Source organism: Chenopodium album, chromosome 6 (assembly GCF_948465745.1).
Source record: "Chenopodium album chromosome 6, dcCheAlbu1.1, whole genome shotgun sequence".
NCBI classification, from domain to species: domain Eukaryota; kingdom Viridiplantae; phylum Streptophyta; class Magnoliopsida; order Caryophyllales; family Amaranthaceae; genus Chenopodium; species Chenopodium album.
Window position 1 is genome coordinate 51,490,376 of NC_137839.1, and position 72,089 is coordinate 51,562,464.

A 72,089-nucleotide genomic window follows, 5' to 3' on the forward strand; every position below is an offset into this window, starting at 1 on the left:
CTGTTTTTGACACGTTTTCTAAAATCAGATAAATATTGTCGTACAGGAGGATAAAATTGTATCTTTCCTCAAAAAATGTTCTTTGATTTTAATTAAAACTCTGAAAAGTCAACAAAAGTCAATTTATCAATGCTAATTGAATTAGGAATGAAAAGAACCTTCTAGAAGAATCTAGAAGACTAAAACCATTTCTAATTGCATTAGGAATGATAAATCATATTAGGCCCTCCCCTAGATCATTGGGCCGCAAATAAGGCTCAAACCGGACCCAGTTTAGTAAATTGGCCATAAATTCCTCAATATTCATCGGAATTGGGCTTATAATATATCGTTGGAAAGCTCTTGTCAAGCACCATCCAACTACACTACTATTGGACCCATATCATGGACCAACCAAACTGGATTGGAGGTTTTCTTAAAATAAGTTTTCAACTCTAAAATTTGCATAATGCTGTTAGCTATGTAATATGTATCCAATGTTTGTTTATGGGGTTGTTTAGTAAGTAGCTTTTTTATGGCTTTCTGTATATATTTTGGCTTTTGGAATTGGTCAAACAACCAAAATTTATGTTTGGTTAATTGGCTGGCTAAAAAGCCACCTTTTTCGCCAAAAGCTAGTTAGAGTAGCTTTTTTGGGTTGGCTTTTGACTTAAATGATAATAATTACAATTTTATCCCTCATTACACCTATTACCATTCTATCTCCTTAAACAAAAAACCCCAATATACTACTACTACATGACATAGAGAATTTGGGAGAAGTTCATGTGAACGTACTACTTCCACTAGAGCGGCGGGAGAGGCGGAGCATAAATTCATAATCAAGCTTCAGCATATGCATGACTACATAATTCAGTTACTTTGATTTTTTTTTGTTTTTTTTTTTGTTATTAAGTTTTTTAAATCTGTAGAAAATGTCCATTTTATTTGGTTTAATTTGATGTAGAATTTACCATGTAGCTCTTCAATTTTCTTTAAATTAGGGAAAAATTTAATAAGAAGACTTATAGATTAGTTCAAACAAAAATATTGAGAACTCAATTTGTAGATGTATGGGTTCAGTTTTTTATTTTTTTATTTTTTTTTTATTTTTTTATTTTAAATAATAATAATAAAAAAATCAATCTCATCAAAAAAGTGAGATCCCAACTAGCTTAATGCATGAGCAAAAATGAAGAGGAAGAAAAATGATGTTTTAATTAGTGTTTGCTCTCTAGATTTACTATTATCACCCTTTTAACCCAAAATCTAATCATACGAAATTAATTTATACAATAGTTGCTAGCATATATTAGAACATTGAATTTGTAATTTACATCTTTTAGGAAAGAATTTGCAGTTTACATCTTTTATATGTCCTGTCCCTATTATTATTTAATTATAAGAGTTTGACTTTTAAACTTGCTATTCTATACTTTAATTATCTTGTTATATATAGTTTTTATTTACATCTTTCATATCACAGTTTGGTGTTTCATTTTGCTAATAGTATATGAGTTGAAATGTTTGTGTAATAATGTTTTTACTTACTTATGTTTGGATGGTCCCACATAGGGGAGAGGATAAATGACGGAGAAATCCAAGAATTGGTGAATATAAATCGAATAATTTGTTCCACTGAATTAACTCACATACTTTTTTATCTTTATATTAAAAACACATTGTGGAATAAAGGAAAAAATGGTGCTATTATTTCACAAAGTGGCAGAAATTTGGGAAAATACCACAAACTTAGCATGGGATAAAGGATGGCTTAAAAACAAATTGGATGGAATGAGGCCTAAATGGATACTTGCTTTGGAAGCAAATTAAAATCGAAGTAAACCGGCTTAGGGTAGTATCATGAGAAAGGAACGGTTGCCACAAGTGATGAGTGGTGGACATAAAAAATAAAGTTTAGTTTATTTATTTATTTTTTATTTTTTATTTATTTATCATAAGAGTGTTGTTTAATGATTAACAAGATGGGGGGAGGGTAAAAAAAATTTTAACTCATTTTTTTTATAGGAAAATGCAAAATTTAAAATCTTTCGTAATAAAGGAATTGAACTTGAGATTGAATACAAAATGGATAAAGTTTTTGGGGGATGTGCCCAAGGAGCCGAAAAGTTTATTCCAGCGATCCTCCTACAATGGATGATGAAGTATATGTTCCTTCTCCACCCATTAGTTCTCTTCACGCTCATTCTCCTTATGTTAATGATTATGATGAAGGAGTTTTTAATTTGAGAAATGAATTAGATGTGATGTGGAGGGAACAATGCCCTTCATCCCTTAACCCCGTATTCACCTCTAATGAGATCAATGATAAAGGAAAAGGTAAAAGGGTAATGGAGAGTGGTTCCTTTCAAAGTAACAAGAGTGCAAGGTCTGAGTGCCGCCCTTAGTGATAAAATTGATGGAATGATGGAAATAATTGTTGAGAGGAATAGTTCCACAAAAGAGTTTCAAACTGCTATGGTGAATATGATGAATTCTATGAATGTTGCTACACCAAAATATAGTGTGACCAATGCTATGGTTAAGTTGTGTTCCATGGAAGATTTTGATCCCAGCTCACCTGAATTTTATTACTATGCATGTACACTCATTGAAGATCCACAAAGAACGACAATCTTTATAGAATTTCTAGATGATACGAAAAGAGTTAAATACATTCGGTTTATGTATAAACAAAATGTGGGACACAAGTGATATGTGCTACTGACTTTACTAACTACTTAGAATTGTATAAGATAACTTAGGAATTAGATTGAAAATGTTGAAGGAGTTCTGTCTTCGATAAGTGCAATTACTTGATATATCAAGGATCACTATTATGGAGATAATAAGTTTGTTCTTTTGGGTCGTCATTATCTATTGCTAGACTATGATCATTGATCTTTGGGCTAGTCAAATAGTCCAAAGCCCACTAGAATGGATCCTATGAGGTAACACAACAAAGGTATTGGGTGAAGCAAGTTAGAGGCCCATTTATGGGCTTCTTGAACAAGTAACCAATCATGAATTGGATTGGGCTAGTATAGTTAGATTAGAGTTAGGATTTGGGCTTTTTCATGGACTCTTATTTAGAGATGAGATATATAAATAAAGTCCATGCCTAGTGTTGTATGATACAACACAATTAACAGTTAATTGTGCACCAAGCAACCCATAATCTAAAATCTCTCTCTCTCTCTCTCTCTCTCTCTCTCTTTCTCTCTCTCTCTCTCTCTCTCTCTGTACCACAAGCCTATCCCCTCCCTTCGTGGTGATTTGTGATTTGTTCGTTGTTCGTTCTTCTACATAGAAGGTCAATTGAAGTGTTCGATTGCGACTAACTAGCATTAGTGGAGGTCTTAATTTGTGCATGTGGACCAAGTAGAGGAATCACGCTTGAGGTTCTTTATCTCCCTTGTTCTTGTTCGATCGCATGTGGAATCACACTTCAATGGTATTAATTCTAATTATTTATGTGTTATGCATGATCTTGGGATTAGGTGCAATATGAATATGGTTCATGTTTTCCGCATTCGTACCTATAAACTCCTACAGTGGTATCAGTTAGCCTATGCATGTACATATATCGAATATTAATTCTTTGATAGCCCACAATTTTTAATTCAATTAGGAGGGAGATTAATTAATTAAGGGTCAATTATTATTTTAAATGTGATTTAACAATATAGAATTATTAAAAGTTGTTTAATTTGCTTCGAATTAGCCCTAAAGCACTCGAAAAATTCGAACCCTCTCACCATAATTCTGAAATTTTCGAAACCTTACACCTTAATTTGTGAAATTTTGTGTTTTGGTTTTGATTTAATTCGATAATTATATGTTTAAATAATTTAATCTATTTGATTTCATGTTAAATTATGAATTTTTCACGATCAAATTATTTAATTTAAAAGTTAAATTGAATTGGGGATTAAATTCATGAATAACCTAATTTTGAAATTGAATATGATTTAATTTAAAATTAAAGGGACCACATTAATTTACTTTTAATAAAATGTTTTGTTTTAATAAACAAAAAAATAATAAAAAAAAGGTTTTTGGTTGCGGCAGCCGCGATTGGGTGGCGCTGCCGCGGCGACTGCCGCACCGGTGGTGGTCTAGGAGGGAGGGCGGGCTGGAAAGGAAGTCAAACAGGAGAAGCACAGCAGTGCACCACAAACTACGTGTGCTGCTGCTGCTGCTGTTCTTGCGTCGCTGCAGGGCAGCGTACACCGCAAGGTGAACGACCACCGTGGCCGGCTCCGGCTGGCCACACCACGGTGGCTAGCGCATGTTTCAAAATTTTTTTTTAATTATTTTATTTATTTAGGATAAAAATCAGATTTCAAAATTAAAATTAAAAGGATAAGTTTTGATTTTGAAAAGATAATTAACAAAATTAAAGTTGTTATTTTTGATAAGATAATTATGGAGCAAAAGATTCTATTTGGATAATGATTGATTTAATGAGATTATCCCATAATTATTTTGGAAAATAATTGATTTAAAATTATGTGATTGGCTAGAAATTAGGATAGAATATCCTAAATTATTTGGATAGCCATGGAAAATAAATACTCCCTCCGTTTCATAATGTTAGTCCCACATACTATTTTGGGCGTTTCAAAAAGATATACCCATATTGAATATATTTCATTTATAACTTGATTTATTTTAGAATTAATAAGTTGTGGATTGATGACATGACTCTAAGTAAGGAAATCTTTACCTTAAATTATGCAATTATGACTTATGTTTTCCTAATAAAAATTAAAAAAGTTAAACTTATTATTAATTATGTTGTACTTTAATTTTAGATTCCTAATATATTTGTTTTCTTATTTCACGTGATTGATTCTATATGGGACTAACATTATGAAACGGAGGGAGTATGATTTATCTTCCATAACTAAAATATGATTTGATTCTATCTCTTACCTTAAATAAAATATATGATATTTTATGGCCGGTTAGAAATAATATATGATATTATCTAATTGCAATAATTAATTAATTAAAAATATGAGATATTTTATGCCATGTTTCCTTAATTATGATCATTCGATGTTGTTTTTTAGGAAAGCATGATGAGTGATTTATTATGTGGCACTTTATAATATATGATATCATTTATTGCTATATATATAGACTAGTATGACCCATAGATTCTAAATACGATCTGCGCATTGTTTCGTATTTTTGTAATCTAAAAACGGTATGCGTACCGTTAAGTATTTTTGTAATTTATTTTATTTTATTGAAGTAGTAGATAGAATAGAATATTATTACAGGTTGCAGTTGATCCAAGAAGCCAATGGAGTGAAGGGACAAAGGAGCCAAATGGATGAGATCCATGAAGATTCAAGTGGAAGCCTTTATTGCTTTATTAGTTTTCTTAGGATTAAGGGGCCATACTATGTCATGTTTTATTTATGCATTAGTAGATTATGCATGTTAGATTTTATTTATGTTGATTGATGATGCGCTATAGTTCACTAAATAATCACAACATAATAAATTTAGGTCCCAGAAATATTGAGGTAGCTTTTCCAATTAAATACCCAACAATCCTTTAATCGTGGGTGATGGGTCGGCCTCAGCAGAGTGTCACTTGTTAGGTATTGTGGGGGTTTAGAACCTTGAAGCTAAGTGTAATAATTAAACATGTGATGGTTAATTATTCAACCAAGAATTACAAATATTGTAATCAGTAAAGAGTTTACTCACCTTGAAAATGTAATGCTTGATGGTAGGGCCTCAGTCCGGTCAACTATTACACAAATAAAGGGTCTTGGAATCATTTAGTTCAATAGGGATCACTTTAACATTGAATAAATGCTTTATAGTTACCAATAATTAACATCGCTTATGGTACTTTAAATTTATTAAACATAATTATTGAACTTTGCCTCGTTTTGTTTTTTGTTTGTAGATGAATAACCATAACGACAACACTATTTTGCCAACGAAACTAAATTTAAGGCTGAATCTCAGAAACTTCAGGGAATAGGAGAACGAGCTGAGAAATGTTCTCATAAGCCAAAAGCTTGAATCTCGTTTATATATTCATGTTGAGAGCGAGTATACTAAGGGTTATGAACCTGAAAGGCGTGCGAAAATTGTTTCGGACGCAAAGAAAATCAGGAATCTCATTTTAGAATCTATTCCAAATTGTTGGAAAAGAATATTCAGGAACTATGAGCTAACCAACTTACATAAATGTCTTCGTGCTATCTGTCGAGGTGGCATTGGGGCATTAGGAAGTAGAGGCTTCAAAGATCATAATGTAAGAGAGGTCGTTAATTCGATCCCTCAGATTTACTATTCCTGGACTGACAGTATAAGGTATGAGGCTTACAATGTACATTGTAAGATAATGGCTAAGAAACTCATGCCTGGTCAGTCAGTAAGGACCCATGTCACTGAAATGATTGATTTGTTCAATCAAATGGACGTCCTTGGGAAACCGTTCGATGATGACTCCGCACATGACATAATCTTGTTCTCACTCCACGATGGTTTTGATATAGTTAGGATCAATCATAATGATGAGGGCTCGACTGTGACATTAGTCAACCTTTTACTCAACCATGCCGAGGAGTACCTAAAAAGGAGACAAAGCGAATGCTTCTATTGTGGTGATTGGCTTCGCTATACACCAGGGTGTCCCCATTATACACCAGTGAAAACAGAAGGTAAGGAGTTACTTGATGTTTTTGTTGTAAAAATAAATCTTACTTCTTCTTCAACTTTGGTATTCGATACCGGTTGTGGAGCTCACATTGTTAATAACATGCAGGGCCTTAGAGGAAGTAGGAAGCTTGCAAAAGGAGAAGTCACACTTCGAGTAGGAAATGGAGCAACAGTTTCTGCACTTGATATTGGAGATTATCATTTGAGACTTCCTTCTGGTTTACTTTTGGTTCTTAATAAATGTTATTATGTTCCAACAATTACCAAGAACATTATTTCAATTTCTATTTTAGATACTGAAGGTTTTTCTTTTGAAATAAGAGACAAGTGTTGTTTTATTTCCAAAGAAATATGTTATATGCTAAAGCAAAATTAATTAATGGTTTGTATGTCTTAGATTATACAACTCATGTCTACAACATAAATCATAAAAAGCAAAGAACAGATGGTTCAAATTTAACTTACCTATGGCATTGTAGGCTTGGACATATTAACCAAAAGCGCATCCAAAAATTACATAAGGATGGACTCCTTTCAACATTTGATTATAAATCATTTGAAAATTGTGAGTGATGCTTGCTTGGTAAAATGACCAAGTCACCCTTTACGGGTGTAGGTGAAAGAGCAAGTGACTTTTTGGGACTCATACATACGGATGTGTGTGGACCAATGAGATCAAAAGCTAGGGGTCAATACAGATACTTCATTACTTTTACTGATGATTTAAGTAGATTTGGATATGTTTATTTAATGTAGCAGAAGTTGGAAGCCTTTGAAAAGTTCAAAGAATTCCAGAATGAGGTACAAAACCAACTTGGGAAAACAATCAAGGCATTACAATCTGATCGTGGTGGTGAATATTTAACCCAAGAATTTGATGAACATCTGATTAATTGTGGAATACTTTCACAATTAACTCCTCCAGGGACGCCATAGTTAAATGGGGTGTTAGAAAGGAGGAATATGACCTTATTAGATATGGTTCGGTCCATGATGAGCTTTACTAATCTACACATATCATTCTTGGGATATGCACTAGAAGCAGCTGCCAAAGTACTAAATAGAAGCTCGTCCAAAGTAGTTGAAAAAACACCATATGAGATATGGAATGGAAAAGTTCCAAGTTTGTCTTTTATCAAGATTTGGGGATGTGAAGTCTATGTAAAACGTTTACAAAGCGACAAACTACACCCTAAATCTAACAAATGTTTCTTTGTGGGTTACCCCAAAGAGATTAAAGGGTATTACTTCTACAATCGCGCAGATGACAAAGTATTTGTTGCTCGCGATGGTGTCTTTCTAGAAAAGGAATTCCTCTCTAGAAAGACAAGTGGGAGTAAAGTAGTTCTCGAAGAAATTCAAGACGAGCAACAAATAGATGTTGATAACACCACGTCAGAGGCAAGGGAGCTTAATCATGCGTCAGAGCAAGCTAATTCAACTAGCGAGACTCCTATCATCCCACTTGGATCTAATTTTTGCGAAAATCTTCAAAGAGTTAAAGAGAACATTTATATTGTTGCTCCTACCCCATGTAGGTCTGCCAGAATCAGAAACAAACAGTTTGTTGAAGTTTTGTTAACTGAGGATTCTAAAATCTTTTATTGGAGAATGAGAAACCTTCTACCTACAAGAAAGCTTTGGCAAGCCCCAACTCAAATGAATGGCTTGAGGCCATGAAATCCGAAATGGAATTGATATCTGAAAATGCTGTGTGGACCCTGGTGGACTTGCCTAATGGGGTAAAGCCTATTGGTTGCAAGTGGATTTACAAGATTAAAACAGACAAGGATGGAAATGCCAACATCTATAAAGCAAGACTGGTTGTAAAAGGATACAAACAGATCCATGGTATTGACTATGATGAAACCTTTTCTCCAATAGCAATGCTTAAGTTCATTCGGATTCTTCTAGCGATTGCTGCATTTTTCGATTACGAAATTTGGCAGATGGATGTCAAAACCGCCTTCTTGAATGGGTTCTTGATGGAGGAAGTGTATATGACATAACCTGAGGGTTTTGAAGATCCAGAAAATCCTGGAAAGGTATGCATACTTCAGAAATCCATTTATTGATTGAAGCAAGCATCAAGGAGTTGGAACCTTTGTTTTGATGAAGCAATCAAACAGTTTAGTTTTCTCTAAAGCGAAGAGGAACCTTGTGTATACAAGAAGTCCAGTGGGAGCAGCATAGTTTTCTTAGTCTTGTAAGTAGATGACATACTTCTCATGGGGAACGACATACCAATGCTTGAGTTAGTCAAGGACTAGTTGAAGAGTTGTTTCTCCATGAAAGACTTGGGTGACGCCGATTACATTTTGGGAATCAAGATTCATCAAGAGAGGTCTCGATGATTGGATGATTCGGCCGAGTCAAGGGACTTATATTGATAAGGTTCTTGATAAGTTCGAGATGTCAAAATCCAAGAGAGGATTTCTCCCCATGTCTCATGGCATTACGCTCAGTAAATCTCAATGTCTGGTTACGCTAGACGAGATGAGACGTAGGGCGATTATATCTTATGCTTTGACAGTAGGGTCGATAATGTATGCCATGATTTGTACAAGGCCGGATGTTTCATATGCTCTAAGCATGTGTAGCAGATTTTAGGCAAATCTAGGAGAAGCACACTAGACAGCTGCCAAGAACATCCTTAAGTACTTAAGAAGGACTAAAGTAATGTTTCTAGTATATGGTGGCAAAGATGAGTTGGTTGTCAAAGGTTATATGGATGCGAGTTTTCAAACAGACAGAGATGATTTTAAATCCTAGTCTAGATACATATTCTGTCTGAATGGAGGAGCAGTGAGCTGGAAGAGTTCGATGCAAAGCATCGTCGTAGACTCTACGACAGAATCAGAGTATTTGGCTGCTATTGAAGCAGCTAAGGAAGCAGTTTGGATAAAGAAGTTCCTAACTGAGATGGAAATCGTACCAAGTGCTCAAAAGGGAATTGAGTTACATTGTGAAAACAATGGCACCATTGCTCAATCAAAGGAGCCTAGGTCACACTTCAAATCCAAACATGTTGAGAGGAAGTATCACCTCATACGAGAGATCGTTGGCAGAGGAGATGTCAAGATGTGAAAAGTTCATACGGATGAGAATGTCTCTGATTGTAATACCCCTAATATTTTAGTACTCTATCTATTTATTTTATATAGAAAAGTTTAATTTAGTGTTTACTTTCTCTCAAATTTACAAGTAAGTTATTTTTTTTTTCTTTAAGTTTCGAGGAAGAAACTTGTTTTAAGGAGGGTAGATTGTAATACCCTATATTTTTCTATTATAAGTTTCGGGACGAAACTTGTTTTAAGGAGGGTAGATTGTAATACCCTAAACTTTTCTATTTTAAGTTTCGGGGACGAAACTTGTTTTAAGGAGGGTATATTGTAATATCTGAATATTTTATGATTTTATATTATATATTTTTATTGAAAAAATAGTTATTTTTATTTATTAAATAACTTTCCTAATCTCATATTTTTATTTTAGAGTTCAAAAAGGTTTAAAACCCTATTATAATTTAAATATGACTCTTTATTTTAAAGCGTATATAAACTGCTTTAACCCTATTATTTATTTGTACAGCCGTAAGTTTTGGTATAAAAATTCCTTTCTCATGGGCTTATAGCTAGCAATAGCCATAATTACCATGAATTCCTATAATATGTATTATCTTCATGATGACTCTTGATAAAACCCATTATTATCACTTTTCCCCAAAATTACAATTCTCGTGCGTGAGTTTTAATTGTGATGGTGGAGTATCTTGTGCGTGAATGCGTGAGTTGTTAATCGTGAATCGGTGGAGTATCGTGCTTTATATTTGCTTAATTGTTTTCGGAAGGTAATCACACTATCAACCCTTAATTGGATCGTTTGTTTATAGTTTGATTGTATTATTTATTTTATGTAATCACGCTCAGCCCTTTGGAGTTGTTTGATCACATTAATTATTATATGTAATCACACTGACACACTCGGAGTCGTTTGATAGTATTTTGGTTGTGTTTCTTATTATGTTCAATCTCACGAAATTTGTGGATGCTTGTATTATATTTCGTATTATTATGTGTGATATGATTTATTATCTGTACTCTGTATTATTATTATGTGTAGATTTTATAATCGTATTTTGTGTGATCAAGTTTGTATAAGTATATGATTGATTATTGGTATTATATGATTTGATTAGATATGAGAATCGTATTACTTTTATTGTTTATGATTGATTATTTCTAGGGTTTTAATGTTGTTGCTATAGGGAGTATTGTTTTATCGAGGTTTATGGTTATTAATGCAGAGTATTATTTTTGGGTTGAGAATTAATTAATTTTGGGTACTAGTATTAGTTCTATAAGAGTTGAGATATTTGATGAGCCAAATATGTTGTCATATATGAATTGGGAACCTGTGCCAATATTAAGATATTATCTATTAGTTGTGAATGATTATTTGGTCGATGTATGAGATCAAAAGGTTGAGAATATTATTTTATTTTTGGTTTGAGGCTCGGCGTTATAGACCTTAGTCCTTGGCATGTTGGTAAGGAGATCGTAATCATGAGTTAAGAATGAGGTACAATCTTTATTATTTATTTTTCTATGGTCCCCTACAGTGGGAATTGACCCGTATGTGGTCTGGTTTAAGGTGTTTTCTAGTTATTGGGAGTATTCAAGTTTTTATACTTGTTGGTTTTATTCGAATTACCCATGTCCAAGGCTAGGTATAGAACAAAGAGCATGGCACACTATTGGTTATGAGTTAATTGAGTAAAGGTTCGTATTATTATTCGAGGTTGAGTTGATAAAGGTTATTTTCCAGAGTACAATGTGTAATGTAGTTTCGAACTACATTGTTTAAGTGAGTTAATTATATTAATTGTTATATTATTCTTTGTATTGTGATATGTGGTGATTACTCAGCTTTTTGCTGACGTGTGTGTTATTTTGTTGTGCTATTTGTGTTTGCGGCCATGTCTTTTTCTTATGGTGGCCCTACGACGATTGATTTTGGAATTTGTCCTTAATGGTGAGCAGTCAAGATTTTCTAAGCAGGTTGATCAAGTAGTCGTAGCTAAAGGAGCTCAAGTGTTTCGATTAGTTTGTTATAACGAGTTTATAAAGTTGTACAAATAGCTCACTTAGATTTATTGGGTTGTAATTATTGGGATTTTGTAAGCCTTAACACTTGACAGGTTGTCGAGTGTGGCGGTAATACCTCTAATTTAGGTGTATGCTTCCGCAATTTTATTTAAAGGTTGTCTATTTTTCCTCTATTTATTGTTTATTATTAGTTAGTAAATCGAGGTGTTACACTGATCCACTTACTAAGCCCCTTTCATTGCCTAAGCATGAGAAGCACACTAGTGCAATTGGATTGAAGCTAATGATGTAATTTAAGTTGTATTTGTTTTTGAGAAAAACTTATTACATTGTAATACATTCATTTGCAGAATTATGTTTAATCAGAAACTTATCATTTCTCCTATTTAATCGTGGTTTCAATATTAAATAAAATTTCCAAAATAATTATGGATTATTGGGCTCTTCAGGTTAGTTTATTTAAATAACCTGGTGAATGAAACCCCACAGGTGAATTAAATTCATATATTATTTAAGTTCCTAGTTCATGAATCATTAAACTGGACATAAATGATTTCAATAAATGGACTAGCATGTAAGATTGATTGGATAGCGCAGTTTCATGGGCTATAGGAGCGTAGTGATGCTCGGTGAATCACATGGATATGCATGAATGATGCATGATCCAACTATAGACCTACTTTGAAGCTCAAGTATAGAGATTCCGGATATATTAGTGGATTCCTTTGACATGAGTGGAACATTGATTTCATTCAATGATTGATGTAACTGTGTACATTCAAACGTCATCACGTAACTGGAGATTATAAAGGGTGTTTCCTGGTTACCTCCTAATTTGAGTGGGAGCCTTGTTTGCCACAGGATTGGATTGAGTCTACCTATTTAAATAGGAATGTGTCTTGGCCCCTTGAGGAGGGAGATTTCAGAAAATGTATGGCCGTACTCAATTGGATTACAAAGTAATCATTTGTTTTGTAATTCTAACTCAATTTCTCAAGAAAAGATTTGTAGATTAATATGATCAAGACATGAGATGCAATCATATTATCAATTCGACACACATTGACTTAAGGATTTTGAATATTGTGCACTCGTCTTAGACAAGTGGGAGATTGAAGGAGTTCTGTCTTCGATAAGTGCAATTACTAGATATATCAAGGATCACTATTATGGAGATAATAAGTTCGTTCTTTTGGGTCGTCATTATATGTTTCTAGACTATGATCATTGATCTTTGGGATAGTCAAATAGTCCAAAGCCCACTAGAATGGATCCTATTAGGTCACACAACAAAGGTATTGGGTTAAGCAAGTAAGAGGCCCATTTATGGGCCTCATGAACAAATAACCAATCATGAATTGGATTGAGCTAGTATTGTTAGATTAGAGTTAGGATTTGGGCTTTGTCATGAACTCTTATTTAGAGATGAGATCTATAAATAAAGTCCATGCCTAGGGTTGTATGATACAACACAATTAACAGTTAATTGTGCACCAAGCAACCCGTGATCCAAAATCTCTCTCTCACTCTATACCACTCGTCTATCCCCTCCCTTCGTGGTGGTTCGTGATTTGTTCGTTGCTCGTTCTTCTCCATACACTACTACAAAAAGAGTACTTTCTCGACGCTGGGCCTTCGACGCCAGGCAAGTAGGGTCAGCTATTAAATGCACTATGCGTATTTTACTAACGCTTTTAAGCGTCGAAATCAGTTTTCGGCAGATAAAAGCGTCGGGAAACTCTAGAACGTGACCAACACGTGAAATCAACACCCATGATTTCATAATTTAAGAAAAAAGAAAAAAAAAACCAACCCCTTACTACTCAGTTATCAACCCTAACTATTCTTCTCATCTTCATTCGTAATTCTACAAAGAGGCTCATGGAACTATGAATTTCAAACTCAGATCTTCGCTCCTCTTCGAATCAAATATAAATTCAGATCTTCACCCCTCTTGAATGAATTTCGAAGCGTGCTACATCAGTTTCAAAGTTAGATCTTCGTCAGTCGTCCCTCTCTAATTCTATTTCGAAACGAGGTAAATCAATATAAGTTTAGATCTTCAAGGCATATTTCGAGCTCATCTTGGGCTTTCAAGGTACATCAATTATATATTCAGATCTTTGTCTAATTTTAATCAATTTGTTCTTCATCTCTGTGCCGACAACATTAAGGGGTATGATTTGTTTTTGGTTTTTTTTTTTCATTTTTAATTCAAAATTGGGTTTGTGGATTGTTTTTAAAGCTTTTTTTTTTCAATAATGTTACCAAAGTATGGTCAGATGGGTTTAATTGATTATACAATAAAAATTTCAAGGTTTCTTTATGTATATTACATATGGTGCTACTATTTTTATTCAATTCTGAAAAACGTGCCTTTTGTTATTCTACATTTGAAGCACGATATTGATTAGATAGTGTTGTATGATAGATTGTTGGTTGGGTTTCGAGTTTAATTGATTAACAATAAAGATTTCAAGGTTGAGTATTCTTTTCATTTTTTTTGTGCTAATGATGAATTGTCTTTAATATCTCCACTGTTTATGTGGTTTAGTCATGTAAATTATAGAAAATTATAACTTATTATGTGTATAAAATTTGGCTTATGTGACAATTAGCTTCAACTGTGTCTTGTAATTGTTGCTTTCATTATTGAATATTCATTCTTAACTTTTATACCTAGCTTGCTAATATGGGACAGACTGTAAATTTGTTTGGCAATGTGTCATGCAACATTTAACAAAGGTTTGACAATGCTCATGTTTGGCCGGAAATCAGATTCATATTATTGCTCACACAACAACTACAATTATTCTTGAAATATTGTTGTCACTACTCTGTGGTTGGATCAAAAAAATTTCATTTCATAGTAATAGAACTATATAGGACAAAACTAAATAAAATCGAAAAATTGTTCTCTTTTGTCTCATTGCCCTTTCTTATCTAAAACTTAAGTTATTGATTGCAGGCACGATCTATCTTACTTTATTTCGTCCAACTAGCAGGCAACTTCTTTTGCGTTGTATGAAGTAAATGTCTAATAGCATGCTAATTGATATTGAACTTGAAGTTAGTCAACTATTAAGTTATAGTTCTAATATTATATGTTCATTCATGTACTTTCTTTTGCATATGTAGGCATTTCATGCACTGTCACTATGTGCTACCCATATGAGAGAATAATTTAAGGAATCCGGGAAAAAGCCAGAATTGTGCTCCTAATAACTTGGGTTTGTGCTAGGAATTCTGGGAGATTGCTGGTATACTCTCTTCCCTTCTTCCCCCCTTTCTCTTAATTCCACCTCATAGAACTTCACTATATGCTTTCTTTATTATATACTTTGAATACTAGTAAATCTAGCTGGAAAGCTCTTTATAAATTTAATAGAATTCTTTATATATGTTAAAATGAATGAAGAGTCTTACATATTTTAATGAATAAAGAAACTAGATAGAAGAAGAATAATGAATGCAGGCTCTGATAATTTTAATAACAATTTTCAAATGCACCTGACTGAGACTTCCTGAGAGCTAAGACAAATCAAACTGCATTATTGTTTAGCATTGATGATCACTAGGGTCTGTTGTTATTGTTTAAAGAGGTATGTGACTCAACTCTGGACATTCTTAGATGTTCAATTTTTCAACCATATTGCTATACCTCAGTACTTACAGTTGTTGATTAGTTGTGTACCCACTGATTGCAATTGTATACTATGTATCTAATTCCTAAATAAAATTTTATTAGCGATTGCATGTTATAAGTTGATATAAAATTACCCCAACTTCTCTATAGAGGTGTTTTTGCTCATTGTAGGATAAGGAGGCTTAAATATACGTAGGAATGTAGTTGTACCCATGAAATTCCTATGCAATAACCGTCTGCTACTTCACCATGACAATTGATTATGTATACTTTATAGGTTTATTGTGCTGTTATGATTATAGAAAATATACTCTGACATTACAAGCTGCTGACATAGCTCACAAAAAAAAAAAAAAAAAAAAAAAAAAAAAAAAAAAAAAAAAAAAAAAAAAAAAAAAAACTATGTTGTGTTTTTTTTACCTATTATTGAACCTAACTTTAATTTAGATCTGTGCTCTAAAGGAAAGCCCAAGATGAGCTCAAAATATGCCTTAAAAGTGGTATGTCAAATTTAATTACTCACTTATTTAGTATTAATTTTACATATAATGAAAATAACACATGTATATGTTGGCATGGCAGTTGAAAATTTTGATGGTTCTGACCCTTTTGATGCGTCACCAACGCTGTCAAGTAAACTTCATTCCATTTCAAAAATCGTTCACATTAGCCTTGAGCATTTTTTTTTGGTGTACATGGTTTATAGGTCAATATTATACTTAAAATCAGGGCCTTGATAACTGTAGATTTTAATGTTAGTGACGGTTGTGAGATATTTTAACTTAGATCGTTGGATATATACATCTAAAATTATATGCTTGAGCTTGCATGACAAATGTGCGGGTCATGGCTCTAGTCTATTTTATATATTGAGCTTAAAGTCATTAAATACGGGCAAATGATATTGTCTTCCGAGTATTGATGACGCGGGTGCATGGAACTTAGTGGAAGAAGTGGAAGACATGCCACGTGTCATGACACGAAGTAGGGCCAAGCTCCTTGGAGGTCACCTTTCGGGGCTAACCATCATCACACTTGAAGAAAAGAAGCTTATCAATATATGATGCAGCTACTTCATTCAGCCATATCTCCTTTGTTACAAGGAATTTTTAGGTGGTTCAAGTTGGAGGTGAAAGTAGAGTTCAAGAGCTTTCCAACGAATGGTCACATGCTAAATTTGAGCGAGAAACGAAGAAGTTATGAACGTTTGAAGTTGAGCTGTCAGAAGCAGGAAAGTTCGGCCGAACCTACACTGTTGTTCGCCCGAACTCCCAGGCAGTTTCAGAGCTGATTTTTGCACCTTTGCAGGAGTGGCCGAACTCAAAAAGTTCGGCCGAACCTACCCACAAGTTCGACTGAACTTACCCAGAGTTCGGCCGAACCTTTTCCCGTTTTTCTTCCAGTTTGTGCGAACTATTTAAGTTGTTTTAAGACGTTTTTGCATATTAATTTTTGTTGAACTTTGTAATCAAGAGACTTTCACTCTCTACCATAATCTTTGTGATTATCTTGCTTTCTTTGTGATTGCATCTCTTGTAATATTTGTGGTTACACCTTAATCTTAGCTTTACTTGGTGTTGGCTTTGATTAAGACCCCTATTTCATCTATCTTTGTGAATTTGAGATAGGTTATCTTGGTTTGTTGGTTTGAACTTGTTGTTACTTGATTTCTCCTCCCTTTTACTTGTCTTTCCTTGGTTATTAGCCTAGAAAGATCCTACCTTTTTTATTTTCTCTTTCCCCCTATCAAAAGATCTCATCTTTTCCCACAAAAATTTGAAATTTCCCTCAAAATACAAGCTTTCTATCTTCAAACATGGGTGATAGATACTATTATGAAGATGATGAAGGTTACAATGAAAACTCTAGATTGGATGCTCTAGAAAGGAAGTTTGATAGACTTCTTGAGGTCTTGGAGAATAGAAGAAGTCCTAGAAGGAGGAGGAGCCCTAGTGAAGAAGATGACTCTCACTCTCCTCACCGGAGAAGGGAACACCGCCAACGACACCATGAGGACAACCGTGACCGAGACATCAAGTTGGAATTTTCGGACTTTGAAGGTAATCTTGATCCCAATGAATTTCTTGATTGGGTTAGAAGTATGGAGAATGTGTTTGAATATAAGGGTTATAATGATGAAAAAAGTTTCAAATTGGCCATCCTTAAACTCAAAAAACATGCTTCTTTGTGGTATGAGAACTTTAAGAATCGTAGGAAGAAAGATGGAAAATAAAAAATCACTTCTTGGGAGAAATTGAAGAAACATATGAACAAGGCTTTTGTGCCTAGAGATTATTTGCAAGATGCTTATCTTAAATTGAACTCTCTTAAGCAAGGAACTATGTCGGTAGAGAAGTATACTAGGGAGTTTGAAAAACTTTCTATCATGAGTGGAGTTGAGGAAGCACCGGAGCATAAGATTGCTAGGTATATTGGTGGTCTTGAAAGAAAGCTTGGGCAAAAGGTTGATGTGCATGCCCATGGAAGTTTTGATCAAGTGGTGCAAGTGGCTTTGAAGTTTGAGAAGTATGACAAGGTGAGTAGTGCTAGTGGGTATCCTAAGCCTACCTTCAAGAATTCTTTTGCTCCAAAGGGTGAGACAAGCAAGCCCATTGTCAAAGATGACAAAGGCAAGGCTCCCATGCATTTTCCTAACAAAGATGATCACAACAAGATGGGAAATCAAAAGACTTGCTACAAGTGTAGAGGCTATGGACATTTTGCTAATGAGTGTCCAAATAGTAGAGCTATGATGATTCGTGAAATGGATGATGATGAGTACGAAGATGAGAAGAGGGATTTTGGTGACCCTATATATGATGAGGAGGATGAAATTGTAGTTGACGCCGATGAGGGTCAAATCCTTGTAGTGAGGAGAGCACTTCACTCCATTTCCACCCCTTTAGCGGAAGAGCAAAGGGAAAACATCTTCCAAACTCGATGCACCATCAAGGATCGGGTTTGCAATCTTATCATCGATAGTGGCTCTTGCACTAATGTGGCTTCAACAACATTGGTGAGCAAGCTCAATCTTGAAACTACCGATCATCCTACTCCCTACAAGCTTCAATGGCTTAACAATCACAATGAGGTGAAGGTAACGAAACAAACTCTTCTTTCTTTCTCAATTGGCAAGTTATATAAGGATGAGGTGCTTTGTGATGTATTGCATATGGATGCTTGTCATGTATTGCTTGGTAGACCTTGGCAATTTGATAGAGATGTGATGCATGATGGAAGAAAGAACACTTATTCATTCATGATGGATAAGAAAAAGATTGTACTCAACCCCTTGTCCCCCACCATCAAACACAAAAAACCCTTGGGTACGGGAAACACAATCAAAGAGAACCTTCTCATTGAGGAAAATGAGATGGGAAAGGAGATAAATCAAGGACACATTGTCTTTATTTGTCTTCTTAAGGAAACACAAGAGAGTGAGCGAGAGAACCCAATCCACCCCCTTGTCAAGGAAGTATTGGTTGAGTACCATGACGTTTTCCCCGATGATCTCCCACCCGGTTTGCCACCTATTAGGGGAATTGAACATCAAATAGATCTTATTCCCAGATCACAACTCCCTAATAGACCGGCTTATAGGTGTACCCCCAATGAAGCAAGAGAGCTTCAAAGACAAGTTGGTGAGTTGATTGAAAGAGGATTTGTAAGGGAATCCCTTAGCCCTTGTTCGGTTCCGGCTCTTTTGGTTCCGAAAAAGGATGGTACATGGAGGATGTGTGTGGATAGTAGGGCCATCAATAACATCACCATCAAGTATCGCTTCCCTATTCCCCGACTTGATGATATGCTTGATGAGTTACATGGTTCCAAGGTGTTTTCGAAGATTGACTTGAGGATGGGGTACCATCAAATTCGTATGCGTGAAGGAGATGAGTGGAAGACCGCTTTCAAGACAAAGCAAGGCTTGTATGAGTGGCTAGTTATGCCATTTGGGCTCTCTAATGCTCCTAGCACTTTCATGAGGCTCATGAATGAGGTACTTCGCCCATTCATTGGTAAATTTGTTGTTGTTTATTTTGATGACATACTTGTTTATAGCAAATGTGAACTTGATCATGCTAAACATTTGAGGCAAGTATTTGAAACATTGAGAAGTAGGCGGCTTTTTGCCAAGTTGGAAAATTGTACTTTTATGGTGGATAGTATTGTTTTTCTTGGTTATGTGATTTCAAATGTGGGGATCTCAATGGACCCTAGTAAAGTGGAGGCCATTCAATCTTGGCCTACTCTTACTACTCTCACTCAAGTTAGGAGTTTCCCATGGTCTAGCTTCCTTCTATCGAAGGTTTGTGAAGAATTTTAGCACTATTTTGGCCCCGGTGACCGAATGCATGAAAAAGGGTACTTTTGAGTGGACACCATCGGCTCAAAGGGCTTTTGAGAAACTCAAGAAGAAGTTGTGTGAGGCTCCAATCTTAGCTCTTCCGAATTTTGATCAACCCTTTGAAGTTGAATGTGATGCTAGTGGGGTTGGAGTTGGAGCAGTTCTTGTGCAAGGAGGGAGGCCGGTTTCCTATTTTAGTGAGAAGCTTGGTGGAGCAAGAATGAGATATAGTACCTATGACAAGGAGTTCTATGCTATTGTAAGGGCTCTTGATCATTGGTCACATTACTTGAGGTCTAGACCATTTGTACTACACTCCGATCATGAATCTCTCAAGTACATCAATGGTTCTCATAAACTCAATGCAAGGCATGCCAAATGGAGTGAATTCCTCCAATCATTCAATTTCTCTTCTAAGTACAAGGAAGGGAAGAGCAATGTTGTTGCCGATGCTCTTTCTAGGAGACATTGTATGATCACTATTCTTGATGCGAAGTTTTTAGGGTTTGAGTTGCTTAAAGAGTTGTATCACGATGATGAGGATTTTGGTGGGTTGATGAAGAAGTGTGACGAAGGGGTCGATGGCTCTTTCATGGTGCAAGAGGGTTTCCTTTTCAAGGGAAACAAGCTTTGTGTTCCGAAATGCTCTCATCGACGGTTGCTTGTTAAAGAAGCTCATCAAGGAGGGCTAGCCGGACACTTTGGGGTTGCGAAAACATATGACATTCTTCGAGAGCATTTTTATTGGCCCAAGATGTTTGGTGATGTGCAAGATGTGATAGCTCGTTGTGGGGCTTGTCACAAGGCTAAGAGTCAATTCCGTGAAGGACTCTACTCTCCTCTTCCGGTCCCTAGTCACCCTTGGGATGATCTTAGCATGGATTTTGTGGTTGCTCTCCCTCGCACTCAAAGGAAAAATGATTCCGTGTTTGTTGTGGTTGATCGTTTTAGCAAGATGGCTCACTTCATTCCTTGCCATAAGACCGATGACGCTTCTCATGTGGCTACCTTGTTCTTTAGAGAAGTGGTGAAGCTTCATGGCATTCCAAAAAGTATTGTGTCGGACCGTGATCCTAAGTTCTTGAGCTACTTTTGGAAGACTTTGTGGAAATTAGTGGGAACCAAGCTCTTGTTTAGTACCTCTAGTCACCCTTAAACCGATGGCCAAACCGAGGTGACTAATCGTACCATGTCCACCGTTCTCCGAGCTATCATTAGCAAACACATGAAAGATTGGGATCTTAAGCTACCTCAAGTTGAATTTGCTTACAACCGCTCTCATTGCATAGCTACCGGGAAAACACCATTTGAAGTAGTGTATGGTTTTAATCCCCGCCTACCACTTGACTTGTTGCCTAGTATCCCTCAAGAGGAGTTGAGCTTTGAGGCAAAAGATAGAGTTGAAACGATGAAAAGGCTTCATGAAGATGTCAAGAAGAGAATTGAGAAGACAAATGAGAGTTACAAGGCAAGGGAAAACAAATTCAAAAAGCCAAGGGAATTCAATGTAGGTGATCTTGTGTGGCTCCATCTTCGGAAGGAAAGATTCCCGGCTAAGAGAAAGAACAAGCTCATGCCAAGATCCGAAGGCCCCTTTGAAGTTGTGGAAAGAGTTGGACCTAATGCTTATAAGCTCAAGCTATCGGGAGACTTTTGTGTTCATGCTACCTTTAATGTTGGTGATCTTGCTCCTTTTCTCTTTGAAGATGATATTGGTGATGATGATCCGGAATTGAGGGCAATTCCTTTTGAAGAGGAGGGGTTTGACACGGGTGCATGGAACTTAGTGGAAGAAGTGGAAGACATGCCACGTGTCATGACACGAAGTAGGGCCAAGCTCCTTGGAGGTCACCTTTCGGGGCTAACCATCATCACACTTGAAGAAAAGAAGCTTATCAATATATGATGCAGCTACTTCATTCAGCCATATCTCCTTCTTTACAAAGAATTTTTAGGTGATTCAAGTTGGAGGTGAAAGTAGAGTTCAAGAGATTTCCAACGACTGGTCACATGCCAAATTTGAGCGAGAAACGAAGAAGTTATGAACGTTTGAAGTTGAGCTGTCCAGAAGCAGGAAAGTTCGGCCGAACCTACACTGTGGTTCGCCCGAACTCTCAGGCAGTTTCAGAGCTGATTTTTGCACCTTTGCAGGAGTGGCCGAACTCAAAAAGTTCGACCGAACCTACCCACAAGTTCGACCGAACTTACCCAGAGTTCGGCCGAACCTTTTCCCGTTTTTCTTCCAGTTTGTGCGAACTATTTAAGTTGTTTTAAGACGTTTTTGCATATTAATTTTTGTTGAACTTTGTAATCAAGAGACTTTCACTCTCTACCATAATCTTTATGATTATCTTGCTTTCTTTGTGATTGCATCTCTTGTAATCTTTGTGGTTACACCTTAATCTTAGCTTTACTTGGTGTTGGCTTTGATTAAGACCCATATTTCATCTATCTTTGTGAATTTGAGATAGGTTATCTTGGTTTGTTGGTTTGAACTTGTTGTTACTTGATTTCTCCTCCCTTTTACTTGTCTTTCCTTGGTTATTTCATATCAATTGATGCCTTGATACTTTTGGTAAGTTTTCTACTCCGTAATTGGTTTTGAAAGTTGGTTGTGATTTTGGTTTGATTAGGTGGAATTTTTTTCTTTTTTTTCAGAGAATGTATTTTATATTTTTTTTGGCATATGGCTCCCTAGTGTTACTTGTTTTGGTCTATTATTTATTTTATTTATACTCTTTTGATGATGTCTTGATGCAAACTGAACTATACTGTGGTGCAGGGTTAAAAGATTATCTGGGCATTCATGTGTGAATACTTAGAAGCAGTAGAAAAGGGATGACATTTAATAGTGCAAGATTACAAGGACGGAAGAAAAATATTTATTTACTATGTAAAGATTTTCTATAAGTGTCTCAGAAGTTGTTCCACTACACCTACGTACAGTTAGTCACAAATGAAGTATAAGTTGAAGTTATATCTGTTGTAATAGAAACTCATTACTATATGAGATCTTGTACATAAACTATATATTTACATGCAATAAAAAAAAATTGGCATAATTGTCTTATATATATATATATATATATATATATATATATTGGTAATAGTATACTAGTAATAATTTTCAGTGTGAAATATTTTTTTGGGAAGTATATTCGAGATATTTTTAAAGAATATGGACAAGAAAAAGCGTCCCCAATTTAGAAAATATAGACAGAAAAAAGTGTCACTAAAATATTAAGCATTAAATATACGATACTCTAGACACTAAAAAGCGTCGCCAATGTTAAAATTCTAGACCCAAAAAAGCGTCGCTAAAATTAAGAAAGTGCGCCAACTATAGCAAACTTCGACGCTGCGTATAAAAATTAGGACACATTATAGCGTCGAGATTTGCGATGCTTTTTGATGACGTCTAATTTTCTCGACGCTTTTTTCCAGCGTCGAGAAAGAATTTTTCGACGCTTTTTGGCGTCGAAAAAATGCTCTAAAAGCGTCCAAAAAACACGGATTTTCTAGTAGTGATGGAAGGTAAATTCAAGTGTTCTGTTGCGAGTAACTAGCATTAGTGGAGGTCTTAATTTGTGCATGTGGACCAAGTAGAGGAATCACGCTTGAGGTTCTTTATCTCCCTTGTTCTTGTTCGATCGCACGTGGAATCACACTTCAAAGTTATTAATTTTAATTCTTCATGTGTTATGCATGATCTAGGGATTAGGTGCTATATGAATATGATTCATTTTTTCTGCATTCGTACCTATAAACTCTTACAAATGTTACCATATTCACTTTTGTAATCTTATGCTAGTTTTTGTTTGTTAAAACTTATTCCAAAATGGCTCTTTAAGCCCATAATTTATACATATATCTCATTTTGTGAGTGTAAAACAAAAAAAAAAAAAAGGAAATGTTAGTTGTATGCATCACCAACCCTTATATATGTTTTAAAGAAAAATTGTATGGGTGTTAATTAATGGGATTACTTTTGCTACTTTTGTTGAATGATTGAAATTCATCCTTGTTTTGTACACTTAAATCTTATATATATCATACTAATATTAGTTATGTTATGTTATTGATTTTGAAATTAAACTTGTTTGTTTTCAGGTATGGATTATAATATGCAACTTAAGATACTCTTGTTATGCAAAGAGTACTTAGATGAGGAGGATAATTTGTGGGATTTGATTGCTTGCAGCACATGTTACATTACAAAGCATTATTTGAACCTGTAGACACCCATTTGTGTCTCCCTAAAACCAAACCCAGTGATGAATACCTTTCGCGTCGAATCATAATCGAATGAAGTGAAAATGTGGAAAGTCTAATGTTGCGGTTAGTTTTTATTAAAATTCTCTCTTTTTGTTTTTGAAAATCTACTCTATTTTATGAAAATATAAAATCTAGTTTGGTTTGGTCTATTACAAGGGTCCAATAATAGTGTAGTTGGATTGGGTTTGAAAAGAGCTTTCTAACGATATATTATAAGCCCAATTCCGATGCAGAATGAGGAAGTTATGGCCTAATTACTAAACTGGGTCCGGTTTAATCTTTATTTGCGGCCCAATGATCTAGAGGAGGGTTGTAGACACCCAAATGCGTCTCCCCAAAACCAAACCCAGTGATGAATACATTTCATGTCATTTGATTATTGAACGAAGCGAAAGTGTGAAAAGTCTAGTGATGAGGATGCTTTTATTAAAATATCTCTTTATTTCTGTTTTTGAAAATATTTCTTTTCTTACCCTATTTATGAAAAACATGAATTCTAGTTTAGTTTGGTCCATGAAAAGGGTCCAATAATAGTGCAGTTGGATTGGGATTGAAAAGAACTTTCCAACGATATATTATAAGCCCAATTTCGATGAATAATGAGGAAGTTATGGCCAAAATACTAAACTGGGCTCGGTTTGGTTCTTACATACGGCCCAATGATCTAGAGGAGGGCCTATTATTAATTATCATTCCTAAAGTTATTAGTTTTGATTATAGTCTTCTAGAATACTCTAGAAGGTTCTCTTAAATCCTAACAGAGTTAGGATTGATAATTATGTTTCAAAGAGTTTGAAATTGAATAAAAATACTCCTTTTGAGAATCCTTGTTTTGTACAAAATAGAATATATTTAGATATTATTTTCGTAATTCATAATCTTTATCCAAATTTTATATGGTTGGATAGATATTGAAATTATATTTCCAATGATATATTATAATATTAATTCCGAGCTATAACGAAAAAGATATGAATGAGATATGAAACTCTATCCAAAACTGACACCCTTCCACTATTTTGGTCATATATTTTTATCTAAAAAATATTTTAAAATGATTCTAATTGGGTTGAAAATTTGACTTTAAGATCTTTTTAACGACATATTATATGCCTTATTTGGACTTCTGGATCAAAAGATATGATAAAAACAAAATCCGCAAAAACTGTCTTGCACCGCCAGACGACAGGCCTGTCGCGCGGCGGAAGACTCTGTCGAGCGGCGACAAGCCCTATCACGCGGCGACAGAGGCTATTGCGGCGAAAACGGCGTGTTTTATTCCTCTTTAAACTCCGATTCTTTTTTTTATCTAATCCGGACTATTTTCATTATAAATAGCGTCCTTAGACCTCCGTTTTTAATCATCAATTCTCAATCTAATTCTCACCAACTCTCATCAAGAAATTCTTGATACTCTCTCTCTCTTTTTCTAAACCTACTTTTTAGAAACAAAATTCCGCATTCACAAAATCTCGACATACCTAGCCAAGTTCGAAGTTGCCTTCGCCTTAAACGTGAAAGGTCTGATATTTCTGAGGGTTTGGTCCCAAATCTCTATTTTAATTATTTAATTTAATTTATATTTTCCTTGAAGTTACTAACGTGTGTATTTTTTTTATTAGAAAGTGGTACGAGGCATCCAACTAAGTGCTTTAATTGATTTATTGATATTATGATATAGAAATCATGCTTAGATTGTTATTTTGACTCCTAGTATCATGTTAGGATTTTTTTTGCTTCCTAGTATCATTTTTAGGGTAATTTCTAATATCAAGTATGATTAAAAGAATGCTTTCTTTTTTCTTCCTAATAGCATGTTAGTATTATGTTAGGGTCAAATCTTTGATTTTTAATGTTTAGTGACATGCTAGGGTTTGTTATTAATCTTGTTAGTATCATGCCTAGGATCTTGCTATTATTATGCTTTAACATTATGATTTTTATTATAATTATTATTATTATGTTGCTTGATATATTATTATTGTTATTGCTTGATCACACCTTTTATGCATGTTTAAAGGGAATTGGTATTTGTAATCACGCTTAATAAGTTAATTAATAATCTTGTTTAAGGTTAATTTGATTATAATTCAAGTGATTGCCAATAATAGTTTTATTTGTGCATTAATATTCAACCAACATAGATAAACAAGTTTAGGGTAAACCTAATGATTGCATGTTAGTCAGAAAGCGCACATGAATACGAGAAGAATAAAGTAAAGGCAAATTATTAGGGCAGGTTCTTTCTCTTTTAGATTGGATTTGTACCTTCATCCCCGAACTTCCAGTCTTGGTTCAAGATCTATTGGAGTTAACGATCTCATGGATCGTTAAGTGGTGTAACCTTCACCCTGTGAACGTTTACAAGTTCCTAAAACTTGTTGGCGACTCTTTTGCTCTAGCTTCTTTCCCTTCAGACGTCACCGTAGTTAAGTGTATGATCACAGTGGGGTTCAAGTTTGGGATAATGCTTGAAATATTCCCTACAAGGGCCTATTATGAATTATCATTCCTAAATGCAATTAGGATTGATTATAGTCTTCTAGAATCTTCTAGAAGGTTCTTTTGAATCCTAATGGGATTAGGATTGATAATTAAGTTTTATGAAATTTATTTGGAATAAAAGACGTGTTTTATGTAAAATTACAATTTTACCCTTCGTACGGACTTTTACGACCTGATTTTATCAAAAATTAGAAAACGCGTGGAAAAACCTTTTGCAGCGCCAAACGTCAGGCTGTCGCAGAGGCGTGTTTTATTTCTTTTCAAACTCTGATTCTTTTTATCAATACCGGACTATTTCATTATAAATAGCGTCTTTGGACCTCCGTTTTTAATCACCAACTCTCATCAAGAATTTCTTGATTCTCTCTCTCTCTCTCTCTTTCTAAACCAACCCTTTTATAAACAAAATTCCGCATTCACAAGATCTAGACACACCTAGCCAAATTCAAAGTTGCCTTTTCCCTAGACGTAAAAGGTTTGATATTTCTGAGGGTTTGGTCCTAAATCTCTATTTCAATTATTTGATTTAATTGTTTGTTTTATTATTTTCTTTGAAGTTACTAACGTGTGTATTTTGTTATTAGTAAGAGGTACGAGGCATCCAAGTAAGTGCTTTAATTGTTTTAATTGATATTTTGATATAGAAATCATGCTTAGATTGTTATTTTGTTTCCTAGTATCATGTTAGGATGTTTTATTGCTTCCTAGTATCATGTTTAGGGTTAACTAATATTTCTAATATCAAGTATGATTAAAAGAATGCTTCCTATTTTCTTTCTTAATATCTTGTTAGTATCATGCCTAGAATCTTGCTATTAATATTATTCTTTAACATGATTATTTATAATAATTATTTTGCTTATTATTATGTTGCTTGATTATATTATTGTTATTGCTTGATCACACCTTTTATGCATGTTTAAAGGGAATTGGTACTTGTAATCACGCTTAATAAGATAATTAATAATCTTGTTTAGGGTTAATTTGATTATAATTCAAGTGACGCCAACAAAAGATTTATTTTGCATTAATATTCAACCAACATAGATAAACAGGTTTAGGGTTAACCTATTGATTACATGTTAGTCAGAAAGCGCACATGAATACGAGCAGAATAAAGTAAAGGCCTATTATTAGGGCAAATTCTTTCTCTTTTAGATTGGATTTATACCTTCAACCCTGAACTTCCAGTTTTGGTTCAAGACCTATTGGAGTTGATGATCTCTTGGATCGTTAAGGGGTGTAACCTTCACCCTGTGAACGGTTTACAAGTTCCTACAACTTGTTGACGACTCTTTTGCTCTAGCTTCTTTCCCTTTGGACGCCACCATGCTTAAGTGTATGATCACAGTGGGGTTCAAGTTTGGGGAAATGCTTGAAATATTCCCTACAGAACCATATATATAAGGAACCTTGTTTGACCTCGTATTTAACTGACCAAATGTAGATGATTAAGTTACTTAACGGTAATAAAATACGTTGTTTTCATGCTCTTAGAATGTACCCTCCTTTATTTGTGGAATTATACACAGATTTAGTAAGCATTTACAGTTTAACACCATCACATAGAAAGTCAATTATAGAAAAAGTGCGCATATTTGTGTATGTCCTTGCTCATGGTGCCCCAAATATATTAACTCATGAACATTTTCAACACTACGGCGAAATAGTGAGTCGAGTATTCAAAGAAGTTTTTATGCAATGGATGGAATGTCAAGGGATATACTAGTACCTACGGATCCTAGTTTTAAGGAGGTGCCACAACAATTAGCAAATGATGTTAGATACATGCCATATTTCAAGGTAATACCTAGCTACATGCATCATTACATTTAAATGATTACCTTTCATTATGACTAAAGTTCTACAGGGGATATTCTGTATGACATTACATATTATATTTAGATTTAAATTTGAATGTTTTTCGGTTGTCTCTTGGTAAGATCTGAAGCTTTAATGTATTATACTTTCTCCATTCTGTATTATCTTATAAAATTGTACTTATATTTTAGTAAAAATTATAAAAGGTTGATATTTTGAGAGTATACAAATCTAACAAAATCTTAAATGACTATATTTATTTTAATGTATAAATCACAATGGGCGATCAAAAGAGTGTGTGAAAAGTCAATAACGTAAAATTATGAATATTTTGATAAAAAAAGAACAGGGGATACATTAGTTATATATTACATGAAGGGGGTATGGACAATTGTAGCCTACAAAGATCCTCCTTTGATTAATCTATTGAGTATTACTGTCTTGGAGTACCTAATTTTATTTTTGGTTAATTTCAATTGCAAGAGGAAATCAATTTCATGATAAATTCTAAATTGATTGTTGCGCTATGCTTTTATGCTTTCCATGTCAGATAATGAGGAAATAGAATTGGTTGGTGCTGAAAGGTTCTCAGATTATATAGGGTGAGTGCTAGTAAAATTTGATGTTCAATATTTTGAGCAATGACATGCATGTTTATGATGGTTCACAAATTATATGAGCTTTTTGTTCATTGATTTTCATGACTAAACCTTTCTTCTTTGAAAAGTGTAACATTATCTTTTTCACATTGTCACCTTTCTTAATTGGTATAGCTTACAATTGGATTTCTAATATGTCTCTATGAAGGTTGAGAAATAGAGAGAGTGTGGACAATCCAAATACAAAATGACATATGCTTAAAGATGAAAATATGTTCATTCACAAAATTTCCTCTTTTTGCAAGGTGCTGCAATCTAGACTAGATTGAATAATGGTCTTCAGTCTTAATAAGCTTAATAGATTAGCTAATGTTCTTTAGTCTTATTAAGCTCAATCACCAATCGGGTGCATGGGAGTTTTATGGAGGTGATGAAAGCTGAATTTTAATCTGTCTAGAAGAAAAACGTCCGAGGAGCAACCATCATCTAGGGTTTATCTACCATTTTTTTGCAACTGTTGAATTATCTCCTAATTTTCCTATTCACTCCTCGCATACTCACTCTGCCCCCTTTTTTTTGTGGGCCCCTCCTCTTTCGAGATTTTGTAAACTAAATTTTGATGGGTCTGCTACCACAAATTCGGTAACAACTGGTGTGTTTCTTCGTGATCACCTGGGAAATCACATAGCTAGTCGCACTTATAATTTGGGCTCTTACCCAAATTTTTTGCAGGGCCGGCCACGAGGGTAGGCCAGGGTGCGGTGGCCTAGGGCCCACGCCAGAAAGGGGCCCAAAATTATAAAAAAAAATCCAATTAGAATAATAGTTTATGGGCTTGATTTGCGTACTTATAAATATGTCCAAAAGTATTAGATTCCCTCTAATAAGTTAATGTAAAAATGGATTTATTAGCTTTTATTTTTTTAGCTCTCATATCACATAATTAGGTAGAATTAACAATGTTTTCTAATCTCTTCCCATCCTTGTACTCTAGTTTCCCATGATTAACAACTTCCAAAATACATAATTTTCAATTACACCGCTTCAAATCTTCTCTAATTACCCAAATTTAAGCCCTTTTTTATTTGGCTAATTAATTCGTCAAAAAAATATTTGGCTATTATTATCATGGCAATGGTTAAAAAATTAGCAAGATATATAGCAGAAAAATAATTCTTTATCAAAAATTACTCCGATTAATGTTATGGTTTGTTCAACTTTTATTTGGTTGTCAATTAGACAAAGGTAATACAACTATTCCTCTTTAATTTAGAAATTTTTGTTGTCTATAAGACCCCTCTCTTACATTATGCCTAGGGCCCATAAATTATCAGGAACGGGTTGGCCGAGGCTATTGCTCTTCATAATGGCCTTCGTCTAGCTTGTGATCATAATATCTCTCATATTTTAATTGAAGGTGATAATCTAATTGTTATTAATATTTAGCATGGAAATTACAATTGCCCTTGGAAATTGCAGCTGCTCATGGCCAACGTCACCAAGATTTTTGAGTCATTTGCGGCTTTTGATTACCGCCACATTTACCATGAAGGAAATCGAGCATCAAATTATGTTGCTTTTCAGGGCTATTCTAAAGATATCAACCTGTTTATGGATATCAAGTTTTCTTTTTTGTTACTTTTTGACAAATTAGGTTACGGTCTTGTGAGAAGACGTTCCTAATTTTTCATGTAAAAAAAAAAATCATTCTGGCATTTTTTTTATATACATATACCTCATTAGAGCAATTTAAAGGCTTGTTTACAATAGATGCTTGTTACCCTTGCTACAATATATGTTGGTGTTACCTGCCGTAATGTTGCTACAACTTGTTGTTTCACCTCAGTAGTTGCTTTGTACATCCTGCTACAATGTTGCTCCTTTTAATCACCTACTGCAATTTGATGCTTGCTAATTGTTGCTACTGTTGCTCAGTTGGAAATGTTGCTCTTTTTTTTTTTTTTTTTTTTTTTTTTTTTTTTAATTATAAAGTGTTAAACTACAAGATTTGATGAAAATACTTGTTTTTTTAGTTGTGAAAGGCATTAAGCCCTTTATTTTTTTGACAAGAAGAAAAAGGATTTCATTAACGATAAATAGTCAAATGATGATTACAAACAATTCCTAATAAATCTAAAATTTCAACATAAGTACAAATCACATTAGAACTAGTTACAACGCATGTTTGATCAGCGGTTGCCTTAATGAAAAACTTCATCTAAAGCAATACAGTGAGTTGGCACTAATTCGTCTTGAGATCAGCGAATGAGTAGTTGTTTGGGTAAAAAAACTCATATGGCCTTCTAGATACTTTCGGAGATGATGAAACCCTAAATCTTCCATATTTAGCACACGAACAAAAAAAAAGATAAACCTAATTGAATAAACACCATCATAAAGATGGGATCTATTTGTTGAAAGCAATTAAAAAGTTTTTTGGGGCTTACCACCGGTAAAAACATTGGTGAAAGCCCCTACAAAAATTTGCAATTGAGATCAGAAGAAAAGATATATAAGTGAAAGGGAAAAAGGAGAAGAATGAAGAAAACCTTTAAAAAAAACACACAAAAAAAAAATCTAGCAATAGAAGCTAGAAAAACCCTCCCAAGAGGAAACCCTACATATTATTTACTTTGCAAAGTATCTAATACTATGTAATATTTTTATTTGATCTATATAAGTAATATCTAATTATTTTTTATTTAGTTTTGTAATATGTATATTATTGTGAAGCTATATATATATATATATAATATATATATATATATATATATATATATATATATATATATATATATATATATATATATATATATATATATATATATGTATATATTATACATCTTTTTAGAAACAGATAAGGAAGTTGTGACGCTTTTATGCATCATATTTGTTTGGCAGGTAGATGGTTAAAAAAAATCAAGGCATCAAATTTTGGACGCATAAAAGCGTCACAATAGAATTTATAGTGATACGTAGTTGCGTCATAATATTCTTACAAAATGACATTAAAAAGCATAAAATATTTTTTTTTAAGTATATGCCGATTCTAATCTTTGATCAATAATATCTTTAATTAATAATAAAGTATAAATTCTAACAATTGAAAATTAATAATTTATTCATCGAGACTAATCTATATATATGATGAATGTAATTTCATAAATAATATAATCTTTTAGACGTAGAATGATGAACACGCAAACACTTGCTATTTCCGGTGATTTTGTGATTTCCCCTGGGAATATATTCCGTTGTCGGAATATTCGCCTCTGACGGTTAATTTAGTAATATGAAATCAAAAAAGTTAGAGAGAGAAAGTATAAAGAAATTGGCCGGAGTTGTTTTAATGTTCTTATGAATGTTATGTCACAATCCTCCCTCCCATCATGCATGATTGGGGTATTTAAAGGGGTAGGGATTTGTGCCTTTCAAGGTTATTACCCTTGAATGACGTTTTCTGATTGGCGGCGCAATTAGGCATGGACACGTGTCCTTGGGGGGCGCCGTTTTGCAACTTTTTTCGGATTCAGGTGGACGTTTTCTTTCTTTTTCAGGTGCTCTTTGTAGGGCTTACATACTTGTCTTCTTCATACAGTGACATGTGTCGCCCTTTGATTGGGCCACGTGTAACTATAGGATTGGTCTAAGTTTTGGGTTAATTTTTACCCTAAACATTTGCCCTTCAAAGGGGGTGGCTTGTACTCTACGAGCCGCCTCCTCTAGTATTCTGCTCGTCCGGATGTGTCCAAGTATTCACAGAAGTTTTGAGTATTTCTTTAGTATGCGGACAATACTATCCGTCTTATCTAGGGATTTCTCCCTTGGGTCGGAAGCTTGGTCCAGTTCGCCTATAATTCCTCAATTGGACACTTTTGGGTCTTGAGGTTAGTCGGACGCAACAGGCCAACTGTCTTCAAGACTTTCCCAAGTTTTCTACACGGACAAAGGTAACCATCTGCCCCTTTTTCTTCCTCTTTTACTTTGTTTTGTCTTTCATTTTTATTTTAAAATTTGGCTCAACACTCGGATTCGTCCGTTTCTCCTCATAAGGCTGGTCGTTCGCTTGGGACTGAGGAGTCTAGAGTGGATGGGGACGAGTTGTCTCCCTCATGGAGTGGGTCCATTTCTAGTGCGTACCAACTCACATCCACCTACTCTTCTTTGTTCCTGTAGTCACAAATGGCTCGCACTATGCAGGCGTACGATAAGTACGCCGCTAGAAATCCAGAAAGTAGTCTGGTAAACCCAAGGGTCCCCTATGATTCGAGTAGCACGGACGGGGAGACTGCTACCACCACAAACACTGCCACGGTTAGTGGCATCGAATGCTCGGTGGTCGAAGTGACCGTCTCATTCCAAGAGCACCAAAGGAGGAAAGGCGTCTCTTCTGCTACAGAAGCGACCAGGCAGACTCCAGGCCTTCGATTTCCCTAATTTGCCAACTGAGTCATAGATCCGGCCGAGTTGCAATCCTTGAAAGAACTTCAATCATCTTCTTAGGCGAACGTTAGGGCGTCCGCCCGAATTTTTGAACTACCCCTATAACAATCTAACAGGTGGGCCAAGCCTAGGACTGGCATAGTGATTGTTGAACCGGCAAACCTGCCATTTCGCAGCGCTCCTCATCTTGGAAATCAGGAGGAAGGATAAGGGCAAAGGACCCTTTGTACCGGAGAGAGTTTCTATCTCCGAAGGCGGTTGGGGTTCTAAGACTAGAATATCGGCCAAGGCTGCTGAATAGGACACTGTGTTGTACTTAGAATTTGAGGCCGCCCCAACCCTGATGAAAGGGAGGCGGAAAATCAAGAGGCCGAAAAGGCCGGTGAGGAGGCCAATGTAGATAATTTTAAAGATCCGTACGCCTGTCCAATTAGGGACACGACCCTAGGCTTCCTCAATGATGGGCTGGAGGAGTTCAAGAACTTCCTCATGCTGGGTGAGGGATACGAGCTCAAGGTGCCGAAGCGCTCTCATTCAGTGGTAGCCTAGGAGGATGAGTGGCCACGTCGGCAATCATTTAGCTTGTACCGCGCTGCCCCTGAAGTGGGACTCCACTTTCCTCTTCACCTGTTCGTCCTGGAGCTCCTGGACGAGTACAACATTGCCCTCTTCCAGCTAATGCCGAACAGCTGGTTGAACATCTTTGGGTACTTGGTGACGTTCATCAGGTAGGGCTTTAAGCCGGATGTCCCACTATTTTAAGAGATGCACTCCATGGTCCACCTGGACTCAAGGACGGACTACTGGTTCATATTGTGCACCACTAAGGTCTACCTGGTGGTGATGGGCCAGCCATCCAAGTAACATGATTAGAAGAACCGTTTCTACCGTATTAAAACAAAGAACATGGAGTTCAACTTGCGGATGAAAAGGTTTAACGCTACTCCCATCCAACTTTGTCGAGGGCAGCACCGTCCGTACAAGCCACCCGTCCATCCTGACTACGCGTACCAACTCGACTACTTTTGAGTCAAGAGGGTGACTAGAGGTGACAAGTCGTGCCTAAGAACTAGATTCCCTTGTCTAGCTAGCTCAGGGACTCGGTATTTATGTCGCCTTGTGGCCTTTACCGAAACCTTTCCCAAGGTGGAGACTCGTACCTTAGCCACTTACAAGTAAATTGTGTCGAAATTTTTCTAAATTTTTTTTTCCTTTTCTTACGCAGACGAAGCACTAGCCACGCCAGACCCAGAGCAAAAGGAGGATGTGGACATGTCCGAGCTTGACTTAGCTCGGTACAAGGCCCGCCAGCTGTTGTACAAGCAGAACAAGGAGGTATTGGCAGTCTGCTTGTTTTTTCTCTCTGTTTGTTTTTTGTGCCGAACTGGTAGGTTGGGAGAGGAGTCCTTCCTGATTTAACACGGACAAACCTAATTTGGCTCTTCGTCCGACTTGGGACTTGGAAGGGGCTTCCTTCCTACTCATGCTCAGACTCTTTATTTTGGATTTACTTAACTTCAAATTACTTCCTTTCAGTTGGCCACTCCCACCCCAAGGTCGAATAGGAACTAGCCGGCCTCTTCTTCAAAGGATGGGAAGGCGTCCAATTCCCGAAAGAGTAATGCTTATAAATGGACGCCTTCCACTCAGGCGGATGATGAGCATTTAAGTTGGTTTTACCTTCTTTTCATAGCTTTCTTTCTTAATAAATGCTTGGTTTTATGCTTTTTCCCTTTTCTTACTTGTTTTATGTTTTTTTTTATGGTTTTTCTAGTCTTAACTCCTTTATTTATCTTCTTTTTGTGGTTGTAGGTATTGTACAAGGTTCGGGTCTCGATATTGATGATTTTTTAAGTTGGAAGATGCTTTTAGAGTAAGCTCATAGCTTTGAGAAAGCTCAAGATGCAAGGAAGTGAATGCTCCAAGTTCTAGCTCTTGCGCTCTCGAGCCGTGCTCACATGAAGAAGTGGTGTCGAACCCACCAAAATTTCTTAAACTTACTGCCTATACCATCATGTATTATCCGGAGTTTGCGGGTTCATTATCGAGCGCACGAGCGGCAAAGAAAGTCGGAAGAAACCCAGATTGGAGAGGGCGCGTAAACTAGGCGCGCGGGGGCGCAACCTTGTAGCGCGGGCGCGCGTTGTTCGGGAGGGGGCGCACGCCTCTTCCTGCGCGGGCTCTCCTCCTTATTTCCATCTTTGTTCATTTTCCTTTTCCGCGCCTCTATAAATACCTTTCTTTAACCGATTTTTGTAAGAAGTTTTAGACATAATTTTGATCATATTCTTAGCTTAGTTGAGAGCTTCTATCTCTAGTTTTAGGGTTAGTTTAGGTGTAGATTTTAAAGAGAGAAAGTGATGAAATTCAATAGTAATTGAGAGATTGAAGATTCAATGGTGACAATTGTGTTGAAGATATTCTCCATTATCAATGAGCATTTCTAACTATATCTCATCTTATTGTTTTGTTTGATTTCATGTTTGTTTGGCTTGATTTTGATATTTAATTCTTAATTAGTGTAATGATGATTTCTAACTCCATTATCAATTGTGTTGAAGTTGTTCATCTTTTTGTTGAATTCCTTATTTCCCGTCTTGATGAGGTAGAACCTCTGCTTCTAGTCGCACCACTTGGATGGCTTTCCGGCCGGGTGCTCAAGACAAACTACTCGTCCGAATCGACATCCAGCTTCACCATGTTGTGCATGGCGTAGAAGACTGGGAAGTTGGGGGTGAAGCCCATCCTTAATCAGGTTCCAAGTATCCAAAAATGTTGACCTAGCTGTTTGGCGCAAGCTGGACCATAGCAATTTGATATTCGTCCAACGACTCCTGGATGAATGGGTGAAGGGGAAAACAGAGGCCAACCTCTAAGGACGCCCTGTATACATTAAAGCCTCGGCGCACAACCCTAGGGTCGTCAGAGGCAGAAACAGACCCTGAGGTCCGAGGAGGAATTATTTGAAAGCCCTCCCCCCAGCATGAGTAACTCCCTTCATTCATCAAATCGTTTATTGAGGTACCCTAGGGCTACGTCCCCAATCATGCAGCCGTAGTGGCTGTTGAAGTTATCTTCCTCTTCCTCTGCCTCGACGGCATGATTTTCAGTTTGTTGTTCGGCCGGATGAGGTTCAAGGGCCCTTGCCGAACCAATATCTTGGGACAGGACCCTGTCCAGCTCATCCGCCTCGGCGGAACTCCCTCCAACCGAGCCTTGCCTTAGCTCGGCCGATCGTGATTCCTCGGGCACTAAAGGGGCCTTGCCCTTGTCTTTTTCCCTGATCCCAGAACCGTGACTTCCAGATGGAACATTACGAGGGGAGTCTTTAGGCTCAACAATTACTATGCCAGCTCTAGGTCTAGCCGAACTGATATGTTGAGAGAAGGGGGAGGAGGATTTTGCCCGGCCGTGCTGGAAGAGCCTAGCTAATTTTGGTATTGTGCACGAGCGGACGCCGAGGACTGTGGCCGACTTTAGCTAGATTGAATACGGTGGTGGTGCAATGATTGATCGGGCCGATTTTGGTCAGATGTACCTGCGGCCGTTCAAGGAGAAGAGCGGGGCAAAGAAGTCGGTAACTCGTCCGCTCCAAGGATCGAGTTAGCAAATAAAGCGCGGGATACATTCGGACTCCTCCCAGAAGTGGAGATTCCTAATTAATTCTGGCGTTCCTAAAAAGAGGTGGTCACCTCGACCACCGAGCACGCAAGTGGTGGTATTTGTGTTTGCGTTTGAGGTTGTGGTCTCCACGTCCGTGTTATTCGGATCATAGGAGGCCAAGGGGTTGAACTATGCTGCCATCTGGATTTTTGGCAGCATGAAGGCCGTGTGTTTGCCTCGTACGCGTCATGTTTGGCTGTAGGGACACAGAAGAATAGGTGGGGGTGAGTTGGTACGCACTAGAAATGGACCCACTCCATAAAGACAAGGACTCGTACCCGTCCACTCTAGATTCCACAGTCCCAAGCGAACAGACAGCCTAATGAAGAGAAACAGACAAGGCCGAGTGTTGATCCAGGATGTTTGAAAAAATTAAGCAAAAAATGAAAAGAAAATTAAAGAAGAAAGGAAGAGCACTCGGTTACCTTCGTCCGAGTAAATGGTTGAAAAACTTGGAAGTTGCTTGGAAGAAAAGTTGACCGGGAAACTCGACCACTTGCCGGGAAACTCAACTGATCGCCGGGATACTCAAAGTACACGGCGGAGCTCTCGAAGATTCACCACAAAGATCATTTTCTCTCTCTAGAAGCTCTGACTTCTCTCCAGAAAGTAAGAAATCCAAAGTAAATAATTAAGGTCAAACCCTTGCTATTTATAGGCAAAATTTAGAGGGGTAAATGGTAAAATGTTTTTACCGCTAAAGAATGTCTAAAGGTTAACATTCAAAGAATTTAACCTAGAAGTCAAACGGTTAAAAAATCCTTTTTGACTGAATCCGTGTAAATGTCGAGACATTTATGACGGAACTCGAACGAGCGTCATAAACACCCGTCAAATCTGCACTTGCCTTGGAAGTTGAACCACCTTCTTGGAAAGTGAAAAACAGGTGGGTGCCAACGAAAAAGCCATTCGACCTCTACTGTCTGGCTGACCATCTGGCTAAGGTCTTTAAAATGTCTGTAATACCCCGTATTTTCATACGTATTTTCTAATTAATTAATTAATAAGTATTTTTATAAAAAGGGTATTTTAGTAAATTTATCATTTGGAGCCAAAATAATATTTGAATTTTAGACCAAAAGCATTTTGAAAACTAATCATTATTTTTGATAAAATTTTTGAACCATTTATCTTATCTTAAATACCGGATTATCTACATATTTTGGATATTTTAATTTAAGCAAAAATAATATTTTAATTAATTAATTAATTATGGCCGAAATTACCTAATAACTAGCTAGGATTTTCAGATTTTCCATGAATGGAAAATCTAATTTTTTGGGGGGGTTATTTATTGGTAAATAATTAGTATTTAATTAATTATTTATTCTATATTTTTATACAATTATTTTATTCCTTAAAATCCGAGCGAAATCTTCCTAAATATATCTAGAGGAATCCGAAAATTTGAGCTATGGTAAGCTTAATATTTTTGGCCCTCATGAATTATTTTGGGGGAATTTATTTGGTAAAATTATATAATTAATTATCTCCCAAAATCTCTTATTTTCCTTAATTCTAATTCTGCATCTTTTTAATATCTAATCATCATATTTTCTTGCCATTCATTCTTCTTAATTATTCCCCAAGTAATTCCAATTTCCTTAATATTTTTCATGACATACATAGCTTCCATATTCAATTATACACAATCACCTTAATATCAAAACTTTCCTTAATTCTTTTACTCACTTCTCCAAGTAATCCCATAAACCCTACTTTCCATAATTCTTCCCACATTCTCTTGCCATAATTCTTGCATGAGATATCCTATAAATACCCTTTCATACCTCTCATATTCTTCACACCAATTCTCTTCTTTTCTTCTCTTCAATTTTACACAAATCATCTCATTTATCTTTGAAGCCAATATTCGGGCACTTGTGGTCATTTTGTGGGGTATTAATATTTCACAGAATATTGTACCTCTTCAAAAATCCTTGTGGATAGGCTCAAGAATTACCCAATTCGGAGTTATATAAAGGGAATTATATCCTCTGCAAGTTCTGCCTATTCTTTCTAATACAAATTCAATTCTTCTCTTTTCCTTGGTTTCTTATCTTATTCTCTTCTTATTCAATTATTGTTATTATTATTGTTGTTGTTGTTGGTGTTGTTGTTGTTGTTGTTGTTGTTGTTGTTGTTGTTGTTGTTGTTGTTGTTGTTATTATTATTATTATTATTATTATTATTATGGGGGATTTATAAGTATTTATTATGAGTAGTTTTAATTATATAAAATCAGATTTTCAATGATGTTTATGAGAAATTAATTTAAAAGGTTCATGTACATATAGTTGGGGGTTTTTAATTATTTGTTAACCTTATTTTGATTAAGGTTATATTTATTTGTAGGGTGTGTTCGATAAAGGTTCTTGAGGTTCTTTTTGTGTGATTTTTCTAGCAAGGATCAAATAACGTTTAGGTGGGTAGATACCTTTGAAAGTGATTGGTTTGAATAACATGTTTTATATGATTTGATTGATGATTGAATTAAATTGATTTGAATTATGATTTTGAAATAAATTATGTTTAAAGGTATTGATTTTAATAAAATTATTTTGAATGATTGATTTTTAAATCATGTTTTGAATTGTTTGGATTACTTATTGTGTTTAAATAAAGGAATGAATTTTAAAAGGTTTGTTGAATTAAATAAAGGCTTTCAAGGAAGAGTTGTTGATTTTGAAAAGTTATTAAATATGAGATTTTATTCTCAAGTATTTATTTACAAGGTTTGATTTTGAAAGAATGTGGAATTAATTAAAAAGAATTTTGAATTATATTGGAACTATTGGATATTAAAAGGATTTATTGAACCATTGAATTATTATTATTAATGCTTTATAAGCATGTTAGTAATCCCACTATGCGGATTTGGTTTATTGACATGGCCTTGGACTTTGAATGACCGGGTCTTTCCTCAAGAATAGTCTTGTAATATAAGGAGACTATCTTGGGGGGTGTGCACACTTGGGTGAGGAATTAGATTAAAAGAAATTGGTTCTTAATAAAGGAATTGGTTTTATTAACTATTATTTTGAATATGAATCATTGGAATTGGTTTTGGAATAATGAGTTTTGAATTTATTGGATTAATTATTGGAATTGGTTTTAAAAGCATGTTTGCAAATAAATTGAGTTTACACTATCTTGCACTTATTGTACTTAGCATAATTTTCTAATCCGTATTTCTTATTTGTTTTTGTTCGCCCTGTTTACTGTAATGGTAAGCAGTGTTGACTTTTTTCACGTGGAGTCATGAATGAGCATATGGGAGTCCCGGGATTTGCTTCACCTAGTTTATGAATGTTGGTCTTGTATTTATTTTGAGTACTCATAACAATGTTATTATTTTCATAAGTATTAATAAAGGAAAGTTGAGTTTTCGTTGCAAGTTTTGTTGTTGAGTTAAGTATTTTGAGTAGCCTTGCGTAATCACGCGACGGTAATACGCCCAAGTATGTCTCTACGGTATAATTATATGTATTATACTAGTATTTCCGTAGAGGAAGATTTGGGGGTGTTACAATGTCAGATAAATTAATCAAGGCACCTAGCCCAATCGAAGGCCATTCGGCCCATTCTGTCCGAATAAACGAATTAGCTAAGCTCCTAAAGGGCGCTAGGCTTTCGGACACGACATTCCGCCCAAAAAGGTGGACGAACGATCCTGTCCGACCTCTACCAACAACTTTAAAATGCTGAAGATACACCTAAGGTACTCGAACGAGTAAGATTAGAGGAGGCGGCCCAGTTGGGACGAGCCACCCCCTATGAGGGGCAAATGGTTAGGGTAAAAAATACCCCAAGTACGTGGTCCAATCCTATGATGACACGTGGCCTAATTAACAGGTGACACGTGTCACCATAGGAATATGACACGTACAAGAGAGCAAGAGAGAACCTAAAATGAAAAGAATGACACAAGGCCTTCTTACATTAGGAGGCCCAACCTCCTAGAAAGCCGCAAAATGGTGCCACCAAGGGGCCACGTGTCCTTCCTTGATTGCGCAGCCAATCAGGACCCTGAATCTTAGGTCACTTACCCTAAGTGGCACAAATCCCCACCTTTGTAAATACCCCAGTCATTGATGATGGGAGGGGTAGATTGTGACATAACATTTAATAGAGCAATAAACAGCTCCAACTTCTCTCTCTACTTTCTCTCTCTAGTTTACTCCGTTTCCGGTCACTAACTTGATTATTGCAGGTGGATCTCCGGCCACCAAAGTTTCCGTGTTTTTGCAGGTGTTCGAGTCTCACAGCCAGTCATACGCGATTAGTATTGCGAGGGATTCTAAAAAAACCCCAAAACAGCGGTGGTTCTCGGGCTTTAATTTGTTCTTTAGCTCTCCATTCGAAGTTACAAGCTTGTTAATGGGCTCTTCGAGTTTTAGATCGTCGTGGTTTCAGGTGTTTACTAATCTACACTGATTGCTCGATTTTATTTACTCTTCTTTGGGATAGAAGTGATCGCGATATTTCCTGCTTATGGCTCCTTCAGGATATTAGGACTTTGCTTTCAATTTTCTGATTGTGAGCTTCACAAGGTTCCCATAGTGGATTATTCTAGCCCACTGGTTGGCGGTTGGGGTTCATCGTAGGCGTGTGCTTTTATGGTCCTTTTAATCTTTATTTTTTGTTTGTTTATTTTTGCTTTGTTAGAACTTCTTGTCCAAAAAAAAAAAAAAAAAAAAAAAATCCAAACTTGGATGATTAGTAAGAAAATATAACAACTCAATATTAATCACTCATTAATGGAAATTAATCAAAAGACCCAAAATGAATATATTATGTTTATATATTGAAATTAAGTTAGAAGATTATCTCATTTAGTGAATAGTGTCAAAATTCTAAATAGAAAGTAAAACAAAAAGGAAAGAAAGAAGTATTAGTTATTTTTCTCAAACATTTATGGTTTATTGGGAAAAAAACTAAGTTGTCAATAATTAGATAAGTAGTATAACACATCATAAATGTAATAGTGTATGTTAGCTTTAAATTAATTTTTTTATCACTTAAGGAGGACAAATTATGTATAATATAATTTTTCTTAATTTTTATGCCTATAATCAACAATGCAAAATTTATGTTGTGAAGATCAATAAGAATTTATATTTAGAGGATGTTTCAAATGCAATATGGTTGCCAGGCTATAATCTTGATATTAGTATCATCATTTGCTATTTATTGTCATACAAAATTCAAAGTTTTCAATAATTCCGGAAGCCACAATTTTTTTTTAACTATTCTTAGAAAATAAACCTATATAAAATAACTTACCTTCTGTCTACGAAAAATAAAGAGGTTGAAGATCTAAATCCCCTTCTCCTCTTTTAGCCAAACTTACCAACAGTACTACATACTTTGATAGATGTTCATATCTTTTAAATTCTTCTTTATTAAAAATGATGAAGAAAATTTTTGTTGAGGTAGCACCTTCTATGCTTATTGCTCCTCAAAGAAAATCAAATTTCTCTAAATTAGAGACCATCATAGAAGAAGGACCTCAAAGACACGACGTGATCGTTCCTAAGAGGATTTTTGTTGCACTTCCTGTACTTTTGTCAATGATAATGTATTTTATGTTATACAAAATCGTTGCTTAAGGTAAAGGAAGAATTGTTTCATGAGAATATAATGTAAAAGATAAGGATTCCTATTGTTTTATCAAGAGGTTTGGAACCAACTAAAGGATGAAGGAATATGTCATTATTAGAACTTAGAGTAGGTTTAAATTTATGTGACAATTAGTCATTCATGATTTTAGATGCCACAAAAGGAAGGATTTATACATTATAATTTTTTTTTTATACATTGACAATGGGGATTTGCTATTAGTAAAAATTTCCCATGGGTTTTATAATGTAAATCGTGCACTTTAGGATTACGTAAATAGTGCACTTATTACCTCTAGTTTTTTACTTTTCATTTTTCGTCTCCAGTAATTTCATTGATTAATAAATAAGAGTTGTTGGTCAAAGCACCATGGGCATCCTTGAAACAATTTCAATTTCATGCCCTTATCATGTTAATTGATAGATTGAAAAATTAAAACATTAGCAAAGGTGGTCTGATGCTTCACACGACACGCCTTCTTACCATAGCCCATGCTTGCACTATTGATTTTTTTTTTTCCCCTAAAGCCTACATATATAGGGTACATCAATTTATAATTTGATCAAAGCAACTAAATCTTTAACAACCTCAAACTCTTCTCTTGAAAAAACAATAATATTTGTAATACATGCTTTAGAGAGAATTTTAGAGATATTATCGTCATATCATTATGTAAGGCTTTCCAAAACTTACAATGAAAGAAAATCCTTAACTGTATTATATTTATAATAACTATTCAAGATTTTTTCACAACCTTTGGCACTCATACATATGAAAAATGAAGCAAGATTGAAACCCTAGACTAGGTGCTTATTCTCAAACTTCCGAAATGAAACACCATGTATTAACCCTTAAAGATACTCACCGTAAATGGCAAGCAGGAAAACCAAAACAAAAGTAACATATGGATTAATAAAAGGAAAATTTGTCAAGAATAAGTCAACCTTTGCGTGGTTAGCTCATAATAAGCCAACCTTTTAATTAACTCAAAATAAGTTGACTTTTAAAGAGTATTTTTTTTTAATAAGTCCAATGAACTACAACTTAATAAACAAGTCGATTTTTTTAATTAAAATTAAATTATTAAATGTTAATTACAATTACATCAAATAAACTAATTAAATTTTCCTTAAAAAAAAGACTAAACTAATTGAACAACTAACAATCCCAGCCACCCCTAGTCCCCGGCCTACAGCACTACGCCACTACCAATGTCAGCCCCATCCCTACCAGCTCCCTTGGCCCCTGCCACCGGCTGCTTATCAGAGACCCCCTCCCTTTCCCCCACCCACGAAACCCCATTATTCCTCCCTTTACCCTTTCCCTACCCCGACCCCTCCCTCCTATTTCAATTAGCTAGTTCCCCGAAAATTTATTGAAACTCAAGTATTCCATGGTTGAACTTGAGAAGAAGATTATCAGGTTAGAAATCTACTGTCATAATGTTAAATCTGGGCTTGAGATTTGTAACCAAACCAAATCTAAGTTCGAGAGGTTTCATAAACTTTACTAGAAATCATAACAATCTGAGAGCAAAAGAGGACAGAGACGGGTCAGTTGGGGATGTGGGGAAATTAAACGGGAAAAGGGAAAGGGAGAAGATATCGCGCCGACGCCAGGGGAGGGGCCAGTCTTCGACTGGCAGCCGGTGGCTGGGGAGCTGGTGGGGAGGGGCTGGCAGTGGGTAGGGTCGTATGGTGGCTGAGATTTTTAGTTTCTTTTTTTTTTTTTAATTATTTTAATTGTTAATTGAATTTTTTTAATAATAATTAATCAAAAATAAATCTTAATTATTTTTTTATAAAAAAGACCAACCGCGTCATGACACGTGGCATAATTTACCAAAACAACCGGTTACCCTAAAATTTAACAGGTCATGATTCATTATGAGAAGATAGTTTATCTAGGTCGACTTATTTTTAGTTAATCGAAAGGTTGACTTATTTTGAGCTAACCGGACAAAGGTTGACTTATTCTTGACAAATTTTCCTTAATAAAATGCTAATTACATAGAATGCTTTCAGAATACCCAACTTTAAAATTAATGCTTAGTTAAACCTTTCACTAATAGAACTCTCCACATTTAGAAAATTCCATAGAAATACTTACCAAAATAATTTCTAATTCTAATAGCTAAATATCATTATTTTCGTAAATCCCCTTTTTAATGCCAAGAGTGCATACCTCTTCCTTATGCTTATACTCCTTCATGAGTTATACTAAGTAGTAACATAATCTATTAGTGGACCTTGTCTATAAGTGGCCCTCAACTAACACTACAAATGATGTGTATTATAACAATAATAGATCATGCATATTTTAAAATGGTTAACCTAAGGTTAATTAGATTAAAAATTTATTAAAATATTAATTAAATTAAAAAAAAATAAATTCCATTGGTCGCACCACCATTGCCATTCTGACAGCCAAGCTCGCATAGGGATGTCTATTCAGTTTTTGGTTTGGATTTACGCTAAATCCAATCCGATCCAAATAAAACTCGGTATTTGAATTTTATATCCGACCCGATCCGAATTTCTCATGAATCCAATCTGATTCAATCCGTATTAAAATTCGTTTATTTGTATCTGATCCCAAATTTTGAATTAAAATACGTTGCAAATTTTTAGGAATTAAAGTGATTATAAATATAAAAAATGCAGTTATTAAAAGCTTAGTCTTAAGTACATAGTTGTACATGATTAATATCCCTACCTTATAAAAAGTAGAAGATAAATCTCAGGAATAGTGTGCTACCAAATATACCCTAAAAAATATGTACAAAAATGTGTAATTACTTTTTTATCCTCATTAATATTTTTTCTCTCATTAGTATATTTAATGTTTTTTTTTTCATTAAGCATGTTATCTAATTCAAAGTTTTTTTAAAAAAAACTTGTAATTCCTTTTTTTTTTAAATATAAAAATTATACTTCATCTATTATTATTATTATTTTAAAAGAAAAAAATATTAACAATGTCTTTTTTTGATATAAAAATTATCTTCATATGTTATTATTATTATTATTTAAAAAGAAAAAAAATTATATTTATGAAGCGACTGTTTATTACCAAGAGATTTTTAGTAGAAGATAAGTCTGAGGAATAGTGTGCTACCAAATATACCCTCAAAAATATACCCTACAAATTGTGTACAAAAATGTGTATCTACTTTTTTACCCTCATTAATATGTTTGCTCTCATTAATATATTTAATGTTTTTTTTTCATTACACATATCACCAATTAATTCTAAGTTTTTTTTAACAAAAAAAGATTGTACTGCTTTTTTTTAATATAAATATTATACTTCATATATTATTATTATTATTATTATTATTATTATTATTATTATTTAAAAAGAAAAAAAATTTATTTAAAATACCTTTTTTAATATAAAAATTATCTTCATATGTTATTAATATTATTTAAAAAGAAAAAAAAATTGCATTTACGAAGAGGCTATTTATTTTTACTCCTTCGTGGTTGATCTTCTTATTTACACTCTTGTCGTCCTTTAATTACAATACTATTGATTAGGTTTATTAGCTTTTGAATTGTACATTATTTGATAGCACATAAATAACGTAATGGAATTTGAATGGGATTCATAATGATATTTAAGCAGATGTGATCAAGAGGTGTAAAAAACTGAAAAATCCTAAAACCAATGGAAATCGATGAAAAAATAAAGAAAAAAAAAACTGGTGCGTAGTATTAATTATGGAGAGAATTTACAAGGAAAATTATAACTAAGTAGTTATTGATTTAGTATTATATATAGATATTAGATGGTCGTAGAACCATAGAGAACTTAGGGTCTGTTCTTGATATGTCTATTTTATATAGTATTTTACCCCTGTCCCTTGGTCATAATTAGTAGTGTTTTTGGCTCTTTAGAACTTTTATTACTAATTGATGTTTTATCGTATTTTCGTAGTTTTGGTTAAGATTTGTAGGGAATGGCACTTTTGAAGCATTTTCCCAGGATTTGATGGAACGACTTCGAGCATTGGAGGTGCACGGCCACTTTTCATAGCCTAGGGCCGGTTAGAGTCATCGAGCCGGTGATTAAGGGCTCGACATGTGAAATATTGAGCATTGGACACCGAGTATTCAAGCCACGAAGTGGAAATTTGGAATGGGCTAAGAAGTGAAGCCCAATCCAATTCCAAGCATAGCCGGGCCCGATCGGGAAACCTTAGGCTCGATCGGGCGGCTGTCCATAATTAGAGAGTGAAGAAAAAGGAGGGCCCAATCGGACGGCCCTTTGCCCGATCGGGCGCGTGTTTCTGATGGGGTGTTTTCAACGATTTACTTAGTTCTATTTAGGATTTGTTAGGAGTTTTGTATAAGTACGATTTAGTGTTTTTAGTATTAGTTACCTCTTCTCTTAGACTCTCTCTCTCTACGTAGCTTTATTTTCTCTCTCTACAACTCTACACTTTGTTCTTGATTCAACTCATTATTTCCGTTAACTTTGGTAACGATTTCTACTCTATTAATTTCAATGATTTTATTTCTTTATTTCATCATGACTTATTTAATTGCTTCGATTAGTTTAGATTTAATTATGCTTGAGTAGTTTTCTTTCTAGGGTTTGTGGGGATCCATAAATAATATGAAGGGGTAATTTGTTATTGTTGATTGTCAATTCTTGATTAATTTCCTATTGATTGATTTAATGCTATGCAATTAGATTAGGTCTGGTTTAATTGTATAAGTTATGCAATATTGATTCGAGATTCGAGAGATGAGAATTGATGTTTAGGCTTAGTTTCAATGGGCGGACTAATTTACAAATGGTTAAGTCGAGATTCGAGAGATGAGATTTAATATCGGTAAATTAACTCTGTGATTGTAATACGTAGCGAAAGCCCTTTATGATCTGATTAATTGATGCATTGATGATTGATTGTTATGTTTTAGCCTGGAATATTATTTATCGGTGAACCTATGCCCTAGATCTTTTATTCATTAATTTTCCCTTACTTTTATTTCTCCCTACTTTTATTCCTAGTAGTTTAGTTCTCTTAAATACCAACAAATTGGTTACTTGATAATTTAGATGACTCTTGATTAATTAGGAATAAAAGACTTGTTTCCCTGTGGTTCGACCCTTCTTCCCTATCTTCATAGTTAGTGGACTTAGGAATTACTTTTGATTAGGTGATTACAACTTTATCCTGTCAAAATTTTGGCGCCGTTGCCGGGGAAATGGTTTTATTTTTATTTCTGATTGTTTTTTGTAGTCTAGATTATTCCCTCTTGTCTCAGAGAACGTTAGTTCTTTGAGGAAATTCTCATATTTTCCTTTTAGTTCTTTATTTATGCCTAGGTGTACTGACGTGGGGAAAATTAGGTCGTTGAACTAATCCTCCCTACGGTCAAACAAATTTATAATCACTCAACTAACCTAAATACAAGTATAGAGGTAAGTCAAGGGTTGAACCACTAGGAACGGTTATGTTCAAGTGCTCTCAATTATGTGCCTAAGCTAGGTCGATGTCTAAGGGTAAAAGGTAAACACGAACCAACTAACTAAGCAAAGAACCAAAAAAATAAAGCACTAGGGAATGGGGATCAACATGCATTCATGATAACCAAGCTAATTCGAGAATCATGCCATCCAAGAAATGCAAAGTTAAATAGTAGGAGCAATTAGGAGCATTCAACTAATCATCCTCATACTCTCTAACATAGATTTCTCTAGTGCTAAACAATAAGAAGAAACATAATCAAATACTCAACCAATTATGATTAAATCGATATCAAGTGGTCATGTTAATCAATTCAATCATGCAATCAATGCTAGCAATCATGGTTAGCTATTCCAATTAACTAAGCAACATGCAAACCTCTATGAATTAATTTAATCACAGCACAAGAACTACTCAAATTCCCAAATCAATCTCAATTCATCAATCACACTTGTCTACCCAAACCCTAGCAAGTAAACTACTCAAGAAACAACATCATCAAATCAACTATCAAGTATAGAAAACAAGCTAGAATCAACAAAATATCAAGAACAATTACTCTAATCAAACGCCAAATATCAAAATCAAACCAAACAAACATCAAATTAAACAAAGCAATAAGGTGAGATAGAGTTAAGAATGCTAATTGATAATAGAGAAGATCTTGAACACAATTGTCACACTTGTATCTTCAATCTCTCAATTACCATTGAAATCCTTCACTTTCTCTCTCTAAAACTACTCCTAATTTAGAGAGAGAACCTTCTAATCTAACCTAATTCTAGAGAGAGAGTATCCTAATCCAAATTATTTCATGTATGAAGAATAAATAAGGTTGTACACTATATATACAATTGGAGAAAATAAAAGAAATCGCAAGCAAAACCCAGAAACCCGCGCCCGCGGAGAAATCCTCCGCACCCGCGGAGGAGAAAACCCGCGCCCGCGGGGCTTGGCCCGCGCCCTCGGGGTGCCCGAAACCTGCCCTCTCCAAGTTCCTGGTAAAAAATAGGCAGAAATAGGCTGCAGCAGCCCCGTGCCCGCGGGTACAGTAGCCCGCGCCCGCGGCAAATTTGCAGGACCAACTTTGGAAGGCTGTAACTCACAATATAGGAATTGTATGAAGGCTTTCAACCTATCATTGGAAATCTATTAAAGTCTAGTTTCCAACCCAACTTGAATCACCTCAATCCGATCTATAGAACTCTAGATATGTCTGAAACAATGCACAAAAAGGTCCTTTTTTATACTTTGCAAGCCTTCATTTTCCTTTGTTTCTAACTCAAATTCAAATCCGAAAAGTGCATATCGATCCTATTGGAAGCTATTTTAAATTCCCATGCACTTCTAGGAGCTCGGGCTCGCTTCCTTGAAGTTCGAGATCGCCACCTCGGAACTCGAGTTTGCGGAGCTTGCTTGGATTGGCTTGACAATTGCGTGCTTGGCTTCCCTGGCCTAACTTGGCTCCGTTAAATTCCTTGAATGCAGTTGTGATCCCTCCTTGATTATTAAATCCGCGGGAACTCGACGTACCTACAAAACAAGACAAAGAAACGGAGAAGTGAGAGAAATATCCGAGAAATGAATAAAATGATAAGAAAACCATTAAAAGCACGCATTTCTCTAAACTAACACAAAAACACGCAAATCGAGCATTATTCTCTAAAAACACGACATAAACGACTAAAAACAAGCATAGAAATTTAAAGAAAACATAGCCTAAAGTTGCCATAAAGGGCACGGATCATGTACCATATCGGGTTATATTCCATTCGATCCTGAGATCGAGCGCTCTTTCCATAGACAAAAGAATCTTTACAGACAAATCCTGGTGGGTTTTGGGGATAACGATAATCACAAAGACCCTATTACTGATTCTAGTGCTTCAGATGTTCCTTCAGATTCATAATTAGAGATGACAACACCTAAGAAGCTCAGCGATTATTTGCAATCGTCCTTGACATATTTTCTACACCTTACTCTTACTCTGGCCCTTGATGAAGTGCAATTTGAAATCAAACCCCAATTTATCACGATGATAGAGTGGAAGCAACTCAGTGGAGCTAAGGGTGAAGATCCTAATCTTCACATTGCATATTTCTGCCAATATTGCAACACCATTAGACAAGCTGGGGTCACGCAAGACCAAATCAGGGAGATTTTGTTTCCCTTTTCTTTATGTGGAAAAGCTAAATTATGGTTTAATGGTTTGAATAGAACTGCACTTGGTATTACTGACTTGGAAACTCATGCCTTGAATTTTTATAATAAATATTACCCTGTAGAGAGAACAACTTTACTAAGGAGTGTTATTTAGAAATTTTCCCAAGAGCCAGATGAAACTCTATATGAGGCTTGAGAAAGGTTCAAGGATCTATAGAGAGAATGCCCCCGCCATAATCTGGCACAATGGCAGTTAATCCAAGCCTTTTACAATAGACTTGGAAATTCATCTAAATCAATTCTAGATTCTGCAGCTAGTGGAAGATTCATGAATCTTAATGTTGAAAATGCAGGTCATGTTATCGAAGACATGGCGATTCACAATTCCCAATATGGGAATCCGAGAGGGTTTGCTAACAAAAGAAAACATAATTTCGATTTTATATCCTTTTTGCAAGCTTAGTTAACATTTATTTGTCAGAAACTAGATAATCTTATTGTTGTTCCTAACTCTGTAGCTAATTTTTCTGATGTTGCTAACACTGTAGATTTTTGTGAAAATTGTGGAATTGTAGGACATTGGGAGCAAGATTATAGGAGTTCCATAGAGCAAGTTAATGCCTTCCAACCTTATAGGCAAAATAACCTATACTCCAACTCTTATAATCCTGGCCTCCGAAACCACTTATATCTTTCCTACCGGAGTACTAATGTACAAAACCCTCCACCTCCACAACAAACACAACAACAACCCCCACCACAGCAAAAATATTACCATCCTAATTCTGGCTAGAAAAACCAATCATAATCCTCCTCATCTTTTGACCCTGCTATATTGTGACTGGTTTATTGTAAAAGCACATGGAGAGTAGGGATGCGCAAATTGATTCGATTATAGCTCATAATAAAATCATGGACAATCAAATCATGCAGATTTCATCTACCCCACAAACTCGTCAGCAGGGAGTTCTACCATCGCAACCAATCTATCCTATAGATCATGCAAATGCAATCACTCTAAGAAATGGTTCACATTATGATGGGCCTCATATGCCCAAGGATGATGGACTTGTTGCTAATCTTGATTCCCTTGTACCAAATGCTAATATTACTAACCCTACAGGGCTACAAAAAGAAACTAACCCTTGTAATGTTTCTTTGCAGGGTAAATCTTAGGACAAGGGTGGAGATGTGTAGAGCCTAGTTATCAAACTACCATTCCCTAATAGACGTTTGAAGAGTAAGTTTGATAAGCAATTCGGTAAGTTTTTGGAGGTTGTAAAAAACTTGTAGGTAGCAGTTCCTTTCACTGATTTAATCACTCGGGTTCCTGCATATGCTAAATTTATGAAAGATATTTTGACTAGAAAAAGGGCCTTTGATGATGTAGAAACTGTAGCTTTTACAGAGGAATGTAGTGCTTTATTGCAAAATAAATCCTCTCCTAAATTAAAGGATCCTAGTAGTTTTTCTATCCTCTGTCATATTGGTATGTCTTCATTGATAAAGCATTATGTGATTTGGGTGCTAATGTCAGTGTTATACCATCGTCTATGTGTGCTAAGCTTAATATGGGTGATTTGAAAGTTACTAACATTACTTTATAGATGGCAGACTGTTCTGTTAAATACCCTTTAGGTATTTTAGAGGATGATCCTTTCAGAGTAGGTAAATTTTTTATCCATGTTGATTTTGTTGCGTTAGACATGGCTGAGGATACACAAATTCCCATTATATTAGTGTAGACACCCATTTGTGTCTCCCCAAAACCAAACCCAGTGATGAGTGCCTTTCACGTCGAGTCATAATCGAATGAAACGAAAGTGTGGAAAGGTCTAGTGTTGCGAAAAGTTTTATTTCTTTTCTCTTCTCCCTGTTTTGGAAAACTTTATTTTAAGAAAACAGCCAATCCAGTTTGGTTGGTCCATGATATGGGTCCAATAGTGGTGTAGTTGGATGGGGCTTGCAAAGACCTTTCCAACGATATATTATAAGCCCGATTCCGATGAATATTGAGGAATTTATGGCCAATTTACTAAACTGGGCCCGGTTTGAGCTTTATGTACGGCCCAATGATCTAGGGGAGGGCCTAATATGATTTATCATTCCTAATGCAATCAGGAATGGTTTTAGTCTTCTAGAATCTTCTAGAAGGTTCTTTTCATTCCTAATTCAATTAGGACTTTTCAGAGTTTTAATCAAGATCAAATAGTATTTTCGAAGGAATTATATTATTTTATCTTCCAGTAAGGTAAACTTATCAGATTTTCGAAAACGCGTTGGAATTAAGACTGGCGTCCAACCCCAGGCCTTGGCGCCTGGAACCAGGCTTGGCGCCAGACGCTAGCCATTGGCGCCTGGCGCTAGCCACTGGTGTCTGGCGCCAGCTAGCCAGGGTTGGCGCCAATGCTGTTTTGCGATCGTCAAACTCTGTTTTATTAAATTATCTTTTTTGGCTGATTTTCTCTATAAATATCGTATTAAAAACTCCGTTTTCAAGGATCATCGACATCTTTCATTCACCAATTCTCTCATTCTCAAGCATTCTTTTCTTTCTGTCTTGCTTTTTCATACAAAATTCCGCATTCACAAGATCTAGAAACACCTAGCCATATTCGAAGTTACCTTCGCCCTAGGCGTGAAAGGTTTTAATTTCTGAGGGTTTGGTCTCAAATCTCTCTTTCGATTATTTAATTTAATTGTTTTGATTATTATTTTCCTTGAAGTTACTAACGTGTGTATTTTGTAATTAGAAAGAGGTACGAGGCATCCAAGTAAGTACTTTAATTGATTAATTGATATTATGATGTAGAAATCATGTTTATATTGTTATTATGATATTCCTAATATGATGTTTAGGGAAAAGGTTATAATATCAAATATGTTTAATATGATTGTTACAATGCTTCCTATGTTCTTCCTAATATTTATTCATGTTAGTATCATGTTAGGGTTAAAGATTTGATTTTTGTTGCTTAGTGACATGCTAGGGTTTGTTATTAATCTTGTTAGTATCATGCCTAGGATCTTGCTATTATTATTATGCTTTAACATGAATATTGTTATTATTATGATTATAATTATGATTGTCATGATTATTATTATTATAATTTTATGATGATTATTATTATTATCATTGTTATTATTTATTATGTTGCTTGATCATATTTATTCTTTATTGCTTGATCACCTTTATTGCATGCTTAAAGGGAATTTGTACTTGTAATCGCGCTTAATAAGATAATTAATAATCTTGTTAGGGTTAATTGTGATTATAATTCAAGTGATCGCCAATAATAGTTTATTTGTGCATTAAATTCAACCAACATAGATAAACAGGTTTAGGGTTGATCCTATTGATTGTATGTTAGTCAGGAAGCGCACATGAATACGAGCAGAATAAAGTAGAGGCCTATAATTAGGGCAGGTTCAATCTCTTTTAGGTTGGATTTGTACCTTCATCCCCGAACCCTTATTTGGTTCATGACCTTATGGAGTTGACGATCTCTTGGATCGTTAAGGGGTGTAACCTTCACCCTATGAACGGTTTACAAGTTCCTTAAAAACTTGTTGCCGACTCTTTTGCTCTATCTTCTTCCCTTTTGGACGCCACCGTACTTTAGTGTATGATCACAGTGGGGTTCAAGCTAGTGGGATTTTAAAGGCTTGAAATTATTCCCTACAGTTTTTGGCAACTCCACTGGGGAGGATTTCTATTTTAATTCCTGAATTTGTTTCGGCAATGATTTAGAATGAGTGGATGAGACTCGAAAAGTTCTAAGTATTTCATGTGCGTAATTTTGATTAACATTATTGTCATATGCATAAAAAGGTTCTCATTGGAAAGACCATCCGTAATGAGTAAAAAACATAGGATTTTACACATAGGAAATTTGAGAAATGTCTTTCACAACTAGGACTGAAATAACACCGCGCGAAACTGGAAGATTTTATTGAGCACAGAAAGCTGCTGAGGCATGTGGGAAGTAGCGTCAGGGGCCAGAGCTTGGCGCCAAACTTTTAGCCGTAGCGCCAGACGCCATTATTGGCGCCAGGCGCTATAGTTAAAAGTTGGCACCAGTCTCTGTTTGCTGGCGCCAATTTCCCCCAATACCGAGCCAGAAATATGCGTTCTAATTTCGACCGGTTTTTCGTATTGTTTGCTCGATCCTACTTCCTGATTGAATTTTTTTTCTCACTTTTCTGAAATCCATATGTGTTCTACATATGGACATAACCCTCTGGGAATTCATGCTCCATCTACCCGATTGAACGCTCCTGGAAACAAAGGGTACATCCGAGATGTTGAATTCACCAAACCATGGAAGCGAGTTTTTTCTAAAACTCGCGGTGTCCCATCCACACGCGCCAACCCTTCACGGTTAGGCTTCCGCGCGGTGCATCCGGACAATTAACCATGGACCCTATTTGACTAAACCATATCCCGAACTTTAGAGAACTAGAGCCATGGTTAGGTTGCAAACTCATTGCATCATATTGTGCCTACTTGACTAATTGTGCATTATTTGTTGTGCATATATATTCTATGTTTCTCTTAACCGTTTATTGATTTGTGTTGAGACTAAAATTAATGACTTAAAGAACTTTGCCTAATTAATTAATTAATTAATTAATTAATTTGAGTCAATAAAGTCTTTTTTTTAATCGAAATTGACCTAATACGACTTTAGGCATACCCCAGTTGACTAATAATATCGAAAACAGTCCCAGACCGAAGCTCCAATATTAGCGCCAAAGTCTGAGCTGAAGCGCCATATTGTAGTGTGTAGCGCCAGACATTAACTAAAATGTCTGGCGCCAGCCACCATAGTGTGACGCCAGTCCTGTCGCTTGGCCGACAGTTCGGATTATTTGTCGAGTCATCACCTAATGTCTAGTTAATCAGTTTTCTGAATCAATGTTCAAGTTTAGGCACTAAATCCCATGGTCTTACACAAGAGTCCAAGCATGTCATTTGCACTCAATGCACACACCAACACACATGTTTGACCATGATTAAGAAAGTCTTGTGTGCGCGCTTTTTTTTCGTCATTTTTTTTAAGGGGGGTAAAGTCGGATATTAATCCTCCAATAAATAATAATACTTAGTTCCCTAAAAATATGTACATTTTTCACATTTTTTTAAAATAAAAACCATAAAGTCAAGTTGATTCGAGTCAAGTAATTAAAACGCAAATTGGCTTAATTTACAGCGCGTGGTCAAGAAAGGAAGGACGATTAATCAAAGATAACCTCTTCGTACAAGTCCAACTTTTCGACAAACCTATAGCCCGCAAGAGGAAAGCGAGAGTTATAATGGCAACTCAAGAAGAAGTCAATGACCTCAAGAACCAACTGGCTACTGTAACTGAGACACTGAAGCTTCTCGCACTTAAGATCGATGATCCCGTGAAACAACAACAAATGGACCTCATGCAAGAGAGCCTAAGCAAGTTGTCCAGCGACTACAAGTTTCAAGAACTCACATCCCAAGGGGTCTCGGTGGATAAAGATCTTCTTCCGCAGAAGTTCAACGCCAACGACATCCCAAAATTTAGGGCAATTGACAACCCTTACTTCCATTTAAGAGCATTTGAAACAATAATGAGTATCAAGGGTATCGATAAGAAAGTCTTCCCTTCTCTGTTCTCACTATCTCTCGAGACCGTTTGCCAACAATGGTTCTTTTCTCTCGAAAAAGAAAAGACCTCTACCTGGGAATCCATAGCAAACGCTTTCGTTGATAGGTACAAATTAAACATTCAAGTCGAAACTGACCATAGAGAACTTGAAATCCTCAAACAGAAAGAGAATGAAGGCTTCACTGCTTTCTTTAACAAGTGGAGAGAAACCTCAGCTAAAATGATCGAGGTACCAAGTGAAAAAGAGTCTGTAAGAATGTTCATTAAAAACCTCCAAGAAAAATATTCCAAACATCTTAAATATCAAAATAACCTTCATACTTTCAAGGCCGTTTATGATATTGGGATCAATATTGAAGATGACTTGGTTAAATCTAAAGCTGCCAACAATAATTCCAACAGTGGCTGGAAAGGAAAGAAGAACGACAATCCTTCTTCTTCCAAAACCGCCCACTCAAATAATGTTAGCACCTTTAATCAAGGAGAAGTCCTCGCCATGAACAATCAAGGACAAAAGAAACCATTTAGGAAGAACTTCACTCCTATTGGCATGAGTTATGACACCGCATTTGATAGATTAAATGCAAAAGGTCTTATAACTCCCATTGGACCATTCGGGGATTCGCTAGTTGAGAAGAGATCGCCTAACTGGAACCCCAATGCACATTGCAAATATCACAAAGGTAGGGGCCATTCTACTGAAAGCTGTTGGAAGCTCAAGGAAGCTATCCAAGACCTAATTGACAATAACAAGCTGTCGTTGCCCCCTGCCAGTAAGAAGCCAAGTATTTACAATGCACCTCTAGCTCATACTTTGGCTATCTCCGATGAAGAAAGCGAAGTTGACCCCTCATCTCTCATTAAGCCTGTCAAAGCGACCAATGTCGAAGAAGGAAAAGAAGAGATCTTTTTCGATGTCAGAGATAACCTTCCGGAACCAGCAAACAAGGAAGACATACAATTGCTCACACTGTTTATGAGAGAGACATCGCAACTATTACGTGAAACTCTCAAAGTTGTAAACGAACTTCGCAAGAAATACGATGAACTTCCATGTCCAAAGGAAGAACCTAAAAGAGAATTCACACCAGCGAAAACGACTTATGAGGCAAAGTATTTTCCCTTGCAAGTCACCGAAAAACCCAAGAAGAGCAATAGGGTTTACACTCCAATTGGGATCCCATATGCACAAATGTTCGAAATGCTCTCCGAGAGTGGCAAGGTCAAACCTCTCGAACCGAGACCATTTGAATCATTAAAAAGGACAGATATATATTACTGTCAGTACCATCAGTCAGGGGGGCACACCATAGAAAACTGCTTCAAATTCAAGGATTTAGTGCAGAAAATGATTGATGAAAAGGAGTTAATCCAAGTTCAACAAGAAGAGGACATAATTGTTAATGAAGTATGGGACAGTGATGAAGAAGATGTCTACCTAAAGGACATAGTGGGACCTTCACCTTCTGTATCATACACCACATACGACATTTGGGCTGAAGAAGACTTATCAATAGGCGTCCTCACAAGATCCGGGAGAATGCAACCTCCCGTTTCAACACAACCTATGCCTACTGTAAAACAAGTTCCCATACCTATCATCGAAGACAACGACATAGTTAAACAGTTTAAGAAGACAAAAGTTGAGATGAATGTATGGAAGCTCCTGGCAACATCTCGAGAACATAGGTTGGCTGTAATGAATGCCTTAGATAAAATCGGGATAGATTCTGACACCACTCCTGAGGGACTAGCTAACTTCCTCACAAGTGACCTCCCTAGTCCAATTAATCTAATCACCTTCTCTGATAAAGATTTACCCCCAGAAGGTGACAAACACTACAAGGCGTTAAACCTCACGGTAGTCTGCAAAAGGATGAATGTTCCCATGACTCTTGTAGACAATGGATCAGCTATATATGTCTGTCCACTTAGGACTGCGAGGATGCTCGGCATAAGGGGTGAGGATTTAACTCCATCCACACAAGGAATAAGAGCTTACGATAATACTCGTCGTCAAGCTCTTGGCAAAATAACCCTAAATGTGACAGCAGGAGCAATAGAACATGCTACTACTTTTCAAGTGGTAGACATCAAGGCCTCATTCAATCTATCGTTAGGACGCCCTTGGCTCCATGATCTAAAGGCCGTCCCTTCATCTCTCCACCAACAAGTGAAAGCCATAGTTGGAGGAATTCAATCACTATTGACGCTTCGCCGATGAGAATCAAATCAATAGAAAATCCAATCATCAATGTGTAGCACGACGAAGATGACGAAGACCTATGGGGCTTTAACAAAGAAGTCTCTTTAATCCAAGAGGATGAAAGGACATCTCTTTGCCACGACCCCCATTCCAACATGATTATCAACACCATGCTGAAGAAACAAGGACACTTCCCTGGGATGACCTTAGGAAAGAAGAAGGGGATAGCAAAATCGCTGAAGTCACCTGGCCTCCCTAAATTAGATACTTTCGGATTTGGTTTCGAACCAACTCGGAAAGATCTCAAGCGAGCCCAAAACAAGTTGAAAGCACGTAGGGACGCTCGCGTTCAAAAGAAGGCAATTCCAATGGATCAGTACCCTCTTACGCTTAATGGTCAGTTTATAAAAGAAGGATAGGACTATCCATGCTATGAATTTCCCGAACCATTTGTTGTAAATGGCGTACGACAACCGGGATTCGAGATTTTCTTGGATTGCTACTTCATTGACGAAATCCCAACTCCCGTCCGTAAGGAAAAAGCACCCCCATGCTTTGACTTTAACGTCATGGGATTACTGTTTGGGCGAGAAAAGAATGAGCCAGCTTATGAGGAAGATAATTCCTCACTCATTCAAACGGTCCAACAAAGCGAAAACTTCGACCCCTCGAAGCTAATTATTCCAGCCGAAGGATCACTGCAAGGGTGGCGCAAGACTATCAAAGTGACTACTCCGAGTGGAAGGAAGATATCGATCACGACAGGGCAAGGGCCAATGTTCGAAGAATCGTCAGAGTCAGAGTCTAAGTAAGAGTCTTTCCCTTTAGAATCTTCTAGGTCTTTAGCAATAATGCCTCCCCTTCCTATTTCTTCTCCTAGGATAGTTAGTGATCCAGTCCCTGAGGACATATCACTCTTTGATGTAGTGATCTCAGAGTATAATAATACTTCTCATTCTCCTTACTTCTCGTGTTCTTCCCTAACCCAAGATGACATACATTGCTTAGCTAACGATGAAAAAGATAAAGAAATTATTAAAGCAATGGAAACACTTGAAAAGAAAACACCAGTAATTGAAGAGACTGAAATAGTCGACATCTCGAATGATTCAACTAATAAAAGAGAAGTTAAAATCGGACTAACATTGAATAAACAAGAAAGAACCGATTTAATTAACTTACTTACAGAATTTATCGATGTATTCGCTTGGTCATATGAAGATATGTCGGGCATTAACAGAGAAATAGCTCAACACACTATACCATTAATCCCAGGAATGAAACCTGTAAAATAAAAGTTGCGTCGAATGAAACCCGACGTAGCACTTAAAATAAAAGAATAAGTTCAAAAACAAATAACTGCAGGTTTCATCAAGGTATCTAAATACCCCGAATGGGTCGCCAACGTCGTCCCAGTTCCAAAGAAAGACGGAAGGGTAAGGATGTGTGTCGACTATCGAGATCTAAATAAGGCAAGTCCAAAGGACGACTTCCCTTTGCCACACATCGATATTCTGGTAGACAACACGGCAAATCACGCGCTTCTCTCATTCATGGACGGATATGCAGAGTACAATCAGATTCTCATGGCAGAAGAAGACATGGAGAAAACGACCTTTATCACACCGTTGGGCACTTACTGTTACACGGTAATGCCATTTGGGTTGAAAAACGCAGGTGCTACTTACCAACGTGCAGCAACTGCCTTACTCCATGACATGATGCACAAAGAAGTTGAAGTATATGTCGACGACATGATTGTGAAATCAAAGGATCGTCCAGGCCATCAAGTAGCCTTAAGGAAATTTTTCGAAAGGCTAAGAAAACATAATATGAGGCTGAATCCATCAAAATGTGCTGTCGGAGTCACCTCAGGCAAACTCTTGGGATATGTCATAAGCTCTAGAGGAATAGAGATAGATCCAACCAAGATTAAAGCAATCATGTCGATGCCACCGCCCAAGACCGAGAAACAGATTCGAGGATTTATTGGCCGGTTGTAATACATAAGTAGGTTCATATCAAAACTGACAACGATATGCGAACCAATCTTCAAAAGGCTCAAGAAGAATGTACCAGTGATATGGGATGATGAGTGTCAAAAAGCCTTTGACAGGATCAAAACCTACCTCATAAACCCCCCCGTATTAGCGCCAGCACTTCCCGGAATACCTCTTAGGTTATATTTGACGGTTACCAAAGAGACAATGGGAGCCATGCTAGCACAAGAGGTAGAAAGCAAAGAGAATGCAATCTATTACCTAAGTAAGAAGATGCTCGAATACGAAACACGCTATACACCACTCGAGAAATTGTGCCTCGCTTTGGTGTGGGCCACAACTAAGTTGAGACATTACATGTTGGTACATACCGTTTTCGTAGTATCCCGATTGGATCCACTCAAATATTTGTTCGAGAAATCAACACTCAATGGACGTATTTCAAGATGGATAGTCAACTTAGCCCAGTTTGATGTGCGGTTTATGCCACAAAAAGCTATTAAAGGATCTGTGGTGTCAGACTTTCTGGCAGACTTTCCAATAGAAGACTCGACACCAATACAAGACAATGAATTTCCAGATGAAGATTTGATGGTCACCGAAGATGATACTTGGACCTTGTATTTCGACGGAGCCTCAAACCAAAAGGGATGTGGCGTCGGAGTGCTACTAGTATCACCTAAAGAAGAACACGTCCCAATCTCAATAAAGCTTGATTTCGACGTTACCAACAACGCTGCTGAATATGAAGCATGCGTGGTAGGCCTTGAAACAGCCCTGGCATTGGGAGTAAAGAAATTAAGGATATTCGGAGATTCCTCTCTGATTATCAATCAAATATCTAAAAGGTGGAAAGTAAGGAGTGAAAGCCTAGCCTCTTACCAAACTTATCTGGAAACTCTTACCGATCAGTTAGAGAAGGTACAATACACATATCTACCTAGAGAAGAAAACCAATTTGCTGATGCCTTGGCAAGATTAGCCTCATTGGTTAGGATTCCCACGGAAATCGAGCAAATGCCTCTAACTATCGAAAAAAGGCATAAACCAGCATATATAAAGGCTATAGAAGATGACGACTCAGTCCAAGACAAAGAAGAAGAACAAAAAGAAGAACCATGCTATGGTACACAGACATACTCAACTATGTCACCAATGGAGAATACGCTCCTCATGCTGACAAAAGAGCAAAACGAGCATTGAGACTTTTGGCTTCTCAATATGTACTCATAGACAACGAGCTACATAAGAGGGTACCTAAAGGTCGAGCTCTCCTATGCGTAGGAAAGGTGGATGCACAAAGAATAATGAGAATGGTTCACGAAAGAATCTGTGGAACTCATGTAAATGGAAAAATGTTAGTCCAGAAAATAACGTGAGAAGGGTATTATTGGACTAAAATGAATAGGGACTGCCATCAATACGTGAAAAGATGCCCTAAATGTCAAATTTATGCCAATTTACAACATGTTCCTCCATATTTGCTCTACACCTACACATCACCATGGCCATTCTCTACATGGGGAATTGACATAATTGGCAAAATCACTCCTCCAGGGACAGGAGGCCACGAATTTATTCTAGTAGCAATTGATTACTTTACAAAGTGGGTTGAAGCGCAATCATACGCTAAACTCACTGCAAAACATGTAGCACTCTTTATCGAGAGAAATATTATTTGTCGATATGGAGTCCCACATGAAATGATAAGTGACAATGGAACTCACTTTCAAGCCGAATGTGAAGAATTGCTACACAAATATGGTATCCAACATCATCATTCGTCCCCTTATAGACCTCAAGAAAACGGAGCAGTTGAGGCAGCTAATAAAAATCTAAAGACTATCATCGAGAAAATGACAGAAATTTATAAGGATTGGCCTGACAAGCTCCACTTTGCACTGTGGGGTTATCGCACGTCAATCCGTACGTCAACAGGAAATACACCATTTTCTTTGGTATATGGAATGGATTCCGTACAACCTGTCGAACTAGAAATACCATCTCTACGCATTGCGCTAGAGAGTAAACTTGATGAAGTTGAATGGACTAGGGCACGATATGAAGAATTGATCCTACTCGACGAAAAACGATTAGAAGCTCTACATCACACTCAGTGCTATCAAACTCGTATGGCTAGACATTTTAATAAGAAGGTCAAGACACGAAATATCAAAGTAGGAGATTTGGTATTAAAAGCACTAAGGAAAATGTTTTAGATCCAAGGGGAAAGTTTAGACCTAATTGGTCTGGCCCCTACATTGTCAAAACAATCCTGTCAGATGGTGCAGCAAAATTAACTGATATGGATGGCAATGAATTCTCAAACATGACCAATCTTGACCAACTTAAAAAATACTACCCATAATTACTTGAGTAGGACACTCAAGAGAGCTACGTTCGGCCTGATTCCTTAGGAAAGGATACGTAGGCAACCCTTTCGGGTGCGACCACTTTATTATTCGACATCTCCGCGTTCCAGAATCAACTAAAAGTCAACAAAAAGTCGGCAAATTATTGGCGTCGCAGAACAGAGTCTGGCGCCGGCCATAAGCCGTTAGCGCCAGCCGATGGTATTGGCGCCTGGCGCCAGACCTCGATAGCTGGCGCCAAACTGCAATTACTGGCGCCAATTCAGCAATAAAATCTGGGCGAATTTCGATGTTTTTCGGAAAATTTTCGACTTCCGTACTCGAAGAATTTCTGGAAAATTAATTCTTTTTTCGATTTTCATTGCTTTAAAAAAATAAATATAAAGTAACAATTTAATTGAAAGCTGAAATTTCATTAATAAAATTACATTGTTAATGGAATTTAAATAAGGTTGAAATAAATTAACTTTAAATAAAAATTAACAATCTAATAAATCTAGAGCTAAGCAATGTTTTAATCTTTCTTCTCCTTTTTAGCTCTTTTCCAATTCTTTTCTGTTTCCTCCTCTTCATCCATTACTTTAGCTAGTAGGCATCCTTTAGAGGACCTACATTCAATTTTGGAATAGATTGTTTCCCCTTCAGCTAGCACCCCATGCTTCTTTTCCACCCAAGCCTTTTTGTCCGTGGTGTTAGCTTTCCTTTTCCCTTTGTCTTTAGTAGCATTCTTCTTCTTAGGCATTGTAGGTGTTTTGAATTCAATTCTTGCACCTAAGCGTTCTTTAGCCGGTGTCACCCTGTCACCTAGACGATTCTTCACATCGGTTCTACCCTGATCAATTGAAGACTTCTTCAGCAACCACTTCTTTACATCATTAGGTAAAGAAGGGGGAACCTTTTGGGTAATCACTTCCCATAAAGGTCTAGCGCTCCAGTAAGTGTCAAATCTATCTACTTCCTGAGATACGGGATACTCATAGGGAGGACGAAGGTCCCCGGAAGGAATATTTTGAAGCAAGCCGTATTGTCTTTTTACCCTGCAGGGATAATAATATGTTACATGAGACAGGCTTGGGAGACAGCAGAAAGGTTGCTTGTTAACACCAACCATCCTTTCTATTTTCCACCATGGGATGACCCACTTGATAGCAAAATCACGTGATTCAAAGACTTTTCTCCACCCATGGCGCCCAATTTTAGGGATGCGCTTCTTCCTTCTCACGAAGCAAGTAGGAGTATATTTTTCAATGTCGTCCGGAGGGCTAATTAATCCTAGCCTCTCCATTAGCCACATCTGTAAAAAATTGCAATGCAAATAAATTATTATTACAATATAAAAATATATTTTTGATTTCTATAATTAAAAATATTATTTTTCTACCTGTAATAAAATTGGAGAGCCGCGAAGAGGCGCTTTTGGGTCCCTTTTAAATTTATCTAGACTAATCATAGTCTCTCCAACTATCAATGGCATTGGATTTCTCCCTGATTCAATTTGTTCTAGTACAGTGGTTATAATTGATTGACCCTCGTTATTTTTACCACTACTAAGACAATATTGATTGAGCATGCAAAATAAGAACGCCCTTCTTCTATATATATGAAAAGATTCAGAAAGAGGTTTATCAAAATAATAGCTCGCGAATTCTTTCAAGTTAACTACATTGCCATCTACTATTTTTGATAAATCCCTATCCTTTAAATTAAAGAAGCGTTCAAAATCCTTATAGTAATATGCATCTACTCTAGGGATTACTACCAGGTCTATTGCAGGGAAGCCTAAGATAGCACCAAATTCCTCTGGCAAAGGGCTAATTTCATCATACCCTATTCTAAAACAATGCGTATCGATATTCCAAAATTCTAAAGCGGTATGTATGAAGTCTATGTCTAAATCTACCCCTTTGATGCCATAAATTCCCCCCAAGTGAAATAAATCTAATTCTTTTCTTTCTCTAGCATTAAGAGATCGACACCATTCATGAGTGTATTGGGTGAAGGTTTTAGTGGCTAATGACATGATTATTTTTTCTAAAGAGAAGAATAATTTTTTCAGTGGAATTATGAGAAGAATCGGCTGAGCAGGGGGCTATTTATGTACAAATTGCGAAGAATTTTAATCAGAATGAAATACGGAGTCAGCGTCAATTGGCGTCAAAGTCCCGACATTGGCGCCACCATCTAGTGCCTGGCGCCACACGCTAAGAGCAGCGCCTAGCGCCACGCGCCACAGTCTGGCGCCAGCTGGCGCCAAGTCAGCAGAGAAGCCGCGCGTGCTCAGTTTGCGTTTTGATATTAAACTTGAGTCGATTAATGACTTTATGGCCCCGTTTAATTTTTTCTAAATATCTTTTCTATATTTTTTCTTAATTAATTAAATATAGGAATTATTTTTAATTAATTTTATTTCTTTTTTGGATTTTATATTAATTTTTAAAAAAAACCAGCATTTTTTCCGTTTTCTTTTCCTTTTTTATTTTTTCTTTTTAGGGGAGAGAGTCGGATAATATCCTCCATCAATAATAAAAATGACGGAATTTTTGCGCAAATTGTTCTCACACTTCCCTTGCACACACTAACATGCACTAACATAATAATTAAATAAATTTACAATAACATAAAAATACAAAAGTGTCTAAATAATGAGTCAAAGGCAAAAGTTCTATAAGTCAAAATAAAATACATATACAGAAACAGACTACGGCGCCGGAGGACATAGGCCCATCATGCCATAAAACTGCGCCGTACGGGGAGTCACCTCTCCGCCGGCTCTAGCCTCAGCACCAGCTCCAGTCTCCGTAAGAGGAGGAAAACTCAAGACAGGACCGCTCCAGCCAAGATCAATCTGAGGCTGAGACCGCGAAGGCTGCTGCGATGACGAGCCAACCTCGTACATCCCACCACCTCTGAAAGCCGAGGTAGCCTCTCCTACCAGTGCAGCAGGAGCACCCTCAGAAGAAGATCCTGAGCCCTCAGCAACGTCGGCTCGAGCAGCCTCGGAACGACCACCTCTACCTCCTGACGAAGTACGACGACGTCTCGAGCTAGACCTCGCCGGATCTCTCCGCCCCTCAGGCCTCGTACGGGTGTGAGAAGCGATATGCTGTCCCTGCAAAAAGGAATTAAATCAGAAATAAGGTAAAACTGAAGCCATAATACAGAAATAATAAGAGAAGGAAGGTTACCTCTCGGACAACGTCGTCTCGACGACAGGTAGCCGCGTTCCTCATCTGGACGAGATGGCTCCGGAAGGCGTCTATGCATCGCGCCATAGCCGAAACCACCTCGCGTGAGAACTGTCAGAAAAATAAGTCAGTGGAAATACATGATAGCTGAATACAAAATTCTGAATTAAAAACTAGGCTTACCCTGGTCTGGTGGCGAGGAATCGACCGCTCCACGAAGCGCTCGCCCTCGGGAGCCGAAGAAATCATCTCCTCGATCGGCCCGTATACCCCCTGGTAGTGAATGGACATACGGGGCGGCACAAACTCAGTGGGACCATCCTGATAAAACAGAAAGAAATCAGTAAGGTATCACTTGGGGGCTACTTAGCGAAAAATAAAAGCTAAGAATCTTACCCTCACATCCTCAGCCGGTACAGGGGCTGGAGCTAATAAAGGTGGTAGCTCCTCAGCGTAACACCGCCCAAGGATCACATGGGACCGCCAAAGGGAACCAGATCCCTCGACCATGCTCGACAACTGTCTCTCGTCGAACATATGACGTGGCGGAGGAGCAGGAACGACGAAAACATCAGAAGAGTGTTGTCTAGCAACTCTCTCTCCTAAATACACAACCGCTCCATAGGTCCCCAGAAAATAGCGACGCTCAGCAGAGTACTGTGCGGCTAATCCAAGGACTGTCCAACCGCCCCACGGTCGGTATACTACCTCAGGTCCCTATAAAAGCACCAATCAGGCAAGAATATGTCTAAAACACCACAGAAGAGCAAGATAAACACTAAAAGTCGTACCAAGATGATCCAGCTCCGGACACGTGCAGTAGACATGTCCACATGGTGGCCGCCCCAAGAGGCGCTCACCGGGTATCCCCTCGGCGATGGTCTCGCCGGCGCAACGGAAGGAAAGTACTCGTAGAACCAAATCTACAAAAAGTTAAAAGCGTGAGTAAATGCTAACTAACATGTAGGGCTAAACTTTTTAGGGAATAATGTTTACCTCTACGGCTTTCCAGAAAGCAGACAAAGCAACATTCGTCCTAAAGGACCGGTGACGACACGAGTCCCTCAGCGCACGAACGAAATCAGCATAAGCCAAGCTGGCCCAGTCATAAGTCCCGATCCGCTGGAGATCACGGACAGCAGGGAGGTAGTAAAGCAATTCCCTACTACCCCTGTCAGGAGAGAATGTCCCTGACAATAACATCAGCACGAAGATGAGCACCCGCTACTCTCGGGTGGTCGCATCATCATCAAGAGCCGCTGCCAGCGTCGAGCGGCGAATCCCTCTAGCACTGAACTGAGACGTCTCGACTTCAGCTCGGGCCCGAATAGCAATCGGCCCCAACAATTCCTCGACCTCTGAAGAAAAGACGTCGATCCCACCGTCGAACGGCAGCGGCACAGAAGTAAACTCCAGTCCTGTGATGAGACTGAAGTCTGTAGGGGTGACCATCATCTCACCCCAGGGAAAATGAAAGGTGTTGGTGTTGGGGTTTGGTGAGTCCGACTCACCGCGGAAACAAACCCCGACCCAAGGAACCACTCGCAATAATTAAAATCATAAAGCATAAATAAATAATCACAAAGAAAAGATAACGAATCTTACCCTCGAAGCGAGCTTCGCCCAAAAACCGGGGCTCTTACTTGAAAGCTACGAGCACGTCAAGCGCCGCGCCTCCGACGATATCCACCCACAAAAGGGAGAACACAACTTTAAGGTCTACTACCTGGGGGTTAAGCGAGGTCCGACCAAAACCCGAGTGTTATATGAGTTTAAGAGTTTTCCCAATATTATGGAATGCTCTTTTTAACTCCCACTCAAGCATCATTTCCAATGCCCAAAGTTGGGTATTTATAGGGAATGATGGAGTATGAAAATCTCTCCCATCAACGTGGGACAATGAGATTTTCACATTTTATTTTAAAGCTAAAATAAAATTATTAAGCAAACTAGTAATAAATCAACAAGTGTCAAGCATACATGAGAGAGTAGGTGAGGACCACTTGGAGATGGGGACCAAACTTTCTCCCCACTCTTTCCCTCACCTTGTGCTACATGGCAATCCCACTTACTCCCATATTCCAACCTTCCCCTTATTCACGGCCCTATGGCCCGAGCCAAGCCACGAGCCAAGCCCGAGCCCGGCCCGAGCCCAGCCCGCACCTGGCCCGCACCTAGCCCGCACCCGCACCTGCTGCTGCTGTGGCGCGGCTGCTGCTGTGGCGTGGTGCGGCTGCGGCTGCAGCTGTGCCTAGCCGCGGCTGGTCGTGGCTGCCAGCACGGTGTGCCGGCTCGTCTTGCCCCTAGCATTCGGATTCTCGGGGCACTCCGATGCTAGGGGTATTTTCGGGAATATTGTTGATTTATTATTATTTTGCGCGTCTCGTCTTTTATCATTTTAGACTCGACTTCTGACGATCGGTTTCGACGCTCTAAGCTCGAATTACCGACGTCTAATTATTTAACACTCGGGCGACAAATTAATTTCTTCCGAATTAATTCGTCGAGTTGGTTCGCATATATTTGCTTGGGTGTGACCCGAAGGGTTCAGTCAAGATTAAGCTGTAATATTAATTATATTAATATTACTGATCGGAAGCGGCCTCCACCCAGGCATTCCGATCACTTGACTTTACTGAATATATTAGCTTTCTAATAATTCTGAACCCGCTATCAGAATAATACACTTGTTCGAAGGACACTATTCCTTTCAATCTCCCACTTGTCCTTCCGGACAAGTGTGCATTTAGTGTATAGCCCTTATCCTATGTCTCTTCATGTCTCTTCATGAACTACAAAGTAAGATTACTAGTCATCTCTGTTACGTCCAGAAGTGTTTCTCGAAATCCGAGTTTGACTGTCAATAAGCAGATGATTTCTAAAATCCATCTGAGCACGGCCATGCATTTTTCACAGTCTCGCTCTTCGAGAGGCCTTGTAAACAACAAGACATGTTCCCTATTGTTAGTAGGGGGACATTTCCAGTCTTGTAATGTAGCTTCTCTTACTAAGAGGACTCACCCGCCCAATATCTGTCTTTATAATCCCCAGTTACGGCGGACGTTTGGCGGATACCAAAGCGGACCAGTACTCAAACAAGAGATCTCCCACTACTCATGGTCAAAGGAAAAGAGTTCCGATAGTAATAATGAGAAAATATTTATGACGATTTTTAAATCTCTTAAAGTATCCTCATAGGTCGATCCAGTATGGTTCTAAACCAAAACCTGTGCAAATGATTTATATCCTCATAGCACAAGAAACGGTGCTATAAATCATACTACACACTAATCTCTGATGGTCATCAATCGTCCACAAAATATGACCTTGATTAGGGATAATTTTCGATTAAAATATTCAATGTTCACTTAATAGGTGTTTCTTTATCCAAGCCATTGACTTGATACCCTATTTTGAATATTTATTAAAATCGAATGGACTCATTATTTAATTCTAAACCACAATTAAATAGAGACGGAGTGATTTAAATTGCATGAAAAATTTTAATTACTCCAAAACTGAATGGTTCATCATAGTGCTTTACATCAACATTGTTAAAAATTTGATTAAAACACTATAAAATGGAATTCAAAGCCAGTTCATGACATGCTTGATTCCCATTGTCTCAATGTGTTTGTTGTGCTTCACTTGAGGCAAAGGTTTAGTAAGTGGATCGGCTACATTGTCATCCGTTCCAACTTTGCAAATTCTGATTTCACCTTCTGACTTCCATTCTCGAATCATGTGAAATCGCCTCTGGACATGTTTGACCTTCTGATGTTCTTGTGGCTCTCTAGCCTGAGCAATAGCTCCATTGTTGTCACAATAGAGGTCTATTGGACCCTTGATTGAGGGTACAACACCAAGTTCATCAATGAACTTGCGAATCCAAACTGCCTCCTTGGCTGCCTCAGATGCTGCCAAGTACTCGGCTTCAGTTGAAGAATCAGCGGTTGTGCTTTGCTTTGCACTCTTCCAACTAAACGCTCCTCCATTAAGACAGAATATGTATCCTGATTGTGACTTAAAGTCATCTCTGTCTGTCTGGAAGCTTGCGTCAGAATATCCCTCAACAACCAATTCATCTTTACCACCATAAACCAAGAATTTATCCTTGTTCCTTTTCAGGTAATTTAGAATATTCTTGGCCACAGTCCAATGCGCCTCTCCTGGATCTGATTGGTATCGGCTCGTAGCACTTAAGGCATACGATACATCAGGCCTAGTACATATCATGGCATACATGATCGATCCAATAAGCGAAGCATATGGAATTCGACTCATCCTTTCTCGCTCATTAGGTGTCTTTGGACACTGTTTCTTGCTTAAGGTTATGCCTTGTGACATGGGTAGGTGCCCTCTCTTGGCTCCTTCCATTTGGAATCGAGCCAGTATCTTATCGATGTAAGTGCTCTGACTCATTCCAATCATCCTTTTTGATCTATACCTATAGATCTTGATGCCTAATATGTACTGAGCCTCTCCCAAGTCTTTCATTGAAAAACATTTCCCGAGCCAAGTCTTTACAGACTCTAGCAATGGAATGCTAATTCCAATGAGCAAAATGTCATCGACATATAAGACTAGGAAGGCGATGTCACTCCCACTGACCTTCTTGTAAACACAAGACTCATCTGGATTCTTGATAAAACCAAACTCACTGAGGGCTTCATCAAATCGCAGATTCCAACTTCTGCTTGCTTGCTTTAATCCATAAATGGACTTCTTAAGCTTGCATACCTTCTTAGGATTATTCTGGTCGACAAAACCTTCAGGCTGTGTCATATACACAATTTCTTCCAAAATCCCATTGAGGAAGGCGGTTTTGACGTCCATCTGCCATACTTCATAATTGTAATATGCAGCAATCGTTAGAAGAATTCGAACGGACTTAAGCATAGCAACTGGAGAAAAGGTTTCATCATAATCAACGCCGTGAATTTGCCTGTAACCTTTTGCTACCAGCCTTGCTTTGTAAATAAATACATTTCCATCTTTGTCGGTTTTCATCTTGAAAATCCATTTACATCCGATAGGTGTATAACCTGTGGGTAAATCAACCAAGTCCCATACTTGATTTTCAAACATGGAGTCCATTTCGTATTTCATGGCCTCTTGTCATTTTGCAGAGTTGGGGCTCGTCATAGCTTGCTTGTAGGTTGTCGGCTCATCTCCATTCACTACTAGGATGTCCAGATCTTCGGTTAATACAACACCGAGATATTTGTCAGGTTGAGATCTTGGCCGAGTCGACCTACGTAGGGTAATGGACTGAGCATTTGCGTTGTCGGGTTGACTTTGCATATTTTGACTTTGACCAATGTCAACAGCTGCTTGGTAAGCACTTTGATTGTCAACTTGTCCTTGTTGCTCGTCCTCTCGAACTTCGTCGAGTTCTATTTTCCTCCCACTTGTCATTTTGGAGAGATGCTCCTTCTCCAAGAAGACACCATCACGAGCAACAAACACTTTGTTCTCGGATTTGTTGTAGAAGTAATACCCTTTGGTTTCTTTTGGATAACCCACAAAGTAAACCTTGTCAGATTTCGGATGAAGTTTGTCAGAAATGAGTTTCTTGACATATGCTTCGCATCCCCAAATCTTGAGAAAAGACAACCTTGGCGGTTTGCTTGTCCATAATTCATATGGAGTCTTTTCCACTGCTTTTGACGGAGCACGATTTAGAGTGAGTGCCGCAGTTAAAAGTGCATGTCCCCAGAAAGAGATTGGAAGTTCACTAAGACCCATAGTAGATCGGACCATGTCTAACAGGGTTCGATTCCTCCTTTCAGATACTCCATTCCATTGAGGAGTTCCCGGAGGTGTCAATTCTGAAAGTATTCCATGTTCTTTCAGATGGTCATCGAACTCTTGGCTCAAATATTCGCCACCTCGATCCGATCGAAGCGCTTTGATTTTCTTGCCGAGTTGGTTTTCAACTTCTTTCTGAAATTATTTGAATTTATCAAACGATTCAGATTTGTGCGACATTAGATAGACATAACCATATCTACTAAAGTCGTCCGTGAAGGTTATGAAATACCGATAACCACTCCTTGCGGGTGTACTCATTGGTCCACATACATCGGTGTGTATTAGTCCCAATAAGTCACTGGCCCTTTCTCCTAACTTGGAGAATGGTTACTTTATCATCTTGCCTAATAAACATCCTTCGCAATTCTCAAAGGATTCTAAATCAAATGAGTCAAGAATACCTTCTTGTAGAAGTTTCTTGATGCGTTTGATGTTAATGTGGCCAAGGCGACAATGCCACAAGTAAGTTTGACTAGACTGTGTAGTCTTAGCTTTCTTTGCAGGATTATTAACGTTATAAATTTCCTTG

At 37.0% G+C, this 72,089-nt stretch overlaps 1 long non-coding RNA gene and 1 other non-coding gene across 2 annotated transcripts; one reads left to right on the forward strand and one right to left on the reverse strand.

Moving 5' to 3' along the window:
• Nucleotides 1-13,573: 13,573 nt before the first annotated feature.
• On the forward strand, nt 13,574-22,839 carry LOC145636080 (uncharacterized). The gene is made up of 3 exons (XR_014114010.1): nt 13,574-13,878; nt 14,919-15,040; nt 22,554-22,839. It is a non-coding gene; the product is annotated as an uncharacterized LOC145636080 (long non-coding RNA).
• A 27,635-nt stretch (nt 22,840-50,474) lies between these two features.
• LOC145637656 (small nucleolar RNA R71) lies at nt 50,475-50,581 on the reverse strand. The gene has a single exon (XR_014114402.1). It is a non-coding gene; the product is annotated as a small nucleolar RNA R71 (small nucleolar RNA).
• Nucleotides 50,582-72,089: the final 21,508 nt, after the last annotated feature.